Here is a 63,431-nt window from a genome sequence, read left to right as displayed (position 1 = left end):
GCATATATATATATATGTATATATATATATATATATATATCAGGAAATATGGGATTAGGACTCTTGTTTTTCTTTTAACGTTCTTCCTATTTGGGAGGCTATTTACTTATACATTTTTTTAAATTTTTCTCTTTTTATTCATTCTATTTAAACGGTTCCCTCTCCATAGTAGCTTAATTCAGATTCCAGGAGAAAAATTTCATAGTATTTCCACTAAGATAGATTCTATGTAGAATATTTTTTTAAATATGGGCAAGAAGTAGAAGCATAGTTAAAAAGACATTAAAACATACAACTATATAGTACTTTAAGTATTTACAAAGTGTTTTCCCATACCACAGAATTAAAAACAGGTAGAGAATGGTGAAATATTTTTTTAGAGGGGATTTGGCTTGTTTTATTTTTGTCCCATCCCTCTACCTTCCCCACTGGTGAGCAGCTAGTTATATTAGTATTCAAACTCAGGTCTCCCCTGACTGTCAGTACTGATCCATGTATTCTGTATAACATTGCATCTAATCATAATTATCTCTAAATAAAAAAAGAAAAAGAAAATAAGAATTTAATTAAATTGAACCCAGATGAATTGATTCCTTCTGTTTCCAAGATGCATTTCCAATCTCCAAAGGAAACATACAAAGTCTTTGCTTCCAAGGAATTTAAACTATTACAAATCAGAGGACTTAACCACTTTTATTTTCAGTAGTCACTCATATTACTAATACTCTGATCCCTTATTTAATTCAAGAAAGATATGGGACATATTTAGTATTTTTGTATTTTCCTAACATTCCAAATTTTAAAAACGAAATGCTACTTTAGTTTTCAAGTTGGCAATGCAATATTTTAAGGTAATATAAATGTACTTAATTACCATGATTTATAGGAGCTGAAGTAATTATAAGATATTTTTGAGAAAAAATATCTTTACCTTGATTGCAACATGCCCAAATTTAAATTTTCTGTATTTTTGAGACCTTGTTTCTCTAACTAATCTAGGCTGGAAGTGCAGCATTCAGTTAATGGCCTCATTGTAACTAATTGGCTCAGAAGCTTTAACCTACTCTTTTTCTGAGCTGGACTGATTTGTCCCACCATTGGCAGTCTGTTGGTCTACTGCTCATAATATTGGTGGTAGATTTAAAACAGATACCTGATTGGCTTAGCCTTATGGTAGCAGAGAACTTTCAAGAGATCCACCAGCCACAACTGGGCCAATAACAAGGATTAAAGATGTGTGCCAACATGCTCAGCTAGACATTCTTTTTGAGAACATAATAGATGCTTTTGTTCTATTATCTATATACAAATTTTAAGGATGATACATTTAAATGGACCCATAACTTATCTGACACATTCAAACTTTTGTTAAATTTCTTTCTTCCTTTTTTCATTCCCCATTATTATTCTTTCTTTATAATACTTTTAAAAACCTGCTCCATCTTTCCACTTTAATAAAAAGTAAGTCTTTTTTTTATTGAAAACTGCTTCTAATATAAGTAAATAACCTTAAGGTTTAATCATTATCACAAGATATTGACCTCATTTTTATGACTAAAATAAATAATGAGAAAATTGAATATGCATAATTGAGCAGTAGATAGTTAAGGAGACTCCATGTAACTTTCCCCCCAATATTTAGAACAGTAATTTAAGTCATTAAGTTTCTCATTTATGCAGCCTTGTTTTTTAGTTAAATTTTTATATGTAGGATACAAAGGTCTTGTCAAATTTCAAAATAGTTTTTAGTTACATAAGAATCAAAGTGTTATTTTTGTTCCATTTTACAGGTGGGAAACTTGAGACATAAAAATAAATTCAGCCAATGCAAAATTTAACAAAAATAATAATATTTTCATGAAAGCACAACCCTAAATATTTAGTACTCACTATAGTAAATCCTAATACAAGTCTGTCCCTAAAAGCTGATGGGATTGGTTGAATTTCCTCTGCCAACATGAGCATATTACCCTTCTAAGGGTACTTTCTCCATCAAAGTATGTTGAGGCAAGAATAAAGCTCTTTTCCTTTCAATGATCTAAATTTCATAAGATTTAACTGAGATGACTGAATCAAAGATAGAAGAAAGATCTAGTGAATGATATGAATACTGAGCAGCTCCTGAACTTTCATCCTAATATGAATTCCTACAGTGATTTTCTGTAAGTCACATTTTCTAAGTTTACATAGGAAAAAAAAACAGGCATGGTATTTTTGTAGAATCTACACTACCCAAATTTTGTTTTCTTGAGGTATTTTTAGCTGCCAGTGAAAAGAAAATACAAGAGCAGTCAAATAAATAGCCTTGAGAAGCACAGTATATGTTTTAATGGTTATTTTGTCCAGCTGGTATATGCATGAACCTACTTTCTCTGCTCCAATTTATTTATCTGTAAAATGAGAATGCATATGCTGCATTGGCTTCTTGAAAGAACACTGTGGGGATTAATTCATCATTGCAAATATCAGTTCAGATTTCTTATATCACTTTGTGAACATAATAATGTGTATAACATTTATCAACCAGTTTAGATGAGGGAAATCATTTTTGGGAGAAACTATGAAATTAACTGGGTTTAATGTCTGGCCTCCTTGTAAAAACACATAGAATCTTTCCTTAAGATAGCATGTTCTATTGTTTAAATCCTTAGTAAGAGATAGCATATATTTAAGAGTTAATCAACTGCTTCCTCTTATACAGATGATCATTTTTTCTTATTTCCTCCATCCCATAAGCTTCAAGGTTAGTATGTTTTCCACAATAGTATAGCTTGTTTTTATGTTTCCAGGGAATATTATATAAGCACTTTATTGTGATGAGTTAAAAATATCAAGTATTCTCCATCTTTCTTAATCTTATGCCTCTCCCATCCTCCCCCCATTTATTTGATGAGAGAAGTGTTTGGAAAATCAGGATATTTCAATGGAAGGCTATTTTTTAAAAACTCTGGCTATTTCTCATGCTGTGAGGTTTTGTACTTTTTTTTTTCTTCTGGTATTCATTTGTCAATTGTATCATATTTATGGATTTAGCTCCTCTTTGGGTGAACAATGATCAACAACAAATTCATAGAGTCATAACCTGTGAATGTTCTTAGCCTAAACATTTAACAACTAGCTAAGCAACTTGACTTTCTTATTAACTATTTATATCAGTGCAAATCACTACCTTGCACGTATAACCCAATTCCTCTTCTTGTAGTCCTCATTTTCAACAATTCCCCTGACTTCCCTTCTTAAATCCTTTCACTCTTCCAACCCAGAAGGCCCCCAGCTTCAACATACCCCTAATAGAAAATCTGCATTGCCCTTTCAGTCACTGAGTAAACAGTTCCGAAGCTAGGAAAGAATATATTATTGTATGAAAAAGAAAAAGAAAAAAAAAAAAAAGGAAGGGTCGAAGAGAAAGAAAAACCTCCTGCCCTCTAGAAGGATTGGATTTACAGTGCACCAAAATCTTCCTATTCAGTTTTCCAGTGCAAGTTCATAGCAGGTCGAGGATCTGTCTGGCAGGTACAGAGTTAAAGGCATCATCGCAGCCATTAGAGGGAAAAGTTGAAGCAATGCAAGCACAGCGGAGTCCTCCAGCCCTCCCCTTTTGCCCACTCCCCACTTCTCAGGCTGGTTCACTGTTTAGGGAGAGCAGTGATCACGCAGTCCTGAACAGCAGGCTGACGTTGAATAAGCTGCCAGGTATCTGAAAACAGGCAACCAAGGGAGCAGAGATCCACTTTCCGCCGTTTCTACTCGGGATCTGGACTTGTAGCCTTACAGCGACCAAGCCAGCCTATTTTATCTTCCGTGCATCGCGATACCCTTTCCCCAAAGACAATCCACCCGCTGAGTAGAAACAGAATGCTTTCAGTGTCGCATCCAGGGAGACAACGCAGAGTATTTTTATAGATTCGCACGGATTTCTTCCAGGGCATTTTGGTGTCGGTTACCCTGATGTGACTTTTCCTTTCCACTTTGGAATAATGGGGATCTTTTTGGCTTATGTTGGATTCATTTTCTTTTCTGTTTTATATATACAGCAAGGACTTTCTTCTCAAGGTAAGTCGATGTTGTCTGTGTGCGCGCGAATGCTCCCTACATAGAAAGTGAGACTGACAATCACCGAATGATCAAATATAGTCAGAGTTCCCAAACAAGCATTCCGTGGGCTTGGGAAGTGTGGGTAGCGCTTTGTTTAGAAGCTTTATTATTATTATTATTTTTAAGTTGATAAATTGAAAACCTGACTGGATCCGAAAGAAAAATAAGGCTTTTCTGGCCAAGATACGTGTTACTCAGAAAGCATAAAAACAAAACAAAACAAAAAAAAAACTGTGCTGATTTGCTATCTGTGTACATGCATTGAGTACCACTCATGCGTACCAAATCATTGCAAACATGCATCAACACTGGAAATAGGCTCACTAAACACTAGTTGTAGAACAGTTTAGCCAGTATACATCCTTTCTGCTAGTTCCCATCATTTTCTCATTATTATTCTTAGTTCCTTTACCTCTCCTATTTGTATAAGTATCTGACAAAAGATCAATTCTTTTGAAGATCCAACAAAAGGTGCTACGTGCATTACAAGCAGCTCTAGCTCTGCAGAAGGAAAAAAAAAAAAAAGCCAGTTGATAGGAACTTTGAGGGCTGCAGTGATCATTTTAGCACCGTGGACAGATCACAAGCCACTGCTGGGTTGATTACTGCATAGCCTCTGCAAATCCAAGTACTAGGCTAAGATTACCTCTGACTGAAAAAAAAAGTCTTTTTTTTTTTTCATTAACGAGAAGATATTTGGGTATGTTACTTCATGTTTTAAATGTAAATAGACAGATATATCAGTAGAAGCCTTCTAAAAAAATTAATGGGGGTGACAGGATAGCAAATTGATTAAAAATAACCTATCATTCTATCATTTAAAAAGTGAGCCCATGAGGGACCACTCAGCCTTCCTCTAGAACTGTACACATCTACAATGCACCTCTGCTCCTGCATACACGAAAATCTTAGGAAGATGACCTTTAATGAGTAGGATTGAAAAGGACTGTTAGGAAGTATCTGCCTTTAAAAAGCTCTCTCTTGGATTTGGGATAAACAACTATCTGATTCATTTTATTTGCAATTAAGTTACTGCTATTCACTATTAAATTTGTACCATTAGGCTAAAAGAGGTGTTCTTTGTGAGTTTCCTAAATGTCAAATGTATACACTATAGTAATGGCAAGTAGAATACCAACAAGAAGGCATAGAATCATCTTGGTGACTAGGAGGGGAAAAACCCAAAACAACCAACAAACCCACCACTTTAAAACACCATTAATTGTGTTGTAAACTAGGTTTTAAATGCTGGACTATTGTCAAATAAAAGGCTCCAGTTGAAAAGTATGAACTGCATAGAGACAAAGATGAAGGTTAATTTGGAGAGGAAGGTCTCTAGGAGGCTTGTCAGAACCAGTGCAACTTGGCTCACTAAAAGGAACAACAGACTCATGCAATGAAATATGAGAGGGAAAATGGCAAGTCCTTTTTTGATGTAACTGAAATGTGCATCTTGACACAAAATGATAGCTCACTCTTTAAAACATTAAAGATGCCTAATATATTAGCCATATGGTGCTGAATGATTCACAGGCTCTACTTTCACCTCCAAAATATAAACATCAAATGGGTTGATTTTCTAAAATGCCCTGCATTGAATCCCCCATGAGTTTTGTAAAATACTGCATTCCACTGAAAGGATCTTTGGATTTAATTATAAGCAACTTGGCTAGCCCAAGGGAGTGATTGGTAAGCTAGTTAGCTTTCCCATTATTTAGTCATAAGCAGGAGAAAGTGATACAAGCATGTTATAGAAAATGGGATATAAGTCAGAAGGGAATGGTGAGAGAAAGCAAGGGAAAGTCAAACATGAAAAAGGTCATTTTTTAAAAGAAGGCAATAAGAATTGTGGAGGGAAGAAAAAAATAAAGAAACATAAATTCAAAACGTCTTTTTTTTTTATTTTCTCCAGCAAAATTTACCGAGTTTCCTCGAAATGTTACAGCAACTGAGGGGCAAAATGTGGAAATGTCATGTGCTTTCCAGAGTGGTTCTGCCTCAGTTTACCTGGAGATCCAGTGGTGGTTTTTGCGGGCAGCTGAGGACCAGGAGACTGGAGCAGAGGTGACAGGCACTCAGGTATATTCCTATGCAGCCACAGGTTTTTCTTCCTTTCTATCTCCTCCCTCCCCATCCCCCTGCCACATTTCCTACAAGAAACCAGTCAGAAAGCAAGGTCTGAAGCTCTAAGAAGTGTCTCTTAGGATTTGTATGTTTGCTTCTTTTAGAGCTTGATTGTAACATAAGCCACAAACAATATGTAGGTTGAGGACTACGTGATATTGCAAAGCCCCTATTCAATAGGACTCCCTCCTAGGTATCATTTAGATTTAAGAAATCTGTCTTATATTAAAGGGGTGAAGAAACTTAATGTCAGTTCGCTTGTTTATAATAATAACAGCAATGAGTTTGGTTTTTTTTTGCTAAATTTGATCATTTTAATAATTACATTGTTCTCATATATATCATAGCATTCCTTGTAGGGACTAGAAAGAAGAAAAGTGACCCTCTCCTTCCCCCTTTCTTCTGCTTTTGCAATTGTCTTACTTAAATAGGATAAAGTAAAGGACAGGGAATCTGAGAGGAGATAGAGGCAGAGGCAGAGACAGGGTAGATAGTTTATCATCTACCATCTACTGGTGAGAACTAAAGAATTACCCAAATTTCATCTGTGGGGAATATGGAAAATTAACAAAAGAGAATTCATTTGCAGATATTTCCATTCCCTTTCCTTCATAGACCTTTTTCTTTTTTCTTCTTATGAGCTATAAACTGACTTTAGACAGATCAGTGCTTGAATGAAAGATCAAGAAAGGGAACAGGGTAAGATCTAGTTACCCCCTGCGCCCTCCAGCACTAAAGCTTTGTCCTGGAGAAAAATAAGACCAAACAAAACAAAACAAAAAACAACAACAACAACAAAAAAAATAGGGAACCTCATTCCTTGATGCAACTTTGAACCTTCGCACATCAGCACTCCTCTATCAGAAGAAACGGGTATTTTCAAAGCTGTCTGTCCTAAGTGGACTCAATTGGTTTTTATGTAAGAAAAATAAAAAAAAGGATGTTGCAAAACAAATGAATAAATAACTTTGTCGCCAAAGCAGAAATCCGTGTCTCCCAAGAGAGGGGAAAAAAAAGATAATGTTCTGCCTATAGGTGGCACACTTAGCATGCGAGTGCGCTTCTGGCTTTCATCAGCTTTTCCAGGGATATTCTAAAGCAGAAGGCTCTGTCACGCCTCTTTGAAGCAATGTTATCTTTCTCCAACAGGTGGAGCTCTTGCCAGAAAGAGACCTAGATAACGATGGAACAAAAATCAGTGTAAGTATTTTCAAGTATATTAGAAAGATAGAATTACCCCTGTCTCCATAAAAATCATATAACTTTAGCCTTGCCATTTATTAGCATCTAGCTAATACTAGTTTGTGACTAATTAACTGATCTCAGGGAAGGACTTTGATCATGAAGTTCTTTAAGTGATTTTAATTTTTTTAAGATAAAATAAAAATATTTCGAATGAGAGTAGGAGGTAGATGAGAATTAGACAGTGAATTAGACAAAAAAAACCTAAACGTTTTTTTTTTCAGGTTTTTGCCACACAATTCAGCTTGTCTGAGCCTTAGGTGAAAATTATAATTAATATGTATATTAAAAAAATTTTTTATTCATATGTGACAACGTACTTCCCTCACAAACCCATTCAGGAATGAAAGTTAGGACAGGAATTATATTTTGATATTTTAAAAAAAACGTTTTCCTGATGGCCATTTATGAAGCAACTGATTTGGGTCACTTTTAACTCTGAATGAAAATAACTAACTTCCTTTCCTGCCAAGTTAAAAATAAAGTAAAATAATTTATTAGAATAGTTGTAAATGTTTCAATAAAATTTTAATGCTATGATGAAAAGAATTAACCTTAAATGATCAACATTGATTAAATACCTACTATCTTACCCAGCAGTGTTCTCTGAGTTTGGAATATAAACACATATGTCCTACAGTGCCTTAGAAAGTATATACCAATTTTTAAGCTTCAAGCATTTACTTTGAAATATAAATGCCTATTTATGTGTTTTTTAAAACTGATAAAAAATTTGACTGTCATTTTAAAGACATCTTTTTCTTTTACATTCCCAGAATTTTGGTTAATATATTGCTTTTGGAAAACAAAAACAATGACATACATATCTTCTGAGGGCATGACCACGCAATGATTTGGAGTAATAATATTAGTTTAATTTGAAATTTAACTAATTCTAAATTTCTGTTATTTTTTCAAAAGATCATATAAATTTTTGTACATAAATAGGCCTCTAAGAAATTTCTATTGTAGATATAGCATTTTGTGTAAAATATCAATGACCATGTTGAGAGATTCTAATTGAAAAAGTCACTTTACACAGACACAGATACCTATCTTCTGTTAATAAGAATTGAATATTACCAGTGGGAGGAAGGACTTGGTCATTAATTATATTTGATAAACTCTTTGTTAGGGCATCCAAAAAATGGCACCTATGTGTAAGGAGAATGCTTCTCTTAAAAATTTCCTTTCATTAAAAATATAATATAATAATAAAGTGAGTCATATCACATTCAAGATACTTTTATATTTAAAAGATAAAATAAATCCACTGAATTAACTCACTTGAAACATATTAAATATATATTTTATTAAATACTATGATCCAGTCTATGCCTAGGTGCTGCAGATATCAACACACACACACACACACACACACACACACACACTCAATCCTTGTCATCAAGCAGCTTACATCTTCCTGAGAGAAACAAAGAGAGAAGGGTTAGAAATTAGAAAATTGGGGGGGGGGAAATTAGTAGGATATACCAACTAAACCAAATCTTAGAAGAAACTAAGGTTTTTAAGAGTTAAAAGTAAGGAGGGAACATGTTCCACACATACAGTTTGATGGGAATATAAGATCGATTATATAAAGTTGTATAATCTTTAAACTCTAAAAAGGAAAAGGGAACCAGATTGTGAAAGAGTGTAAAGACTGGAAAGAAAAGTTTATGTTTTTATAATACTAGAGACAATAGTGAACTACTGTAGTTTTTCATCATGGAAATGTTGTGGTGACACTGTAACTTAAGACAGTTAATTTGGAAGCTATGCAAAAGATGGGTTAGAGAAAGTAGAGAGAAAGCATGGAGATCAATTAGGGAATAATCCATGAGATATCTACTGAAGGCTTGAATTAGACTGGTGGTCATGGCATTGGAGAAAAATGGTTAGATGACAGAGATCGGAAGTAGAACTGACAAGATTGACGCATGATTAAATAGGAATGTAGTGAGGAAATTGGAAGAGTCAATACAATTTTCTGATCAGAATAAGCAGTCTAAGTGATAAAGAACAGTTTGTTTTGTAAAATATGATGATGCAAAACTAGACTCTGTTTATCATCCTAAATCCATCATGCAGTTAGTACTATTAGATATAACAATTTTCAATGAGCAAATAGCTGTTTATATAAAAATATATATGCAGCAAATTTGTGCAACCATCTTGATTTTATTATTATCCCTGTACTTCAAAACCCAATAACACTTAAAATCTTAAAATATATTCTGTCTCCCATACATAGGTATCTATAGTATAATGGACAAAGTTTTGAGATTGGTATCAGAAAAAAAATAAATTCAAATCCATTCTCTGACAACTTTATGTTTATGGACAAATCACTTCCCTATCATCATCATCCTCAGTTTCATCCTCTGTCAAAGGGGATTTATAAAACCTTAATACTCACCTTGTAGGGTTGTTGTAAGGTTAAGTGCTTTTCCAATTTTGGTGTATGTTGTAAATATTATAATTTAGTTGGTTATGACTACCCCCATTTCCACAGATACTAATTTATCAAGCAAATAATTGCATGCTTTAATAGAGCTCACTAGATTTAGTATCAGGAGACTTGGCTTACAGGGTCAATTCTGCTACTGTACTGTACTGAACAGAACTCTGTTCTGAATGATTTCAGAAAAGTCATTTTAACATTTTGAACTTTAGTTTCCTTCATTACAAAAACATTATAATGATATTTACTTGACTATTTTAGCAATAAGTATTAAGGATCAAATGTGGTATATATTAAAGGACTTTAAAAGCCATAAAGCCCTGATTAATTATTAGGAATTACGATCATTGTTTATACACAAAGGGCATAGAGATACAGATTCACAAAGTTCTTGACCTGTGATTTCAACTTTTCATAGAACTACCTAGTGTGGAAAATCCATCCATAAATTCAATTTTTTGGCAACTTCAGAAAGTAACTAATATATATCAGAAGCATAATTTGAATCCAGATCTTGATGACTAAAAATCTCAGTCTCTATTGACTAAAAATACAGACATATACACATGTCTATTTCACATATATTTAAGCTTAATGAACTTTAGTTTACTGAAAAACTGTTAGAAATATGTATATATGTGTGCACACATATACAAATAGATATAGCCATACAAATTTACACACAGATATATGGTCTGGACCTATAATTCCATTGGTCTGAAGAATAACTCCCTTTGAGGAAATATTCTCTATCAATACAGATCTGTACTTTTTCTGAGCATTACAGTTTTAGAAATTTGCCTGGGGCAATGAGCAATTAAATGACTTGCCCAAGGTTACAGGGCCAATTTCTGTCAAAAGTAGGACCAGAAATGAGGTCTTTGTGACTCTGACATGGACTCTTTCTTCCTGCCATGACAACCTTCCTCTTTGACAGGTACACCTTTACAGATTCTTAAATACCTTCTTCTCCACTATTATATATGGTGGCCAGTCTTAGAATCACTTGATTGGTTCAGTCCAAGCTTATAAAATTATCACTTATCTTTATCATTCAATACTATTATGTGCATCATATTTAACTTGAACCAAACTAAAAAAGAATCCCTTTCTCAATAGAAAAGAATATATTTAAATAGCATAAAATTTGTATATATATGTATACATATATATATTTATATATATATGAGATACTTAAATGGCATAATATAGAGAATGGTACACTTGGAGCTAGAAAGACCTGAGGGAGTTTAAATCCTACTGCAAACACTAACTGTGAGATCCTGAACATGTCACTTACAAGCTCTGGCAACTTCAGTTTCCATATATAAAAAAGGGTATAGTAATATTACCTACCTCACAGAGTTGTTATGGGGATCAAATGAAATATCATGAAAGTCTTTTCAAGCCTTTTAAGTGATATTTATATGCTCATTATCACATGTAGTATGTATTTTAAGAACTTCAGTGGTGCATGCACTTAATTTTTTTCTTTCCACTTTATCAGAAGTTTGAAATTACTTCTATATTCTTTAACCCAGTTTCTCCTTTTGACCAGCAAAATGTATATATGAAATTACAGGGTATATTGTGCCATTTTATGGCCCTGACAGAGTAACACTAATTGTTCTTTTCACCTATAGCTTTGACTTCTTTGATTTCATAATAAAATCTCCTGAGCTAAACAATCAGAGAACTGCCCACACAATTAGATAATGGTAAAACCATATACTTTAACTTTGAAAATGCAGACCCACCTGGCTAATAACCTGGGAATGGGTAGCTTCAATGCTAAATGTACCAACCTTGCATGAACATTTATTGCTGGCATATATTCCTAATTATGAAAGTGAATGCAAAAACAGACTCTTTACGAATATTTGTCGAATTCATCGAAGAGATGGAAAAGAGAATATATTTTAAAATTATTTTTAAAACCACTTGAAAATTAAAGTTATTTGACCCTGTGTCCATAAGTGCATTAAGATGTTTCCATTTTGTACATAAAAAAATTTGAACAGAGTTTTATGTAACAATATATTTTTTCCTCTGAAAATTTTATAGACAGTAAAAGTACAAGGGAATGACATCTCCCACAAGCTTCAGATTTCTAAAGTAAGGAAAAAGGATGAAGGTTTATATGAGTGCCGGGTGACAGATGCCAACTATGGAGACCTTCAAGAATATAAGGCGCAAGCCTACCTGAAAGTCAATGCAAACAGCCACTCTCGGAGAATGCAGGCCTTTGAAGCCTCTCCCATGTGGTTACAAGACATGAAACCCCGAAAGAACATCTCTGCAGCCGTCCCCAGTAGCATCCATAATTCAGCTAATCAGCGAATGCGCTCCACCTCCAGCCCTCAAGCTGCAGCCAAAATCCCCAAACAAAGTCCACAATCAGGTATGATAAAAGCATTTTGAGCCTTTCATTTTACCAATGACAAACTCTCAACCTGAGGATAAACCAGACATAATTATTCAGCTGAGGAAAGTATGGACAGATTGTTGACCAATGTTTTAGGGGAAAAATAGTTTAATTTGAACAAATAATGAGATTAATGCCCTAGGTATAAGAAGGGGCTTCTCAGGGAATACAAATTAGCAAGAATAGTCACTGACATGGCTTCATTTTAAGGGTAAATAAAAATGGACTCTTTTTTCCTGTATTTCCACATGTTCTCAAAATAATAAATTATGAAATATGGGTGATATTGTAAATGCATGTTCATTTTTTATAAAAAGCTGCCCCATTTTAAAGTCTATTCTTACTTAAAAAGTCAATTAAAAAGAAAAAATATATATTTTTGTATATTTTCAGTGCCATTTATATCTAAACATTGCTCTCCTCTGAGAGCTTTTGATGGTCAAATAGACTTTTCCTTGCATGTGCAAGATATGGATATGATAATGGGGGGTGGGAAATGAAGTTGTGTGAAAGGGAAGAAAATGTAAAAAGACAAAGAAAAAGAAAAGAAAAGAAGCTATCAAGAATGGGTATTCAACATTGAATTTGAATTATAATTTGTTCTTTAAAAATCCATTGTGCAAGTTAAAGCTTTTCTGAATACCATACATTCGTTCCATCACTTCAGCCAATGAAGACTCACTGAGGTATTAACCTTGGCATTATGACAGTAATGAATGATCAACACTTTGGTGCATCCCCTTCATTGTTAAAATATCCATAAGTCAGCTGAAGAGCTTCTTCACAGTACACAAAATGGTAAAATTCTTTCTTCTTGGACTTTTTCTTTGTGGAGTTTGATGAGCAACATCATCTAACCATAATTCCTATTAGCACTGATATGGATATACACTTTGTAAACAGTTTAAAGTCCACTACAGCTCTTAGACCTAAAGATTGAATATTTTCTAAAAATTCCTTTAAAATTAAAAAAAAGTAAGTTAAGGATCGATGGCTTGATCAGTGAAGTACTACTCTTTTTATTGATGTGGCTGCTAGCAACTCCACGCTTCTGCTTGACAGCTTTTCTGACTAACTTTATCTGAGAAAAAAAAATAATCAACCAGTGGCCAATGTTCGCAAAATTAAATGTAATATCACCATGCCTATAGATATATATATTATATTATATATATATATATTTACAATTTAGTAATGTCTAGCAAGAAATGAATTCTATTGCAATAGCTTTGAGGAAGACAGGAAGAACCTTATGACATGATGTCATGATATTACCTGAATTTTTAATTCCCCATTTTATTGGTCAATGATTACTACCTCTATAATCATGATAGACTCTAAGTGAAAATATAGATTAGCTTATTCTATTCCTTTGGACATCCTACTATAATTGAAGATTATTACTTAGAATATGGCAATTTCACTATTGCTTAGAATATGGCAAACACTACTTACTAAGAAGATGATTGGAATGAACCTGCCAGACTTGGTTCACTTACTGAATATCTACGTCCCTAGGTATCCTATGTAGCTTCTCTTATACTACATGATTAACAATAGAGTTATAGTTTCCAGAATTTCTAACTCCTATTTGCCAACATTGTGTAATTCAGATTTTATCTTTTGGGACAATGGCCATTCCCCTTTTGTGATCAAAGGAGATACACTAATGCCCTCATCTTCATTTAAAGGTACAGCATATTTATTGTGAGAAACAATATCAAAATGTCAAAAAGACATTATCAAACCAGAAACTGATATCAACCTGTACAACACACACATATACATACAAAAACATTTGTAACATATATAAACACAAATGCACAGATATATGTAATCAAATTTTTATAAATCAAATATATAGAATAATGTTAGATCAGTAAGTACTGATAAAAGCTATTTCCAAATATAATTATGAATTCATGAATATTTATATAGCATTATTTCTTTTTTTCTTGCAATAAAAAGTAAACCCATGCATATGTTGAGTCTAAAATTAAATATTCAGTAGAGATGACAAAATAATTTTTAAAACCTCCAATTCACAATCCATATCATAGCCAACTAAAACTTTAGAAAATATATGTATAATCAATGAAGATATTCCTTAAGAAAATAAAATGACAATTGATATCTTTTTCAAAAATAGATTTCCAAAATATTGTTGTCCTTTATTGCAGTTTAATGGAAGTTATACCATTACAGTTGTGTGAAAACAAGGTTTTTTATTATTTTACTTCAAATTAGAGATAAATCAAGGCATTTTTTCATTTAAAAAGAGTATTTACTTTTTAAAAATGTCCATGCCAATAAATATTGTTTGATTCATTATGCATGCATTAATTTCTTTTCCAGCATTCCAGTAAGAACCAATATTGTAACCTCCCACTTCAAGATATGAAACTTCCTGAAGGGAAGGAATAGAGATGGAAAGGCTGGCATTTTGCCTGACTTTATACTACTTCATTAACGCATTGCTTACCATAATAAGTCAAATGTTTATATCCACCTTAGTTATAGAAGTAAGCTATCAAATTTAACATTGCACACATAATAAAATGTCACTTTCATTGTTCATTTTTAGTACACACTGTATGAGGTAATACATACTGTATAGCAATGCAATTTTTTATATAAAAGTAAGAGGTTAAGGTCTCCAGGTTTTAATGTTTCTGAAAATGGAAAGACTTGCCTTCTTTAGCAAGTAAACAGGATAGTTACTCTTTTCTGTGCCTTCAAGAAAAGAGTTGGGACAATAATATTTGAAATATATCTTTTAAGAGTTAATCTAGGGATAGCTAGGAGACTCAGCGGAAGAGATCTAGGTCTAGAGACAGGAAGGAGATCTGACTTCAGATACTCCAGGTGGTATGACCCTGGGCAAGTCACTTAACCCCAATTGCTTAGATCTTACCCTTCTGCCTTAGAATTGCTACACAGTATTGATTCTAAGATGAAAGGAAGGGTGTGTATTTTTTAGATTTAATCTGAAGAATGACATGGCTTATTACAACTGCCATAAGAGATTTTAAATAATTTAAGGAAAAACTGATAGACTAATATAGAAATAGACCTATTCAAAATGCTACAATATACTTTTTTTTCAAACATGTCAATGTGGAAACATTAGTCTCAAGTTTCACTGTAAAAATTATTAAATCTTTTGTCTCCAATGGAAGTGCTCTTTTATGTATGAACTGCTAAACCCATTATCACATTCAATATTCTAAGTAATCCCTGTGAAGCAGGTAAGGAAGATATTATTATATCCATTTTATAGATGAAGAAGTTAAGGCTTACCAAGTTTATATGAGTTACTCAAAAACCACAAGATAGGCAAAAGAATAAAGATTTCAAGATTAGACTATGTCTGGTCTTATCACTTTTTTAAATCAAGTTTGTTTGTTTTTAATTCTGTTGTGGGGGGGGGGGGGAAGGATTATTAAACTGGATCCACTAAGGGCAGATAAGAAAATAAGTAGCAGAAAAGGGACACAATTCAGAATCATCCAAAGTTTATTTTGATTCTATATTATCTGTTATGGAGAACAATTTTTGAATTCAAAAGAATAAGAGAATGATGAATAGAGAATTGAAATAATAAATAAATAGTTTTAGTGCACTTGGATACTTTCAAAAATTCAAGTCACCAAGGTCAGACAAACCATTTCCCAAGGCAGTGAATGACTTGGCAGATGTGATTGCTTAGCCAGTATTAATTATTTTTGAGAGTCTGTGCAACATAGGAGAAGTGCCACAGGACCAGTGAAGAACACATTTTGTTCTAAGTTTCAAAAAACAGAGCAGAGTGATGAGTTTGCCAATTATAGGCCAGTGAATTTGAGAGATTCGTGGCATATACTGAAAGGTTCTTAAGAAACAGTCAACAAACAACTATAGAAAAAGTGATTACATCATAATATGACTTCATTTAGAAAAAACAACAACAACAATCTCATTTCCTTTTCTGGTGTGAGAGAAAAGATTTTTAGAATTGCAGATCAGTTAAAAAGGTAAAGATAATTTTTTCAAAGATTTCAACAAGTCATTTGACAATATTGTGTATAATCTTTGTGGACAAGATGAAAAATGTTGGCCTTAGATATTATTTTAAGGTAAATTCATAAGTGTTTCACTGAATTATCAATCTTGCAAAATGACATTTAGAAGAGGGTTCAAAGACCATGTAGTTCACCATGTACCTGAATGAAACAGGTCTCTGTAAAATCTACTAATCTGATTATTCAACCATTGCTTGATTATCTTTAGTGACTGAGACTCTATGACCTCCCAAAACAGTAAAATTCTAGCATAAAGGGAGGTCTCCAGTGAAGTGGAGATCTGTCATAATCCTTGTGATGGTTATGTTTTTATCAATTAATTAAAGACAAATATAGATAGATTTTAAGATAATAAATTCATGTACAGATTAGAAATTACCTTAGGATTCATGTAATTTACTCCCTTCATTCTTGAGATGAGGAAACTAAGTCCAAGGAAATTAGGTTACTTTTCTAAGGATAATACTGGTCATGTTAGAGATGTGCATTGAATTCATGTTCTCTGATTCAATATGGCATGTTTATCAATTTTGCGAAACTCAGAAGCATAGGTAACAAGTTGGATGATAGAAACTGAATATAAAAACAATTCAGCTGAATAGAATGATTGACCAAATCTCATATTGGAAATTAATATAAATCATGCTTTTGTGTTAAAAATTAATTTGAGAAATATTAGATTGTGTTGAGAAATTGATTGAGAAATATTAGATAGCTGGAAAACAGACTCTAGGGATTTTAGTAGACTTTCATATGAGTATGTGTCAAGAATGTGAGATGGTATTCAAAAATACTGGATACAACATCAGTTGCACTAAAAGAGATAAGGAATCCAAAACTCTGATTTGATATCTCAGCATCCTCTGATCCTTCAGATCATATCTGTGTTATTGTGTTGTTATGGGTGCCATATTTAAGGAGGATATTGAAAAGTTGGAAAGCCAAGGATGATCAGTGTAGTGAGAGAGTGGAACATCCTACAAAGTATAGATCACTTTAAGGAATTTGGTAAAACTCTCCTGAACAAGTCAATATTTTAAGGGGATCTGATAGCTCAAGCCATATATGTATGAAAGAATTATATTTATTCTTCTTACTCTCAGGTTGCAGAACTAGCAGAAATGGTCAGAAATTTAAGTGAATCAGATTTAATCTTCTCGTGTGTGTGTGTAATATAAATATAATAGTAAAGTTATTCAAAGATTGAAGGGAATAGGAAGTAGAGGAATCTCCCTCCTTAGTGATCTTCAAGCAAAGATCGGATGACCATTTACTTGGAAATTACAAAGGAGAATTTTGGGTGAACTGGATTAGAAAGCTTTGGAAATCCATTCTAACTCTGAGGTTCTATGGTTCTGTCATTCTGTGATTAGTTGTTTTCACTAATCATGAGGAGTGCTTCATGTTGATCCACTCATCCCCCTGACCTGATAACCTTTGTGAAGAATGATATACATCTGGGAGACAGCTGGCTGAGGTTAAGGCTATAGTTATTTTTCAGTCTGTGATGTTTGTGACCACAAACAATATGGCTCTAGGGATGGGTGACAGCTGCTGCTGGGATGGCCAACAGCCAGCAGCTCACCGTTCTATCTCTGCTACTAGGAGGTTTGGCAGTTTTACAGTATCTGTCATAGAAGCTAGAAATGATTTTAGGGCAAAAAATTTTTAATATCTCTATGTAGGTTAGAACTTATTTATTTTCATATTTATTGAGCACCATTTGCATGGCACAGTGTTAAACACAAAGGGGAGTAGAATCTATAATAACTAATAAAGAATGAAGCATTACAAATACAAGTACAAAAGAGTGGTTTTTTCAAACCATGTGAATTGATGAAGGAAAATATATAATTTGCAGGGGAAATTCAGGAAAGAATTCATTGAAAAAAGTTATATCTGAATTTGGCTTCATAGTGAGTTAGTGATACCAGAGGGCAGAAATTGTTATACTGAGTGGTTATTTCAGGCAAGAGGATCTGGATCTATGAGGACATAATGATAAAGAAAAAGATGTTTTGGGGCAGTTGAAAAATACAAAAAGGTAGAAGTTTTGCTTTGACGTCAGATAAAATCTAAAAACGGGAACCTTACTATGTAGAATGAGCTGCCCCAGGAGGTAGTTCATTTCTCCTTTTTAGAAATCTTTAGACAAAACTTAGACATAATTGGTCATTCATACTGGGGAGCAAATTCTTGTTTATCTATGAGGGAAGGGACACTATTAACTACTGAAATCCCTCAAAATCTAAAAGTTGGTGATTTTGTGACAACAATTAGTCTCATTTCTTTGAAATATGGATAGGGTTAACTAATGGGAATGGCATTAGAGAACTGCAAAAGTAGGTGGGAATCTATTGGTCATAGCATCATAGATGTAGAAGAGAAAAAGAACTTAGAGACACCATCAGGATTAACCTCTCCATTTTTTAACTAAGGCCAAAACAGGTTGAGTGATTTGTTCAAGCATTCATATCTGGGTAAGCACCAGAGACAGGATTTGAACTCAGGTGTTCTAAGCTCAGAACTCTTATCTATTATGCCACCTAACTGCCCACAGGGGATTTAGAAATTATTTTTGTAGGCTGTGAAAAGAGTAAGCTATTTAGTTCTTGTTGTAAATACCTTGTAAATTAAATCTCTGGTTATAAATATGAAGAATTGGCTAAAGGCAAACAAGTATTTGGGCAATTCAGACTAGAAAATATGCAAGAGAAAGTTTTCGACCTGAATTATTTCAAGTACTTGTTCGTAGTGAACAAAGTCACCAGAAAATTCCATGCACTTAACTCACTCATTATGTGATTCTTCATAACCAATTTGTAGTCAGATAAAAGCTGATATTTTAAGATAGTTCCAGTACTGAATATCCAATTTTCAGCTAAACAAGCAATATGACTGCTATATACAGATTATAGATTATAGAATGTATTCTTTGGAACTATTGTCATTTTATGTATTTAAAATTGAATTAGAGTTTATCACTCAGGAATAACACCCCAAACACTTACAGTTTCTGATAAAGAAGGTTTATTATTAGAGGAAGTTAACAAACCATAGGATTATTAATTTAAAAGGTAACATAGCCAACCAAGTAAACCTCCTCAAGTTGCAGCTGTGGAACCTGAGACCCAGAAAGGTGGCCGAAATAATTAGAAATAATTGAGACACAGCTAGAAAGACTTTAATATAATTTGAGCCCAAATACTCAGGTTATCTAGGATAAGCTTAAAGTGAAGATGAGAGGGCCTACTTCCACCATACACTACCACCGGCACTAATACCATCATTCAGACTTAGCATGTGGTACTTAGCAGCAATAGTGGTTGTGGCTGAAGGGAATGGAGGAGGTATTTGCTAACTATACTTCTCTACTGAGTCTGACACAGCTGAGTCAATAAAGGAGATGGGAAAAGAGGGTGAACTGGTATCCAGGGAGCCTCATACTGATTACAATCTTTTTTCCCCTAAAGAATATTCTATTTAAAGGATAAAGTTTGATTTTCTTTCCCGTCTACACTTTTTAAGCACTTTCTCTTTCTTAATCAGTAAGCAAATATTTTTCCTGCATTCTGATATTACACTAATGGTGAAATGACTTCCCAGAGTAATCCTTAGGTCATATTAACAAGATGAGAGAAAAATCTTATGGCTTTGGTTTTGTTGTGAGGGGGAAGAGACATAGACAGAGACAGACAGACAGACAGACAGAGACACAGACAGAAAGAGGGAAGGAGAGAGGGAGGAAGGAAAGGGGACAAGAAGGAGAAGAGAGAAATAGGGAGAAAATAAAATGAAGAGGGAATGAGAGGGAGAAGGAGAAGAACATAGAAGCAAATGTAGAAAGATTCAGTTTTCTTGCCTGTATAGCCAAAGGAGACAAGAGGTCAAAATTATTCCAGGGAACTATTTAACTTTTATTCAATTTAGGGTTTTAAAATTTATTTACATTTTTTACCATATCCAAGGAAATCAAAAGAGATTTTTGTTTTAACATCTCCTAAACATTGTTAGTGAAACTTCATTACTTTAAATTAGTACTAAGAAATATTTTCATAATACTTTTGTAAAAAATTTAAACAAAAATATATAACATGATCCATTCCTTCCCCCAATATCATGACTAATCATTTTCAAGGGAAAGTTCATTGAAAACACTGAGAAAAATTTCTTCATATCTTCTTTTGTATTTGCCAAATATATTTTAGTATTTAAAATACTTGGAGAATAAATATTAATATGTTCTATCAAATATGTATAAGAAAATAAAAGAATATATGAAAAGATGAAACAGTTTTAGTTCAATTACTTAAAAGAATGATTTTTATCATCTCCAGTATTCTAACTAAAAATTCCTAGGGAAGAAATACAGGTCATTTTTTTCCTGTTTGGCAGGAATCTCCATCAAGGTAGTAAATAATCTACTGACTCCATTTTTTTTTTAGTAGAACACTGACTCCTCAAGCTTATCAATTTGGATGGATTTAGCACAATTTTTAAAAATAACCGAGATGCTTGGTAATGAATAGAAATATAAAGGTATTGACTACTCAATTTGAATATATGGAGTTCATAACCATTTTTAAAATCAAAAATGGTACAGAAGAACTAGCACTAAATCTGGGGTCACAGTTCTTAGTTTTAAATCCTTCTGTAATCACTTATCATTAGATGTTGGAAAATTCTCTTCCCCATTTTGAACCTAAGTTTCTGCTTCTATGAGACAATGATATTGAAGTTGGTGGTCTTTTAGGACATTTCAACTCTAAATCACTGATCCTTCGAAATCTTAGTCCTATATCATCCCTTTAAGAATAGAAATGGAAAAAAATAGCAATTATGGAGAATATCTAGCTTTATGAGATGACAGTAAGTCTACTGGAAAGGAAAATTTACATAGATAATCTAGCAAATTTCTAATTATACAATTCTTCATGAGCAAATGAAGATTAAAGGATAACTGATCAACAAATTGAGGCATTTGCAAAAGCCTAGTTCAAAAAAGAGGCTAGTTCAGCTAGTTTTTCTTCCCCTGAATAAGTGTAATATAGTGATCTATTTACAAACCAGTGAAAAACACTAGAAATGACACATTTCAACCAAAATTAATATTCTTAAAATATTGTGAACAAACCATGTTTGAGTTGATATATTTCAAAGTAATATCTTAGAGGACAGATAAGTGGCACAGGGGTTAGAATGTTAGAATTTTTAGTTAGAAAGACCCAAGTTCAAATTATAGCATTATGTGAACCTTAGAAGGTCATTTTCCAAGTCTCAATTTTCTCTTTTGTATAATCTGGAAAAAAATAGTACCTACCACAAAGAAAGATCACTAAGATAAGAAGAAATGTAAAGACTTTGCAAAACTTAAAGCATATGCATTTCTATATATTTAATATAAACATAAATATAGATATATATGTGAAAGCTATTATTGATATTATAAAAGAAAGCATATTTGGGATTAATTCAAATTTTTTCATTCTTAATAACACCAATAATATATAGGCTAACTCCTTCTCAGAAAATCTATCACATCCATAAACCATTGCTGACTTAAAGTATTAGTGTACAAAATTTCAGTACTTCACTGATCCCAAGATCTCATTGATGAAGTACCTATTTAAAGGTTCAGCAAACAACCATAAAAATGCCAAAAAGTCTCTGTGCAATATGTAAGGGCTAAATACCAATACAAAACACATTCTGCTCATTTATACTTATCTTGATTTGTCTATTAACAACATTTTTTATGTTGCTTCATATATGTAAATTTGCCTTATTATCAAACAAATATTTGAAACTAGACATACTCAAAGTTCTCATATAGTGAAAACAGTTGTTCTTGGTTGTTGAAGAAGTTTCTTTTTTTAAATTTTTTTTAAACCCTTGTACTTCGGTGTATTGTCTCATAGGTGGAAGATTGGTAAGGGTGAAGCAATGGGGGGTCAAGTGACTTGCCCAGGGTCACACAGCTGGGAAGTGGCTGAGGCCGGGTTTGAACCTAGGACCTCCTGTCTCTAGGCCTGACTCTCACTCCACTGAGCTACCCAGCTGCCCCCTAAATTTTTGATAATAGCATTCAAGCTCTCACCATGTGATTTTGTCCATATAACAACAAACATTTTTATAAAGACTGTAAAATGCAATGAGCTTGCAAATTCCAATTTACCTGAAATTTCAGAATGATCTGTGAGGGTGGGTATGACTAATTTATTTTTATTTCAATTGGAAGTTTGAAATAATGGAGTCATAGGCTTACTTGATATTATATCTCTATTGTCTTCTTTATGTTTCTAATTTGCTTTGGAAGCTGATTTATAAAATATAAAAAGAGATTCTTGCCTGCCCTAATCCTAGTATTATTAAGTAGGGAATTTATAGGTGCTAAATCTGAAGGATGAGAGTAGAAGAAAGAATTATTTTATGCTTTGAAACCAAACAGTGATAACCTTATCAGCACTGGTTGTAGCCAGAGAGAAAATATCACACAACTTATTGATAAATCCTGTTTAAAATACTCTCCAATATTAGGAACTAATTTTCATCATATTTATGTCCATACTAACATCTGCATAACGAATATATGCATTTTAGTATAATTGTGTAATCTTTCCAGGCTCACAATTATACTCTCCTCATAATATTGCCTTTAAAACCCCAAAAACATCACTTTGGAGTCATTTTTTGCATTATTATAATATCAGTAGCAATTCTAATGAAAAGCTACACAAGAATTACTTAGGGACAATGGAAAATAATTAAATATATTGACATATATAATAAGCCTTATAATTTTTTATAACTTTAAAAATCTTTTTTTGTATATAATATGCTCTCCTTTTAACTTTGATCACTTTTTGGGTATAATTTGGCATTAAGTTCATTGGACTTTGAAACATCCTATATTTCATCATAAGACTACATATCATTTAGAATTTCATGTATTTCTATGAAGGAGTTTTCCTCAAATCTTGCTGTGTTTATGTTAATCTTTTGAGAAATTTCTTAATTATCCCTGATGTATAGTATGATATAAAGTCATCTTGTATTCCATCTCCTTTAAGAAAATTCCCCAATTCTGGAACAATTCTGTGTCCCCAAATATCAATAAATATCTTTATTATAAGTCAACATTCCCTCAAAACTGCTAGGCCTATTAAAAATAAATCTCCAAATATATTCAGGTGGCATACTTTGCAGTCTAAAAAAATATCCACATCTAATATGCTCACCTAAACTTCTTCAGACAGCAATAGTCTTAAATAATAAAATGAGTTTTATCAGTAAAAATTACTTATAACCAAATTTGAGTACTTCATTTTTTTCTCACATGTTCATGACAAATATTATTTCTCATATCAATGGTCAGCAATGTAAAAATATAGCCTTCTCCCTTTGGTTCTTAATTTTTTTATGTGTCATGGAAACTGTTGGCACTTTGGTTAAGTCTGTGGACCATTTCACATCATAATGAATTTTTTAAAATCACAATTAAATAAATGTTAAAGTTTTTTAGATATAAATGAAAAATGTTTTTTTTTCAAAGCTAGGTTCATAGACTGTATGTGTCATACATAGACTGTGACTCCCACATTAAGAATGCCCACTGTAAAGTAATCAATACATCTCTTTCAACTACTAGGTCCTTCTGAAAATTGTTTCTTGCTTTCAAAAGTTTTATCAAGGTGTTTTTAAGCAGTATCTACCATTTTTTGACATGAATTTTCATTTCCATTATATTTAAGAGACATATCCTCTTTCACTTTGGGCTTGTATAAACCTTTAAACAGTCCACTTTCTCACACCAAAAGTGGCAACATTTCTAACATCCATTAAAGTATCCTCTTTAGAAGTTCCAAGTTTTTAACATTTCCTTAGAGTAATATTGATTTTTTAAAAACCACAGCATCAAAAATATGAAAGAGTAATTAAACTCATGTATGATGTATGAAATATAGCAGTCAACTGAGAAAGATAAAACCAAATGGGGGGGAACATCTCAAATTAAAGTGATCAGTGACATATATGTATATATATATTTTTTTTTAAATTGCATAATTTTTTTACAAAAATAGTCTCAAAATTATTACTTGTCCCAAGTAATTCTGATACAAATGGTCTATTTCAATATGGAAGAGATGAGTAAAGAGGAAGAGAGTCTAGGTTCATGTTTTTTTCTGATTGAATAACTTTTCCTGTGGCAACTCCTTCCTTAGATAAGATTTATATAACTTCCCACAACTTAGAATCTTAGAGAGTTGCCTAGGGAACTGAGAGTGTGACTCACCCCTGGACACAAAGAATATATGGCTCAGCTGTTAGATTTGATCCAGGTCTTCCTTACTGCAAAACCTACTCTATATCCATTATCTTATGCTATCTCTTATTTTATAAAATTAATATATAAATATATAGCATTTTGATCTAGGAATTTGGATATATATTACCTTTTTCAATTGCTATCCCTGACCAGGAATCAATTAGGCATGATCTTGTTCAAAGCTTCCTTGCTCCTAGTCCTCTGTTGTTACATAATTTAATGGCTTTGAAAATACTTAAATTTAGCTCAGGTATAGAATTTGGAAAAGAATCATTTAACTTACATTAATAGAGAAAAAATTCATTGATACTTGCAACCTGTCAGATAAAATTTAGAAAGCATTATGATAAATATTTATAGTTTGAGAGTATTAATATGAGAGTTTTCAGAGATTAGAAGAGTAATATTAAACTTCTAATAGTCATCAGTCTGAAAATGAATAGAGACTCTTAATGTTACACTATAATAAATATATGTACACTTTGGAAATATGTATAAACATATTCACACATATTTATAAAGGCTATGCAATTTCAAGTCTTATCACTTATGTTTCTGTTGAACCTAGTGAAATGTGGTCCTCAATTTCTTTTCTTTTTATTTCTCTCTTTTCTTTTCGTCTCAAAGGCTAATGCTACATAAAGTTTTCAATTAAATTAGATTAGATTAAAAATTTTAAGTGTTTGTCTTGTGTCAGATTCTGTGTTTAACATTGAGGATACAAATCAAGCAAAAAAGAAATGCTGTTTCTACCCTTAATAAGTTTGCATTCTAACACAAGACAAAACTTAAAAGGAATCTGAAAAGAGGATATATATTCTCAAAGTAGAAAATTGTTTGCAGGTTCAGGAGCTGTTCTAAGCTAAAATTTAGGGGAAAATAATTACTTTTGTGAAAGATTTAATTACTTTAAAAATTCCTCAGTCTTATCAAAATATGTACTTTTAAATTTCTATAAAGAATTGACTTGAATGGGAGGCTATTTGCTTACTTTTATCTTACTTCTACTTACCATTTTTCTCTAGAAATTGCTACAGCCTTCTTAGAGATCAAGGATTTAAAATGGTGATCTATGTTGTAAAGAGTCCTAGGTAAGGAGTTTAGGATATAGGGCAAAACACTGAGATAGAATATGCCTGGAACCTCAATGTTATTAAATGAGTCTTATCCCAACTATTTCTCTTTCTGATTTCTTTCCAATTTTAAGAAATTATAAGAAACTTTTCTCCATTTCATTAATCATATTGTTGAAGTGTGCTATAACTTGATATTTTAACAAATATTAATTGAAATAGTCTAAATAGACATTTGTTTTAAAGATGAGTAAACTGAGGTCCAGAGAAATTAATTATTGACTTGCCCTGTTACTCATGTGTCTCATTCATGGTAAATGCTTATTAATTTGTCTCAAAAAATAAATGCACCAAACATTTTTCAGTTCAATGCACATTAACATTTTCTCCATCACTTTTTTTTTAAAGTCTAGATCACCAACACTTTTTAAAGTCTAGACCATTTTTAACCTTTACTGGTTTTCAATATATAAATGCTCACATTAATTGTAACAATCAGCCTTTTCAATCCTATCAAACTGGTCCCTGAAGCTTCTGAATACATGGCATGCTATAATCCAAACCCATTTCATTTGATTACATATTTAATGCCCTTTAAAAATGCTAATTCTCTAGAAGTAATGAAGTCTAGAGTCTTGTTTTATTTACTCCTCCATTAAGAGGAGCTGTCCCAGCTTATGATATCTCTGCATTTCTATCATGTTGCTTTTGCTCCAAATTGCCATTTTATTGAAGGGACACTTATTAACCTTTCCCACATTGACTATGTATTTCCTTCTCCCTGCATTGTCTTGGATCTTTTCATATACAAGTATATTGCTGAGAGGAGTGTAAATTCATTAGCTGGTTGTGATGCCAGAGGAATAAATGATGTCAGCTAATTAACAACAACAGTTTTATAGTGCCTTAAGTTTCATTCATACATCATTCCAATTAATGCTCATTATAAGCTAAAAGATAGATTCTACTATTATTTACATCTCTTTACTGAGGAAACTGTGGCTCAGATAGATTTACTGCTTTGTTCATATCCTTTCAGCCAGCAAATGTCAGAGGCAAGTTTCAAATATAATTCTGCCCAACTACAAGAACTCAAGCAACTAACTGGTCACCAAATATTTAAATGCATATTAAGTTCCTGTAGTAGGAGATGGTCATATGATTGGAAACAATGGAACAGATAGGAGAGATTTGCTGGAGGTAGAATTCTTAACATTTGACAGCAGACTGTGTGGTGAAAGTGAGGAGGGGAGGAAAACTTTTAATTTTGGTAACTTCTTTTACTGGAAGGATCGTGATGCTCTTTATACTCACAGTAGAGCTTAGAACTAGGTTGGTTTTGGGGAGAAACATAATGGGCTCCATTTTGCTTGTATTGAATTTGAGATGCCTATAGGAAGTCCAATTTAAAATGTCTAGTAGGCACTTAATGATGTTGGACTAGAAAACAGGAAACTAGATGGGAATAGTGGAAGGTATGGAGTAGGAGAGTTTAATTCCACCTGGAGTCTAGGTATCCTTAAATGGCCTTTTTTACAAAATTAAATTTTTAGTATTTATTAATAAAAATTAACAACTTTGTTAAAAAATTAATCATGCAAACAAGATTTCAGGAAGCTTACTTAAATTATTTAAGAGAATAAACTGTTTCAAAGCTTTTTAGCACCATTTGTTTACATACATGCAACTGGTGTGCTAATTATAAATCATTCTTGCCTATTCATTAGCCTCATTAATTTATGCATTGGAAGTAATAAAATGCATTTTTTTGTAAAATAGTCTCTAATTCAGAGTTTCTACTAATTTAGATAGTCTGTCCTTTCTTTCTCCTATCCAAATATGCAAACCAGTGTGATTTCATTCATAGTTTTAAATAGAGAAAGATAATTTAACCCAGAAGCTATAGCCACATACAGGGACTAAATAAATGTGTCACATCTCCTGCAGAGATCAAATCTTGCTGATGTCACCAGAGTTATAAAAATAAATGGGTTGCTTTAAAATGCAATATGGCATTGTCAAATATATCAGACAAAGAATCTTTTGCAACCCCTTCCCCACTAACTTTTTTTCACTGCTACAGATATGTAGAAAAGGAAAGAAAAAAAACACATTAAACAAATGCCCTGATAATTCTGTTTGTGAAAAAGGATGATGTTTGTATTATTCTCATTGAGGACCATACCTTTCATATTCTTAAGATATAAGGCTCTGTATAGGCCCACTATCCTTTGCCTTGTGCCTTTGTCCTGAGACCTCCTAGCTGGAATAAAGGTGTAGGACTACTAACTAAAAAAAAATAAATAAAATCATAAAGAATTATTTTAATTGCTTCTGCTGACAAACCCTAGAAAAAAATCCCACTTATATAGAATTGGTCAGAATGAAGGTCATTCTTTTAAAATGGATTTTCTGGGAAAATTGAAATTTAAACATGAACTATATTAGAACATGTTAGATATAATTATATATAAATAGATATGTAATGTATATATTTTAAAATATATATTTAGATAACTATGAAAGAAAAATTCTACCTCCTTTTCCCCTTTATTAATCAATTAAAACATATGAAAACAAATAAACAAAAAAAATGATGATCTAATCCTTTCCAATTATTTTTAATTCTTAAAATAAGAATTTCCATTAAAGGGCTATCTCATGAAAATGGGCTTTTTGTTCACCATCAGATTCTCATGCTGACTTTTCATTCTTCATAACAACAACACATATTCAGGCACAAGGGCATACAACTTCATTTCCTTAGTGTGTAGAAAACTTTTGTTTGTGTCATGAAGACAACTTGTAGACTTGGAGAACTTTAATTGAAATATGATATATATGTATATCATATGTTCGTTGTTGCCTACCATGTGCCCAGAACTGCTTGAAGAACTAAAAAGTACTGCCAGCTAAACTATGATAAAAGCAGGTAGATAAATGCACTGTATTGTAGATATCTTCCTGTGTGTTCCCTTTAAAAAAATATAACTGGAAAGAAAGGAGAGTGGTCCCAAAAATACTGGTATTGTCGGCAAAGCTATAAAATTTGAGATCTGAATGTTTGGATTCATATTCTTTTATCATTTTTAGCTGTGAACTTGGGAAACTCATTTAACTTCAGTTCATTTCCTCATCTGTAAAATAGAAATAATATCTTCAATACAGTATTGTTGTGTTTTAAATGATAATATAAAAAAGTCAGATATTAAAATGCTATGTGTAGCATTTTACGTATAGCATTTTACAAACATATTATTATTATTATTATTATTCATTATTTTAAAAAATCTAATTCAAGCTAAGGGAGAATCCCATAGATGAAATCCCCCCAACAATTTCTAACCTCCATAATCATAGCAGAATAGAGAACTGAAGGTGATTCAGAGTTCTGAAAAACTTTTTTATTCTCAATTATCCAGATAATCATCCCAATTATCCCATTTATGGATTAAATTTGTTACATCTGTTCTCTATCTGCCCCATATTAATAGTAATAAAGGAGATTGTCCCAGTTCTGCTTCTACTTATAACATAGTGACTTTTGCAAATCATCTCATTTTGGGGGTCCCTAGGTCCTAATGGGCACATGAGGGAGATCAATTAGTGTCTAAAATGACTTCAAACTTGAAAATTCTTTTTTTCAAATAAGCCAATAAACTAGCTTAATATGTCTTTTAATCAATTCATCAGTGTGACATAGTTGATAACACCCTAATGTTGACTTCAGAATGAGCTGGGTACAAGCATCATTTTAGATTGTACTTTTGTGTCTTTGGGTGAGTCAGTTCACTCTTCATGAATCTTTTCCTTCAGTTATTAAAAAGGCACACATAAGTAAGACACTTTCCTCATAAGATTGTTCTAAGAATTAAATGTGAAAATATATGTAAAGCTCTTTGCAAACCTAAAATGGCTGAGTACCAGATACAGAGGAGAGGGAGACTCAAGGACTAAGAGGATCTGGGAAGGATTTACAGAGGAAATGGCAATCTATTTGACGCCTTAAGAAAACAAGGGCATTGTGAATCTGGGATGAGAAATGACTATATTTTAAGAATGCTTTATGCAAATATCTATTTACTAAAAACAGATAGTCAAGTTCTAGGGAAAACAAGTGGTTAAATTTCTCTGGGAAATAGAAATGAGGGCAAAGAGGGTATGAAATAAGGCTGAAGAGTAGGTGGGAAAAGATTTTGATGGACCAAAAATATCTGGCTTAAATGTGTATATAGTACCCTTTGGTTAGTGGAGAGCCAAAGAAGGTTTTTTGAGCAAAGGAAATACATGGTCAGACCTGTACCTTAAAAAAATTGCCTTGGCAGCTTTGTGGAGTATGACTTGAAAAAAGGAGACTCTGGAAGGAGATCAATAAAAAAATATCATGCTTTATATAAATGAGAAGTGTTGAGTGTATAAACCAGTATGGTGGATGTTTGAATGGAGATTAGGCCTAAAACATTCTAGAATGCAATCCAAGCCAGATTAAAATACAATTGAGAAATGTTTAGAAATAAATAAAAATATAATAATATAATGTTAATAGTGCTTTTCTACATCCATATGTAGTCTGCAGAAATCCTTAGGTACAGTGTCCCTGTTTCTATTTGAGTTTGACACTATAGTTCAAGTTCAAATCTTACATTTCATAGGGGAGAAAAATGAGAAGCAGAGAATTTAGAGATTTGCCAAATCCATTTAGAAAGTAACTGGCAGAGCCAGACTTCAATTGAAGGAACTTGAATTTTATAGCCATTGGACTTTCTGCTCAAACACTTGACCTTCACATAGTTCCTGTCAGTACAGGATCAAATAAACATCAAAGGTAAGAGAAGATGAAACCTAATCAAACTAGCTCCCTATGTTTCATACATCAGATAATCAAGGACCTAAGAAATGAGATACAACATCATTCTCCACATTATTATTTTACATGCATAATAAATGTTAATACTGAAAATATCTTTAATAATACCCATTATTATCTAAAAATGTCAAGCACACAGAGAAATGAACAACAGAAATGACAATAACAAAATCCCAACTAGTGCCTTTTTCAAGATCCCACAGGTCTGTGGATATTGTTGTACAACAGAAGTAAGCTTTTATGTTCCTAATATAATTCTTAGTCCACTTTGTTAGTGTAAACAACAGTAGAAGGCAAAGGAAATAAGCTCTGAATCTAGAACTATTGGTTGCCTATGTCCTTGGACAAATCACTAAATCTCATACTGTTTTCTCAGCTATAAATGGAGCTAATGATATTTCCTTGATTACTTATGATCATTGTGAAGCAGAAATGACAAAATAGATATAATAAAATTGGGAGCATTCTAAAATATTATATTGAGGTAATATTTATACTTAATGAAATAATCATTGTCTGCCAGGGTCATTATAATTGAAAATCAAATATTATCTCTTTATCTATATTAGATGATAAACTTGATGAACTAGATGATCTTTGTGGTCCATTTCTCTAAATCTTTTAATAGTGGCTCTTGTTTGACATCGTATGCATAAGGAATAGTTCAGTCAAGTTCTCTCTCCTCCTATGATTTCTGGGTTAGAATTAGCTCCTTCAGGGAAATACTATCATGTGCCTCCCAGTTGTGGAATTTACTTTTATTAATAAGAACTCTCATTTATCAGCTCAGTACTTCCCCATAGGATTTTGAATGACAAACTTTTTTAATGCATTAGATTTAATAAAAAATAATAACTGTTGAAAACTGCCAAATGACATAAAGAACTGGAATTATAGACAGGAATACTTGGGTTCAAGTTCTACCTATGAAACACAATAGTTTTTGATCCAGTAATATTTCTAAGACTATAAAAGGCAGAAAAGACCCATCTGCCTTGTTAGAGTAAGTTCATTACCAGGAGCTCCGTTCCCCTGTGAAATTATAAGTCCAGGACAAAGTTTGGGGCAGGTGTTGGGGGAAGTAAATATTTGGAATAGTTGATATTTATATAGCTCTTCTGAGTTAGGTGGATGAGTGCAGACATTCATTTGTAAACCCTCTGGTAAGCAAATCTCTCCTACCAATATTAATAATGAATTTGTTCTTTACTTACATGTTCAGAGAGTCACTTGGGGCACTGAGGGAATAAGGAACATCCCAGAATCATATAGCCAGAATGTGTTAGAGAGAGTTGGGGACAACATTAGCCATCCACTGTGCCATGTAAAATGTTTTATATGCATTATCTCATTCATTCTTCACAATAGCCCTCTGAGTTACCAAAATTAAAGAGGTAGGGTAAGAGTTAAATAAATGAAAGAAGTGGCATTCAAGCTCATTTGACTCCAATTTTAGTACTCTCTCCATTTTACCTTGCTGGAAAAAACTAAATGAATAAAACAATAACCAAAATAAATCAGAATTCAACCAAGGAAAATCTTCTCAGCAAAGATATGCATTTCCTTTTAAAGTGATAATATATTTTATTAATCCTAGATTCAGTGACAATTTAATACCACCTCCTCAGAATGCTCAGGGATTTGTGAATGTAACTTTCTGCCTTGTGTCCTCAATTTGAAAAGCAAGAAAATGATAGAAATTCAGGAGGATTTTCATGAGTGAAGAACAGATGGTGGTTGCAGTTTAGACCTGACAAGTATGCAGAGAAATGTAAATGAATTATTTGGAAGCAAACAACTCAGCTAAGAAATAGATGCCAAAATATATCAGCTAAGATAGTGAAATATTTTAAGGGATATATTGAACTCTGTGTATAATATATAAAAGTAATGTGTATAAGTATGCAACATAGACATTTATGTGTGTATATGCAACAGATGCATGCATATATGCCAATAAAATATATATATATACATTTCATATTTTTGCATATATAAATATACACATGTCTTTAGAGTTATATTATTTGCTGACTCAAAGACAAAAATCTTGAAGAAACATTAGAGCTTTCAGGGACCTGATAATTAACAACATATAATCTTTTCCTTTTATAGGTAAGGAAAATAAGGCTTGTAAAGATAAAATAACTTGTCTGAGGTTAAACAGGAAGCTTATGGTAGAAGTTGCATTAGAAATCAAGTGTTTTGACAAGAAATCAAGTGAAATAAACTATACTATGCTGTCTTCTCCTTAAGAACCTTTATTCAGAATGTCAACATATCTTGAGGAGCTATTTGTTTTTAATATAATACAGAGAGGGGGCAGCTGGGTAGCTCAGTGGATTGAGAGCCAGGCTTAGAGATGGGAGATCCTAGTTCAAATTCGGCTTCAGACACTTCCCAGCTGTGTGACCTTGGGCAAGTCACTTGACCCCCATTGCCCACCCTTACCACTCTTCCACCTAGGAGCCAATACACAGAAGTTAAGGGTTTAAAAAATATATAATACAGAGAGTTTATCTTAAAATTTTGTTGACTATATGTCCTTGTATGCTAAAGTTGAAAGGAAAAAAAAAACTACTGTGAAACGTAGACACAGAGAAACTTAATCAGTTTTCCTAACATTTATTTTTAAATTCTGGAACATACTATAATATTGGACATTGAGAATGACAGAAGAAGGAAATCATGGCACCACTTTCTCAGGAAAGAATTTGAGATTAAATTGACATATTTTTGGGAAAGGGAAAAAGAAAACAGCAAGAAATGGGAAATTAAACTTCACTATCTAGACTTATTTTGAACACATTTTTCTCATTTCTTAATATCTTATATTCAAGAATATGTGGCTATTTTTTTGTCAAACTGCTAAATGTGTTTTTTTTAATTTATTTTAAATTTTGTTTTAAAATTTTTTCCATGGTTACATGATTCACATTGTCTCTCTCCCTTTTCCCTCCCCCAAACGCAAATCATATACCCGTATAAACAAGTCATAAATTATATGATTTCTTCTGTTATTTTACTCCAATAATTCTTTCTCTAGCTTTCTTTCTCATAAGTCCCTCAGAATTGTCCTGGATCATTGCATTGCTATTAGTAGCAAAGTCAAGTACAACTGATCATCCCACAATGTTTTAGTTACTGTGTTTAAATGTTGTCTTGGTTCTGCTTATTTCACTCTGAATCAGTTCATGTTGTGCTTTTCCATCATTAGCATACTTATCTAATAAAATTTATGTTGCTTTGAGTTCTCACAGGTCTCCTTGAGCATAAACTAGTCAAGTTAAGTCCTTTAGATGAAAAAGAAGTTTCAAAACATGATGGTAACTTGTTTATGGCCTTGCCATAGTTATTGTTTCTTCCACCTAAGACAGTCTAAGGTGTTTCAAAAAATCCGACACCAAAAGTTCCCTGAAAATATTATTGTTATACCTCATCACACCATTTTAACACTCTCTTTCCTCTAGGCAGTAAAAACAAACAAAAAATCACTAAGTTTCATACTACTGTTTTAACTTCTTGTAGGTGGAAACAGAAAAAAATATGCTTCACATATGCAGTAGCAAAGCTGTTACAAAGACACTTGAGAAATTATTTTCATCCTTGATAATAGTTACATTCTCTTGTGGCTCCTAGAAGCAATTACATAGAATATTGTTCACAAATCTATTCATATAGAACACTGATTAAGGCAGTTTGGTGATGAAGCATTCATATGCTTAACAATAACAATACTAATTCGGTATTAGGAAATTTAGTTTTTTTGTTGCTCTTCAGGGATGTTCAACTCTTCATGAGCTCTTTTGGGGTTCTATTGGCAAATCTTTCTCCAGCTCTTTTTAGAGGAGGAGACTGAGGCAAACACAGGATTAAACGACTTGCTAACACAGCTAATTAATGTTTTATTCACTATGTTGGCCTTATAGTAGGAAATACAAAATGCATGCTATGGACAAAAGAAAATGCATCTAAGAAAGCACTGTAGGTTTCAAGGTCCAGCTCACTGGTTCTGTGGATAGAGGACTGGTCATTGAATACAGAAGGCTTAAGCTTAAATCCAGTCTCACACACTGATTAGTTGTGTCACCGTGAGCAAGTGGTTTAATTGTTGTTTGCTTCAGTTTCCTCATCTGTAAAATAGAGATAATAACACCTCTCTACCAGGGTTGTTGTGAGGATCGAATTAGATAATCATTGTAAAACATTTAGTATTGTGCCTGCCACATAATAAGTGCTTAATAAATGCTAGCTATTATTATCACCATCATTAATTAATTATTAAAGCAAAATCTACAATATTAGGATTAGGCTATTAAATATACATACATATTCCCTATCTGCTCAATGCACACTCAAACACACATACACATGTAAATCCAACATGAAAACACAGAAAGGCTTTCTGAATTTGGAGATAATCCAGATTTAATTACAAATCTTTTTCTGTTAAAAAAAATAAAACAGATAAGGATACAATGTCTCATCACCACTTCTCCTTACCACCAAGTCTGGAAATAATTTTATTTGTTAAAGAAGGAATATTCTAGGAAATATATGTGTCTAGAAAAGAAGAATTATTTTAAAAAGAACTACAACTGAGAAGTGAATGCTGTCCTGTATGCCCCAAAAGGAGTTTAGTAGGTAAACAATCCTTTTCTTCATTTCATTCTGACATCCTGCCACTTTTATGGTTGCATTTGTCAACACTTGATCTCATTTATTCAGCCTCTGCTTTAACTTGCACATACTGGATATGGTATTGTAGAAAATATTGTGTCAGAAATAATACTACTTTAGTATCCCATGGAGGGGGGCTGCTGCTGAACCATTCCTGGTGAAGAATTTGTGACAGAAAGTAGCTACACAGAAAGTCCCCTCCACCCTGTATGGTGAATCAGAGCATCTGAATTCTCAGTAATTTCTGGGAGAGGAGGAAAGGGTGACATCAGAGGGGAAACTGTTCCTTTTTTAAAATTTCCATAACATATTTTGAAGGTAAATTGTTTTCCTACTTGCATTGTTTCTTAACATTAGACTTTAAATGGAAAAACCTAAACCTAAAACTAAAAGACAGACCCTTACTGCCACTACTGCTTTTATCAATTCAGCTAGCCTTCTATGAAAGGAACAAGTCTATTCAAAAATGCCCTTGGATGTGAACAATTATCTTCATTTATTAAAGATGAAGTATTTAGATTTTGGGGAAATTATGACTCATGACTTTTATACATGTTGCAAAAAAAACAAAAAAAAAAAACCCTTTAAACGATCTTCAGAATAATAGGTCTAGCCATAGTAACACGTTTAATTCTTCTCACTCATGACACCAAGACTGAACCCAAATTAGCCATTTTCCATGAGCTCCTTTTATGGCCACTCTCACAACATCCTGTTATCTATTCTTTCTAACTGGAGATGGTCTGCCTGCTATTAGAAACGTGTATCACAGAAGCATAAAATGAGAATTTTAATTACATAAATTCCAAGTTTACACACAGGACAAAGAGAAAAGGACAATCAGCAACTCATTATTTGTAGAGTTCAGGAAGTTCATGTGCTTTTACCTAAAAGATCGTTTTTCAATTCAATCAGATTTGACAGATCTTTACTTAAATTGCCTATTAGGTGCATGGCCCATGTGCAAAGTATTGGGTCTACAAAGCAAAAAAATTTCAAAACAAATTCAAAACAAAACAAAACAAAAAACCCCAGACCTCATTGGAGTTACCTTCTGCTCAGGGTGTACATGGAGGTTAATGCTGTTTCCTATGTGGCCTGTATGAATCTGCAAAACCTTATAAGAAATAGAAAATTTCAAACAAGACCAAAAAGAAGATAAAAAGATAATGCCTACCCAAAGGGCTTTCACAAAAGCCATATCCCCTCTAGCCTTAATTCTTAATACTCTGCTAATGGTTGTAATTAAGGCATGATTCATAGGCCCGAAGGGAATTTCCATCCTATTCATGACTGCATGTACAAAGTAAGGCCCCTCGCTTCCACCCAAAAAGCTTAGCAGAGCTCCTTCAGAATTGCTGTTTCCTAGGTTCAGCAGAGCCACTCTTGTAATCCCCGATTCCCGAGAAGGAAAATTCATTAGGGAAAGCAGATGCTGATATCCACACAAACTGAGCCTCCAGGTCCCTCGCATACACTCTCTCCAGCCCGGGCTCTCCACCCGCTTTTTGTCCTTTAAGGCTTGCGCTAGTGAAAAGGGGGACGCATCTGGGAGTTGCCATGATGGTAATCACTAAGTGACTGCAGGGCTCATTCCGCGAGGAGCCCCGATGTAGCCCTCGTGGTGTGCTGAACGTGGGAATACATTGTTTAAAAACAGACAAAACAAACAAGACAGCCTTCATGGGACTGAAATACTTTGTATGTGTTGTTATTTGCAGTGCATGCCAAGACATTCATGAGCACCAGAGCTGGCGAGCTAATTAAGTATATATATGTATGTGTTTAAAACAGCCTAATAAGGAGCATTGGAAATCTGCAAGATGAGCGAATATCTTATAACTTCTTCCGCAGGTGCGAGGATAGCTACAAGCCATGGACTTTCTGTCCTGCTTCTTGTTTGTGGCTTTGTGAAGGGTGCTTTGCTTTAATCTAAAGTGCTGACTTTTTTCCAATATCACTTTCTCTTCTTAAAGCAAAGAGCAAATCGCCTGTAAAATCTTCGGAGCGGACAGCAAAGTTGACCCTAATCTCCAACCACCACTCTGCACCCAATGTACTCTAATTCTCTACACAAGGAGCACCTTCTTCAGGAAGTTTAAAAACAAAAACAAAAACAAAAACAAAACAAAACAACAACAAAAAAAATAAAAAACAAAAAAAAGATAAAAAAATGAAGAGGATTGCCCATGTTTTATTAATATTTTCTTTGGCAGAACACTGAGCTTTTAGTTCAAGAGGACTGGCGAGAAGGGATAGGACATTTTGTAACAGCAAGACTTGTTTTCCTTTTCTTTTGGCCAGTGACTGCTCAGGGGTTGGCCTGTTAAGTCATCAGTGTAATAAGTTCGCTGCTGCGGATATCCTTGATTTCCACTAGGTAACATCGTTTCTCCACGGGAGGCAGAGACCAAAAAATAAATAAATAAAAAAACTACAGCATATCCTCAAATATCAATCAAAACCTACCTTTTGGGGAGGGAACAGAAATATCGACATGGCAAACCAACTATAGAAAATTAATTTAATGCAGAAAAAAATAAACACATGGACATGAACGGAGTGGTTTTCTTGTATTTTTTTAAAGATTTTTCTTCACTTGTGTTGGGGTGCCTTTTCTTTTCTTTCTCTCTCTCTTTTTTTTTTTTTTTTTTTTGGAGGGGGGTAGTGTTTCTATTTCTTGTTCAATGGTGGCAAGTGCTGACTAAGGCCAATCCCTGTTAATTGCGTGGAGGTTTCTATAAATACATTTTTGAGTGTTCTCTATTTCATGGTGTTTTATCTAATTTTGCAATTTCCTGTATATGCAAAACTGACATAAATTCTGTAAATTGCTTACGGTACATGTGATATAACTTCAAAGTAGGCATAATATGATCCTCATGCAAGCCAATTTTTAATATAATATATATCTATATGTAGTGCCACCAACAAACATCTTTATTTACTTTTCTGATGAAGCATACTATTTTAATTTGTAATTCAGCATTGTGTGGATTTTGTAATACATGAATTCACTTCCACTGCTTTGACACATGCAAATGTCTGCTAATTTCTGTAAAATGCACATTAAAATTTGTTATGGTCTCTGAAAAAAAGAACTATTTCAGTTGTGTGTATAATGTGTTGGAGTTTAATATATGTCCTTTTTACTTATGTGTTTTTTGGGTTTGAGGGGACTTTTCCCCCCCAGAAGAATGTAAATTTTTTTTTTGTTACAAAGATTATACATAGAAAAGAGGGGAGGAATTGACATGTCTCCTCCAAGAAGATTTGCTTGTAATGTGAACAAAGGGGAGGGAATGTGATCACATTGCTTTTTGAAGTTAACTGAGAACTTTAGCTCTTATGACTGAATTCATTGTTCCTTCCTTCATATTTTCTGGATCTCTGTAGCACTTTATCCAGTAATATTCCATTAACCGAATTTCTTTCTGTCTCTAAAGGGAAAATTAAATTTGGTTGCTGTATGACAATAATACGCACAGATAAATGAAAATAACTGATGAAAGTAAGGGTCCATCTTTCTTTGGTGAAGTGAGAGTGTTTGATTATCCTACTTTTGCTTCTTTAAAAAATAACAATAACATGTTTTTCATTATCATCTAGTTTCTCTCCTGGGAAAGAAAGAGAGACATAACTGTAATTGTGTCCATGTAAGCTCTACAATATGTATCAGGAGAGAAATATGAAAGATTGGAGCTGTCCTTTGATACTAGTTCAATTATTTTTTCCTTCTGAAGAGGGAAGAGAATCTATTAATGATCACTTCCTGCTCCTATTTAGAGGACCTGAAGTGAAGTTTTAAAGTCATTGTATATTTTGCAATTTACAGGTAATGCACTGACTGGTTCTGTGATTCAATAATGAAACTGCAAACATGGTTCAATGCTTTCAATATGATTGTCTGAGAAATTTTGTCTTGTCTTGCGAATTTCTTCTCTCTCCACTTCTTGTTCTGTTTAGTTCTCTGATGTTATAGAGTCTCATAAGAACAGCTACAGAAAAAGAGATTTTGATTATAATGGAGCAGAAAAGAGCAAAAGGTTTTTTAGGAGGTTTTGTTTATCAGAAATATATTTTCCTTTAAAATTATGTTTACAAAAATCATGGAAAAGTGATAAGAAAATGTGTTTTTAACCAAATCAAACAGGACCAAAGTTTCTGCTGAATGTTTCAACTACGCCTCCCTCTGAGATTAATGAATAAACCCAGCAAAGTAGAATTGGGCTCAGCCACACAACATTTACGAATGGGGAAAATTTGCCCTAACCCTAAAACTGAAGGTCATTTGGAAGTTCAAGCCCTAAGACTAGTCAAGACTAAAGAAAGTCCTTAGGCTTGTAATTTTCCTAATTGCTGTTACTTTTGTTCAGTGTAAAGTGATGCTGTCTAGTCAGGAAGGACATAATAACAGAAATATATCTGTCCTTGCCCAAATCTAGAGAATTCAGCTCCACCACTGATTTACTAAAGGTCTTTTTCCCTGAAAGATCATTTGCACTTCATATAGTGGCCCCAAACTTCAAAAATTGATTAAGTATCTTAAACATTGTAATAGAAACTAGAAATTGTTAAGGAGGCCTTGAAATATTTTATGCCTCACATTGTGTCCTTCTGGGACTATGACTTTGTATGTAACCATGATTATGGAAATACAAATAAAGGTTGGAAAAAATTGCTATCTGAATTTCTCAACATTGGTTTCAAAAGTCATGTGTTGACTTTAATAAAAGGGAATGATGATCATTTCAAAAGATATTCTCCCCTAATCTCAATTTGTATTATTCTTTTTTGACTCTTTATTTAGTATATATTCCCTGATTATTTCCAAAAGAATTCCACATAGTTTCTAAATTAATCTAATAAAAATAATTTAAAGTTATACCATTTCATGAATGTATATATTTCATTTACTTATTCACATACATATTTACTCAATCTTTTAAAAGTTCTGTGACTCTTCTCCCAATTATTTTCTTTGTGGCTAAACTCCTGGAGATGATCTTCTTAAAATTTAATGAGGTTGGTTCTCAAATGAGTAACATTCAGTCCATTAACAGATACATATATAAAGGGTTCCTTTTTTTCTTCTTTGAATTTCCAGTGCTCATCAGATATCACATCTACTATCATAAGCTTTGAGAACTCAGGATGCCCTTTATGACATGATACAACATTCTTATAGGGCTTAATTGGAAGAAAATAAAAATGTAAGGGTAAAAACTGGATGAAAGATTCCCCCAAATCATATGAGTGTATTATTTTAATTTTGTGAGTCTGAATTTAGCTATAAAATTTTTGATAGCTAAAGAAAAAGAGGAAAATAAAATATTTTTAGAAAGCAAATATAGAAATCCATCTTGAAAGTTGAACTTTTTTTCTTGTCATTGTATGCAAGGGGGTGGATTAATGGAGGCCTGCCCTTATTTAAAGGACATTGGAACACAGAGTCAGCAAAATTTCAGTTTAAAAAAAGATGAGGAAAGAGTATCATGATTCTTTTATCTTTGAAGGATTAGTGCATGATATTACGTCATCTTAATTAGGTAAAGACATTTAATGAGAAAGGGAAATGAGGTTAGATCTACATGATTTGTTTTCTCGTGGCTTTTTTTTGTTGTTGTTAAAATTCTGTCAAGATCCTCTCATTGAGAAATAGTATATCCTCTTGAGTTGTTCAACATTTCTCAAAATACAGTGGAATCTATATTATTTTATCTCTTGCTTTATTTTTGCCTCTAAATAAGCTTCTCTACCTGAAATCCAATGTAAATCACTGAACAACAAAAATATGATTAATTCTTCCTAAGCCAATGACTAGCCCAAGACCTTGTTTCTGGAGATTCTAGTTATCTTTTGGAGGGAGTAGAAGAGCAAATGTAGAAATGCTAAAAAAGAAAAATTTGTAAAGTGATAAATTCAACAATCCACCATGTGTAAATTACAATTCTTTGAATATCAATTTAACATTTCTGAAAAGCCAAAAAATGTTAGACTTTTCAGGGAACCATCTCATTACTGCACATATGATTTAATATGGTTTTCAAGAGATCTATCATATAAAAATAAATACCAAAAAATAATTAAATTTTTCCCCAACTTATTCTTAACTGTGCTCAAAACTTGATAGAAGGAAGTGACAGAGGATTCATTATATGAACACAAGTCTCTCTCTCACACACACAACCAATTCCTAATAAATAATTTATTTTTATTCAATTACAGTCATGCAAGTTTATCCTTCTCTCTTCCTCCACTCATTCTCACCTAACATATCTAATCAGTTACCAAGTCTTCTGAGCCTAAACTTGATGACAGCTAGATTTGGCTCATTGTATCAGTTCACAAGGCCACTTCTATATTTCTTGTCTTTGAAAACTTTTACCAAGATTATCTTAATATCATCATAATGCCTTTTATTTCCTTTTTGCCTTTCTCTTATCCATTCTCCACAGAACTGTAAATCTGATATTACTAAGGCAAATATCTGACCATTTCACCACTCCCCTTCTTACCAAAAATCTCTATACCTCAATATTTATGCTTAGATTTAATATGGACTTCTCTGAATAGTATTTAAGGTTCTTTAGTAACTGACCCTAGATTATTTTTCTAGGTTTATTACAATTTATTCCTCTTTAGGCATCTAGTATTCCATCCAATCTAACCTACTTGCTACTTCCCAAATATCATATTATTTCTTCTGCCTCCAAGAATTATACATGATGTACATACTTTTCTTTTTTCATGCAAATCATTTATTCATACCTACAGTTTCAGAACTCCCAACTTCTCTCAAAGTCAGCTCAAATGCTGTTACCTATATGAAGTCTTTACTAATTTGCCACCATGTGCTAGTGCTCCTTTTCCCTAGATATTTGCTTATATTTTTATGTGGTTAAAACAGAAGTAAAACAGAAGTTAAAACAGAAGTAAAAACCTAGATGAAAGGGATTCTGCTTTTCTTTGTATATTTCCAATGATCAGCACAGTGCCTTATGTATAGTAGTCAATAAATCTTCTTTGAAAAGCTAATAAAGTTTTCAGAAATCAGAAGAAAAGAAAAATACAACATACAATTTTGTTCAACAATGATTTCTCCCATTGTATATTCAAATAATTTTTATTACATCATTATTTGTTATTACACATAACTATTTACCAGGTCTAAGTAACTCAAGGACAATATGCTCATGAAAAAGCCTTACCAAGATGGAAAAAAAATATACATTTACTAGGGAAAAAAAACAATGAAACTGAATAATATGTCTTTCATTTATTATTATATATGAAATATATGTCAAACATCTTTTTTTAAATGTCATTCTCTAAAGTTCAAAACTGAAAGTTCCCATGGAATTTAATTCTTGACTTTGATTTTTGCCTAGTTTATTTTGTTAATATTAAGAATGACATGAAGGGAGAAGGAAATAAATATTTATACTGAACCTATCATGTGCCAAACACTGTATTTTGCCCTTTTACAAATATTATCTCTTTTGATCATCCAACAATCCCATGAGGTAGGTATTATAATTAATGCTCAATTTTATAACTGAGGAAACTGAGGGAAAGGGATTAAATGATTTCCCCAGTATAGGAGGGCATATTTGAATTTAACTTCCTGACTTCAGGCCTAATACTCTACCTATTGCACCACTGGCTGACTCAAGATGAAATGTTTTTTCTTTCTCCTATTTTTTAAATATTAAAAACTGATTAAAATGTTTCCCCTTTTTAAAAATATGAATTAAAACACCTAGTTCTGGACCAAAATAGGCATCATCTTTACACATATCCCCACTAATATGCAAAACCCAAAAATAAAACTGCAAATATGATTCTGCTTGCACTTGGAATTGAGTTGGTCGTTTTTTTTTGTTTCCAAATACTATTCATTGAAGTACTCTCCTAATATCTTTTATTCCTTCAGATAAAGAGGGATTCTTAAATTTTCTTTAGGGTTCATGCATTCTTTCTATTAGGTCATATATATATATAGGATAATCTTGGAAAGGATTATTTTTTTTTCATAGTTTGGTGCTTTAATCAAGCTTGTAAGATGATATTTAGTCAAATTGTTTCAATATACTTCATTAGTTGAATATTTTTAATAGACATATTGATATAGGGTACTTAAAAACAAGTAAAAAATATAATTAAATATAAATGAAGAAGTTATGATATAGTGAAAATAATATGAATCGGTTCAAATCTCAGCTAGCAATTTAGCTCCATGTAACCTTAGAAAGATACTTCATTTTTCTTTGTTTCAGTTTATTTACAAATTGCGTTGGATTAAAGGATCTTTAAGGTTTTGTCAAGTGATATTTAGGTGACAGGTAATGTCACATGGAAAAAAATGTACATTTTAAATAATATAAAAGCAATTAATATTTTGTAACTATTGCATTTAACAAAATACCAGAGGAGGAAGGCTATATATTCAAATAATGTAAAATTATTTTTATAAAACTGTTAAAAAATGGATGATTGACCAGTAAAAAAACAAATTTGATATTTTCACTTTTTTGCAAGAGGGAAGACAGAAGATATTGCTATTAGTTATTTTACAAAAAGAATGACACTAGTGGATATTTTAATTTGGAAACATAAAGAAAAACTAATTTCAATGCATATTTGCATTACTATGCAAGTTGAGACTGTGGAAAATGTCAACATTAGTGAGTTAAACAAAGAAACACAGTTATTGCTACACCCCCCCTCCAATGCAGTTTACATATTTATTCTCATACATCGAAAAAATCAACTACTATATGCCCACAAACTGAATTAAAAAGTAATATCTACACATTTGAAGTGCTAATAATTACTGAACTGGTTTTCAGCATCCTTATTTAGTCATAAATGTCATTTATTTTTGTTTTCTAAAGAGAAAGGCATATTATATACATGTACATATATGTATATTTAATTCTATGTTATAAATGAAGGAGTAAAAGTGTAAGGGAGGGAATGAGTGAGGAAAGAAGGAATTATCATATTTTAGGCACACTCATTCCCTTCTAGACCAGTGATAAACATCTTAAAACTGAACTAGATTGTTTCTAAATGACAGATGAAACTTTGTCATTAGGATAGTACTTTACCCCATCCCTGACTGCCAGGATTGATAGAACTTGTACATCATTCATGTTTCCTTTAAGAGTCAAGGGATTAAAGGATCACTGCAAAGTCATGATGAGTAATAACAATAGAGAACATCACTAGAAGATTAGCTATACTAATATATTGAAATAAAATTGACTATGCTATTTCTCTAACCAGAGTTCTTTTTGAGTTGCACATCCTTTGTATATAAATTATCTTATTCAGAACAGTATTCCAGATTATTGTAGAAAAGTATTTTACCAAATAGTAGTATTATTGATATCATGTCAATATTTTTTTTCTCCCAATAAGTTTTAAGCACATTCTGACTTAGCATCAAATTAAATAATGATTCCAGCCCTTACACAAAATATTTGTATGTACTCAGGAATGTTTTCATTGTTCTCTGTGTATTTATGTGACCATTAAATGATTCAGAGCAAACATCTTTTGACTTAGAGCACAAGGTGGTATTGTTTGAATGACAAGACTATTTGTAAATGTTGACTTTTGTTTACATAGCTAAAGGAATTAAGATCCACTAATGAAATTACATTTTCTGTAATGTAAATTGGTAAAGGTTAATCAGCTTCATAAGCATAGTTAAACATGACTAAGTGGAAAAGAAATTATTGAAACCATGCTTTTACAAATTATTTTAGCCACTAGCCTCTTTTTTGATATGTTTTGTTTTTTTTCCCCTCATGCACTTGGAAATAAATTAACTAACCTTCTCTTCTCTCTAAAGAGTATTATTCACCTTTAAGAAATTTGGCACCCACGTCTCAAATGCTCTGCCTTCTAAACTTACCTTTTTGACCTACCTTTCAGACTTAACCCAAGTTAAGCCCTGTCCACTAAACTTATATGCAACTTTGTATTGATTTGATTTCATCAATGCATTTAATTCCTCACTTTTTTTTATTAAATAGATGTTATTCACAGAACATGGTGCTAGCTATTGGAGATACAAAAAATACAAAACAACAATCTATATACTTAAGGAGCTAACAATCTAGTACTAATATAATATATGTAAGTCATTTCCCCATTAGCAATTTGAAAAAGTCTACAAAGAAGGAACTGAGTCACCAAGAAGAAAACAAGGATGTAAATAGGCATAGAAAAATTGAGATAACATGCCCCATGTTTATGCTGCCGTTTCTTAATCTCTTGGAACTTGAAATGTATTAAGATTTTATTGGCACACTTGCTTTTCCATAGCAGAAATGAGTTGTATTTTTTGATGAATATTTGTTTCCTCCTATTTATTCATCTGGTCTTACAAACATTCTTGTATTTCTATAAATTACAAAATCTCTTTTGTATTGCGATATTACCATTATCAACATGATAATTTATAAAGTCTTCACTTTAAGTGAATAGAATAAAAATGCTGATTATTGTAGGAACAAGATATATTATGGACTTTGGAAGGGATTCAAGAAATATTTTACTAGATAATTGCTTGTAAACATGGTGGCTTTGTATAGTGTCGCTAAGCCTGATCTTTTAAAAATCTGAATATCTTGTCATAGATGTGGAAATGCATACATTATACCTAAATGCATGGCTTAGTCACCTACAATTTATTCTTTATAAAACATAACATTGTGGAAAGAATAATGACTATTAAATCTGTAAACTAATATATGAAACTTAATTTTGCTAATTACTTGTTCTGTAAACCTTAGTAAAATCATTCTAATTTTCAGGGTCCTGTTTTTCTGATCTGTAAAATAAGAGGTTTAGACAGGAATATAATTCAAGTATGGGAAAAAGCCTGTGTATTTTTTTAAAGGAGTAAGGTCCAGTTTTTATTTTTGTCAAGATAACAGTTCTGTTATTAAAGTATCTATATGATTATATAAATAGTAAATAAACAAAGAAATTAACTTTTAAAACAAATTTTTTCTTATTTATTTTTTGTTATGTTAAATATAACTTGCCCAAAGGATCACATCTAGGGAATTCTACAAGTACTATGGTTTTTTCCCCCATTTTATAACATTTTTTAATTTAAAATTTTAAAATAAATTCTACATGTTACTTTACATATGTACACATAACTATACATATGTGCACACACACAGAAGAAGGGAGAGTATTTGGAACTTAAAACAAAAAAATAGAATGTGAAAATTATTTTTAATTATAAAAGGGGAAAATAAAATGTCATTTTAACAATCCTATGAATTTTTAATTAAAAGTCATGATCAGTAATTTGAAGAATTATCATTTTATTTTTTTTAAACCCTTACCTTCTGTCTTGGAATCAATACCGTGTATTGACTCCAAGGCAGTAGAGTGGTAAGGGCTAGGCAATGGGGATTAAGTGACTTGTCCAGGGTCAAACAGCTAGGAAGTGCCTGAAACCACATTTGAACCTAGGACCTCCCATCTCTAGGCCTGGCTCTCAATCTACTGAGCTACCCAGCTGCCCCCTAAGAATTATCATTTTAAAGAGAATAATCAGAGAGTCCTAAAGATGGCCTGTTATGTCTTTACGTAACCACTTCTGTGATTCTTTTTGGATAGTGACCTAAGAACAATTACAAGAACAGATGACCACATTTATTATATTTTTATTGTCTACATGAGATTGCTAGGAATTAGGGTAGCAAATACTTCCTTGCTTAATTTCTCATTTTTATCAACACAGTTCATTTTTTCCGTCATTCTTTAAAGAGAATGAACTGCATCCCCTCTCAGAGATATAATGTATTTATTTTTTTAATATACCTGAAGTTCTATAACTTGTTCCTCTCTTCAGTTTTACTGGGACAAAACTCCCTGTCTCTGAAAAGTATTTAATTTGGATTTTGTCTATATTGAAAGTGTAAGTTTTTGCTTTAAAAGACTAAAGTTTCATTTAATTTTGGATTAGAGTAAAAATATATATTTAAAATCTAAATTTTTTATAACAAGAAATCACTCAATTAACCATTACAAATCTCAATGTCAATAAGAATTTGAGACTGAGATTTGCTTCAGTAAAACTTAAAATGCAAATTTATCTACCTAAACCCCAGTAGTATCCAACTAGACTTTCAAAACAGATAGTTCTTCCAAAATCTTTTCTGTTACCGTGACTTCTATTCATTTTCCTTTGTAAAGCATCAATTTTGATGTCAAACTGACACATGATAAAATTTCTTAGTAGGAGAGAGAGCACATAGATTAATGATTTGTCTAGACCCTCATTTTCTTATTGGAGAATATTTTCCATTTGGTTCAAAATCAATTAAAAATATTTTACTTATTCTCAAAGTAACAAACAAATAATGTACTAATTAAATATGTAATTCCACAAAAGCACAAATATTTAACCTTGGTCTGGTTTTTTTGTTGTTGTTGTTGAAAAACACAAGATCACTAGAAAATATTCTATCATTATTTATTCTCTGAATGTCTAACTGGTTGATTGTGTTGCATTAGTCAGCCATGTTAAATAATGATTAAACTGGGTCATAAATTCAATCTTTTACTTTCTGTAGACACAGCTTATATTTGTTTCTACATTAGTCAAATGATGTATATTTACATTGAGAAAAACAAATTTCTTAGTATGTGTAATAAACCTAAAATTTTTGCCTACCATGCTGGCATCTTTTGACTATTTCTGTTTCCTCTGATGATAGTTCGTTCAGGAATTGATTCATTCATTCAACAAGCATCTACAATTGTGCTAAGTATTATGATAGGCATGCATTGGGGATACAAAGATAAAAAAGAAATCAGTCCAAGCCTTCAAAATATTTTTGTTTTACTGAGGGTAATAGCATATGCAGTTATGAATAAATGATATATATGTAAAGTAAATAAAAGAAAGCTTGAGGACAAGAAAGCATCAGCATATTGTGCATTATTAGTAAAGTCTTCATAAAAGAATTGTCCTTTAATATAACTTTGAAGAAGGCTAGTGAATTTAAGAGGACAAGGTGAGGAAGGACTACATTCTAAGGATGGGTCTTAGTCTTTGCAAAGACAAAATCATGTTAACTACTGTTGCATAAGGGGAATAGCAAATAAGCCAGTTTGGAATGTAGAATATAGAATTGATAAATTACTGCCAAAGATTCCTATAGGAACTACAGAGTTTTCAGGCCTCCAGTACAAAAACTAATGATTTCTGTGATACCTTCATGTACTCAGTTCTTCCCCTAATACAAGATATTAATCTTCTTAAAAGAACTTTCATGATTCACTTCTTTTTATTTTTCACAATGCCAGTTGTAGCCTAGCAGTGAAAAATTAAATTGAGTTTGAACTCATCTCTATTCCCTGTATTTAAGGATAGATGCTCTAATCATATTATGAGAAGACTTGTAAAATAATAAATAATAAGCCTAAGATTGGAGCTCAGAGAGCAACTGAAACATGTTAATTCCATGATGTGCTATCCAAGTTTTCATGTTCCAAGTTTTTCATGTTCTATTTTGAGAAGCACAATGAAAGTCAAATTTTGAGTGTATCTCATTTACAAATATGACTGTAAATTGAAGACAATGGCAAATATAGATCAATCATTCACTCAACACACTTATTAAGTGCTTACAACATACTAACTGGTGGGTTACAAAAGATAAAGAAAAAAGAAAAAAGGTAAAAGACTGTCTCTTCTCACAAGGAGCTCACAGTCTGAAGGGGAAGACAAAAGTTAGCAACTATGTACAAATATACTATATATGAAATAAATTTGAAATAATCAACAGAGAAAAAGCACTAGAAATAAGGGAGAACAGGAAAGGATTTCTGTTGAAGGTTGTATTAAAAAAAAAAAACCTCTCCAGTTTTGGATATCAGTTGGGGAGGGGTAAAAAGAAGAAGAATTGCCCTTGGCACAGTCTGTTTCTGCTCTATGGCAGTAATTTAGCTAGATATGGCTCATATCCAAGCAACCTCAGTGAATTTAGTCACAGGTTTTCAGTCTCATAATAGCACTCATCATAGTGCCAAAAACTCAGGGTCAACAATCATCTTCATTTACCTATGAGCCAAAGGGTAGGAGAAAAAGTATAGAGTGGAATTCATTGGGCAAATGATATTGTGGTAGGGCTATAATGGTTACATTTATAATATCTCAGCAAAAGATTGATAGAAAAGACAGACAAAGAAACAGTGATATCTAAAAAAAAAGCTTTGCAAAGCTAAGTTTAGTTAAAATAAAAATCTGAGGTCTATAATGGTATACGCAGGTTCATTCCAAGTTCATTGTTACTATTCAGATGCTACAGAAAAACAAAATGATTGTACATCCACTGGTTCTGGTGAAATGTTTATTGTCCCCTTTCCTTTAAGACAAATTATAAAAACAATAAAAGATTTAATTTCATGCATTTGTAATGAATTATTACCAACTAAGTTCATAATGCCTGCTGTTATTGCTAGGATCAGTGAGGGTTGTATAAGCATGACTCCCATTGGGCAAATTTAAAATGTCATGATGAAGCTGGAAAATTAGTATATGTAGAGTCAGAAAACATAGTTTTAAATTCTACCTTTGTTCTGCCAAATGTTATCTGTGTCACCTTGGGTTAGTCACAACCTCAGTTTTCTCATTTATAAAATATGAGGTTGGACTAAATGATCTCTAAGTTTACTTCCAGCTTTAAATCTAGGATCTGTGTCCAGAAGGTCTACTGAATACTCCTAATTGTATTATTGCTTATTATATTACATTAAGTCATATTATATAATGTTTTAATAGAAATATTTGAAATCTGGCCTCAGACACTTACTAGCTATTTATCCCATGGAAAGTTACTTAACCTCTCTCTGCCTTAATTTTCCTCATTGGGAAATAGGAATAATAAAAGTATCTGCCTCTCAAGGTTATTGTTAAGAATGAGATAATATTTGTAATAAACTTTTCAACACTCAAAGCACTATGCAAATGGTAGCAGTAATAATAATGAGACAACTTTTATAGAACTGCAGATCTTAAAAAAAGCTTTTCTTAGGGATGGGCTATGAAGTAAGTAGTATTAGTACTTTCTCCTGATATTTTGGCATTAATTATGTATAACACACAATATGTATATGTATATTTATATTTCAGAATCTTTGATCATGGCACCCTATGGTTCCATTCATTTAGTGACCATCATGCCCTCTCTCCATATTTTCAGCTAATTAGTCAGAATGAGACAAAATATAAGCATGCCTTTTTGTATGATGTCAACTTGAACCCTGTTCCACAAGCTGAGTGTATTCTTTGGAGTAGTAGGACAGTCAGGGAAAGGATCCAGACTGGATATAAATAATGCACGTAAATTTATAGTTGATCCAGCCTTAAGTTTATGCAACATTCTGTCTGTATATAATATTTGAAGAGGTTCAATGTGGTTTTTGTAAACTCTCTTCTAATACTCTCTCTTAAATCATAAATGCTAGGTATTCTCATAGAAGATCAGTATACAGAGGTCAAAAAGTAATAGGATAGTTCACCATGGAGCTCTTCCTTTGCCTGACACGATATCTATTGGCAGATTTCACACAAAGATGATCAACAAAGGGATCCAAGAGTTATTGAAGGAATTCTTCAAAGTCATCTTTTGATTCATTATCCATTATACTGATGATCCAGTGGATGTCCTGATCCATTAATCAGGAGACCAGGAATGATAACTATGAGGGCTTGGAGGGAAATTCCTTGAGGCTGATGTGTTTGAATAATGAACCCAAGAAGATCCTATTTATCCAGAAATTTTTTCAAGAGAACTCAGTGAGTTAAGGATTTCTTCCATAGGCACATGCAGGTGAGTTTTTGACAGATTCTCATTACGTAAGAGAAATTATTCTGCTCCTAAGGGTCAAATTCATAGAATTTAATCAGCTCACCTTCTACTAGAATATGCAATTCTTATCTATAAATCTGATACAATAAATAAATAACATTCTTCTCTCATATATCTGAGAGCTATTGCTACAGAACATGCATGGTAACTTTTATTTAACTGGATATGAAGAGTTAGTGTTGCTAGATTATTTCCTAAGTCACAGAGTAAAGAAAGGCAATGTTTAAAAGGTGACTGTTGAAGATGGGATCTGAATTATTATACAAAAAATCTGATCTGAGAAACCAAAGGCAAATCAATAACAGGCTTTAGCTCAGAAGTATAAATCAGCATAATGATCAATAGAATTTGAGTGACAAATATAGCATCTGGGTACTCTCTTATGCATAGATCCATTAAAAATGGCACCCAAGAATTAAATCTCTGAAATTTAGCATCCATTCAAAAGCATATATGACAAAGGCCCCAAAGAGTTTAGATACTTGAAAATGATCATTAGTCAATGTATTTATTTATCATTTAACCATAGAACACCCAAACCAAAAATATTAATCAAATAGCATGTAAAATAAAGTTGACACAAGGATAATGTTTAATAGTTTACCACCCTTCTTTTAGAGGAAGAGTAAATATTGAAAAAAAGACTATAAAATGATCAGAAAAATATGGATGAATGGCAGGGCTATAATGTAAAAGTGTCTCCATATATAAAAGGACACTTATGGACAGAACGTCCATGGCCATGGCACACTTGGGCTGGGACTTGTGCTTTTGATCTTGCATGGAAGCCAATGTACTCATGTTATGTTTCTGTACTGCTCTCTGACTCCCTCTGATGCACCATCTCTCTACACAATCAAAAAGTGTGACCAGGTGTCTTCAGCATTTTGACATAAGTGATTTCATCTTGGAAATTGCACTCCATTTAATCCAAAGTGAGGAAACAAGTAATACTCAAATTTAATTGCATTTTAAAAGCCTTTCCAAATTTGTCCTGAGTAAATGGCTATTAAAATAGTCAGTCCTGTTTTGGAAAATGTAGATTAGACCACCTACAAATTCAGTGCTTCCAGAAGTTAGCCATTATTCCTATGGGATGTATACATCATTTTCAGATCTTGGAACTCTTAAAAGTGTCTTGACTGACTATCACATGTTTTTGTGTCTTTTGCATTTCTTTAATAAATTTCTATTGGCTCACAGCTTTATTTTTTAAAATTAAAATAGTTCATGTTACTTTTTTATCAGGAAATCCAAGATAGTCATGATGGGGAACTTGTCGACAAAAGACTTTCTATTTATAATCCTGGGCCCAGTGTGAAAGTGAAGGAATCTTTATAAATCTATTCAGGGGATTGAACAGAAGTTTACCTGTAGGCTCCTCTACCTGGTTTTGAGGTATCTAAGTGTTTCTTTTTTTAATTTTCTCTAACAGTTAGTAAGAACCTTATTATTTTGATTTATTTCTGTTACTGCATGAGCCAGTTATTTTCCATAGCATGGGATCCTTACTTCTCTCCTGTGTGCAGATTCCTTGGGTTGAATGCAGTCAAGAAGCATTTGCTTAATCTCCTTCAGTGATCTATTACAGAAAGATTTGTCTGGTTAATTTTGCAATTTCTTCTTGCTAGAATATGGATGAAGTTGCGGATATCTCTCTCATTGTGATTCTGATTTATGAACAATTTTTCAGGTCCTCCTCAACATGGCAGTTTCTTACCAAGGGTAGAGGTGTTTCGCTGGTGGATAATTGCACCAAGTGAGCCTCTTGTGGTAGATTGGCCTTTGGAATAGGAAAAAGAAAACTCATATTCCTACCTTACTGTGTGCAGAGGTGCCGGTCTCCTTAGGGAAGTGAATACTAGCTAAATCAAGGAAAGAGTATATGATTGCAGAGCTTGTCTTCCTTAATATTATTTCTTTCCCCAAGCCCTAATCCCTATGTGTATTTTTAGTTTCTGATCTTGGATCATGGTTCAGCCTACACCAAGAAAAGCATTTTTAGTAAGGAACCAAAATGTATGCCACCTCATTTTGTCCTCCTCTGTATCAGCAGGAAGAGAGATCTCTTTAATTATGAAACCCTAGTCAGATTTTATTCAATTAAGTTCTAGTTCATCTTAAGGAAAAGCAAAAAACAAAGATTGTATGATTCATTGTCTTCCAAAAGTATACATATTCTAGATAAGTAGAACTAGTAAGCAGAGGCTACTAAAAGTGAAACCAAATTTTCTTTAAAAAACTCGAGTTAAAGAAATTTAGAGAAGATAAGGTCACTGGTCTTGTTGTTTTCACATCTTTGTGCTAGGCATTTATTTATTGGCTTATATTTCTCTAAAATCTTTAGTTTGAAGTTTCCTATAAACTCATAGCTTAGGAAACATTGCCCAGAAAGTCCCTTTGCGAAAGCGAAAGATATAACTTCTATAATGCATAGCCAAGAATTGTAAATCACCACACCTAGCTGCCTGGGTGGTGTCATAGGTAGCAGTGGGCCTGATGTCAGGAAGAGTTAGTTCAAACTCTACATTAGACACTTAGCTGAGAGACCCTGGGAAAGTTGTTTAACCTCTGTTTCAGCTTTCTCATCTTTAAACTGTGGCTTATAATAGCATATATCATCCAGATTTGTTGTGAGACTCAGAGACATTAATTGTAAATCATAATACAGTGTCTTCCACATAGCAAGAGTTCTATAAATGTTAATTATCATTATTTTTATCCTAGCAAAAGCCAAGAAAAACGATCATACTACTTTAGACTGTGACTGTCTTATTTTAAATGTCTATTTTATCTGCATGGATTAATCATGCTAAAGCTCTTGTTAGTTCAGGGTTCTTAAATTATTTGTTACTACCTCATTGAGAACTTATGTCCCCACAACCTATTGTGTCCAAACACACATATATTCAAACACAGACAAATATGTGAACTAAGGTAAACATATAAGCAAGTTCCTATTTGATTTTCCTGCAAATGAAGTCAGGGAAAGTAAAATCTAATTGACAAAGTCAAGACCTCACAAATATTCAAACCTTTGATCCATATTCTTCACTTTTTTTTTTTTTTTGCAAACTGTTGGTAACAAAACCTCCACAACTGTCTTTAGGTTGTCTCTGCAGAAATAAGGAGATCTGATGGGATGTAGAGTTAAAGACTATCTGATATCTAGATAATGGAGACATTTTGAATTTAAAACAGCAAAAGGTTCTAATGGAAAGATGTCATGTTTTTAAAGGCTGTCCATCGGTGAAGCTTTTGCATTTCCCATGAATCAGATTACATTAGACTTTGACTCCTGCAATTTTCCTCACACCTACCTCCTATTAAAATATTATCCTCTGAGGAAACCACTCAGAGCACAAGGACTTGATTCTGGATTCTACTAAACATTAATATGTAACATTCAAGAGACACTTCACTGATATACATCAAAGAAAGCACTGATCCTGATCAGCCAACATGGTTTCATCAAGAGTCGGTCATACCTAACTAATCTCATTTCATTATTCAACAAGATGACAACATTTTAGGTCAGAGAGATGATGTAGAAATTGTTAGTTATTTTTCCCAGATATTCTACAAAAGGTTTAATATATTCCAGTGGTCTCTTATGGTGGAAAATGGATAGATGTGGGTAAAATAAAGAAATGGCTGAGCCATAAGTGCTTTTTCTAATCATTTGATGTCATCTTGGAAGGAAGTTTTATAGTGCAATGTCCAAGGGACCTGCTATACTGTTCAGTATTGATATCAATGTTTGGAACAAGGCAGAGATGGAATGCAGATCAAATTTGCAGATGACAAAGTTGGAAGAAGTAGCAAACATTCTGCATAATAATGCCTTCCTCTATGAGATATATAAATGGAACTGAGAAATTAATGGACATTGGGTAAATTACTGAATAGTATTTTGGAAACTCAAAGGATAGAGTCTAGATATATAATTAGAAGTTCAAGAAAAATAAATACTTCCTAAACATGTCATATCTTCAGTATATATTTTTTCACATTTTTGTAAAAAATCACACTTATGATTCATAAGTGATATTCAGTGAGTAGTTGAAGGGTAAGCATCTGGTTTATTATAGTACCAGTCTACTTAAAAAAGGGAAAGTTGATTTCATGCCCTCTCTTGACCTTTCCGGATAATTTCAATCTAACTCTACAAAATCCAACCTTGAACAGACAAGAGAGCTGTAACTATGCCAATTGTTGTTGCCTATTAATGTGTGCTTGCTGAATAAGCCATTTAGGCCTTAGCAGATTTGGTGCATGATTTGGACATCTGTCTGCTTTGGCTTCATTATCTGGGGCTGCTGCCAGATTCTTAATCTACTTCTTTTTTATCTGCACTGGCACTTTATTTTTCTTCTCAGTTTTCTGTATTCAGTGAAATATCATGGATATATCACTATGTTGTCTTTTCCCTCGTGATCACATTTTTAATCACATGAACAACCTATTTTCTTTCTAGAGGTTGAGTTTCCTTCTTCCCTAACTCCTCTTCCCAGTTCTAGTTTTAATTACTTGAGAATTTCTTTTCAGATTAAAGGCATGTGAAATGGCACAAGAATTATGGGAAAATATGGAGGAATTGATTTACAAGATTACCTTTCTTCCCATGGATCTGCTATAAATAGAAAGAAAAAAGGAAAAAAAATACCCTTAAAATAAATACTTTTAAGGTATACTAGGAGTCAATTGAAGCTGTCTGCTACTAGTCTTTGAAAGCAAATTTGCACAGGAGTCTAGAATAATGGAGTCACACCCTGAGTTTCTGTCTTTATCCCAAAACTGATGAGAAAAATAAGACTATACCAGTGACCTCCGCTATTCTAAGAAGGCCTGTGTTCTATAGGAAAATAGGTTTTATGATTAGAAGAGAAATTTCATAATTTCTAGGTAGTCAAGAGTTCTTTATCTTTTTGTATCCTATACCTCTTTAGTATTATGGTGAAAGTTATGGAATTCTCAGAAAAATATAAAATAAAATACATAAAATTATGAAGGAAAACAACTATGTAGAAATGCATACATCAACATGTATATATAAGTGTGTATATATACATGTTTGCTATGTAAAAGTAAGCATTTAGATTCATTTAGCATATATATGCATATGTCCATATATTTATAATAAATTCAAGGAGCCCAGCTTAATGCACCCTTTTCTAATCTAATTCATTATTTTCACAGATAAAGAAATTAAAACAAAGGGAAGTGAAAATGACTTTCCCATAGTCATACAAAAAGGTCCAAGGATGTGATTTTAACCACCATCTATTCATTCTAATTACATAGCTGTCCCATTGTACTAGGTCAACTTTATCTTCTGCACTTCATATTCTTCTTTCAAAACATAACTCTTTCTTACCTTTCAATTCTTACCCTTCAATTCTTTTTTTGAGATCATTCCAATGTAATAATATTTTTTGGTTTTATTTACCACTTAGCCAATTCTGACATATAAGGAGTCACTTTCTTTAACATATTAACCTTTATTGAGCTGTTAATTCTCTTTTCACAGGGATTTTTTTTGTAAAACTTGCATTTTTTCCAGTTTTTTCAACACTTATTTGATTAAAAAATTATTTCTTGCTCTAGTTTTTCTTTCTTTAGCTATCATAGGAATTCTTTCTAAATTTGTGTCTAATCTGTATTTTTAAGATTTTGTTATTAGATATTTTCAAGACATTCTCTCTGAGTTTGTGTCTTGTGCTTTACTTTTGCAACAATATATTTTTATGATCATGTCCTTTTTTGTTGTTTTCTTATTTCCCAGACTATTTCTTGATTTTGGACTCTTCTATAGGATTGAAGTATGTGCATCTCTTGGTTTTATGCCTTGCCTGAGCTTCATGATTTTATGTCCTGATGCTTTCACAGAGAGGTCTGAGGGCTCGTAAAGTTTTGTACTTTTCCAGAAATACTCTGTGATGTGGTCTGATCACTGCCCTCCTGTTATAAACTCTGGTCCTTCCCCACATAGGGGCCCTGGTCCCTCATGACAACTGCTCCCCTTCACCCTGGATCATATCCCAGAAATAGGAAATGGATGATTGCACTGCCAAATCATGCTTCACCTGGTGTTGGCCCTACCAGAGGGGCCCCCTGAAATCTCTTTCTAACCAGGTGTCCCGTCTGCACATCGTAGGGTGCTACTGCTAGAATTGCTGCTTCTGCTGTCACTTCCCCCAGTACCATCACTGGTACCTACCTCTTCTGTCATATCACACTCCAGGACACTCTCAACCCAATGTTCACAGAACTATTTATTTTTTCCATCCTTAGCTAGCCTGGGCTAGAAGAATAGCTCATCATTACTTTTTATTGGTTATCTCACTCAGAATTTCTTTTGATGTGCTTTTTAAAGTTATTTAGGATTTGTATTAGGGCAACCTGAAAAAAAAGCTTGCTTTACTAAAGCATTTTGCCTTTCAAATAATATCTAATTTTATACTCACTGTAACTCTGGGCAGATCTTAGTGTCTATTATATCCAATCATCTCTTTTTATGGGTTAGAAATACTGGACCCAAGCAAAGTTAAATGATTTTTTTAAGCCCTACAATTAGTAAGGTGTCTACGGTAGGATTTAATGTGAGATGTTTATTGTTGTGAATGTCATTCTAATCTCTGTTGTTTTTCCACAATTCCTGATCTAGTTCCCTCTGGTCCAAAGAAGTAAAAAGGTTGATGAATTTTGGGTCTTACTAGAAAGAGATTCAGAAATCAAGAGCAGTAGAATTATATCAAACAATTGTCATTTTGCTGTCTTTATTCCAGTGCAGGGTTCCAGAAGTCAGTAAAAGAGTAACAAAAAGTCTACTGGAATAAAGATCAAAAGACCTGTTCTACGCACTTGGACAACTCACTTAAATTCTCTTAAATTCGTTCCCCTCATTTGTAAAATGAGGATAATGATAATGACCCTATCTAATTCACAAGGTTATTGTGAAGACCTCTTCCAAAGTGTGAAAGATCATTTGAGAAGTACTGAGTGAAGCTGAGAAGAGAAAAGTCTGTGTCTGAATAGAAACTAAGCCATTTCTATAGACAAATTTAAAAGGGCTTCTGCTTTCTCGTTATTTATCTGCATTCAGTTCTATTTCTGGATTGTCAGGTGCATGCCAAATTCTTGGCACTGATGGATGTTGTTGAAAGCAGGGTTCCTCTAGATATTTTTTCAATTAAACAAATCACCAATGCATAGCAAATAACCTCTTATCACATACAATCATTCCCACTTTGTTAAACGTTCATTTATTAAGAAGAAGCATTAATACTATGCTGTACCTTCAAATAAAAAGGGGAGGGAGTCCACTCTCTTTTATTACTAGTCAGTTGGAAATAAACAATGCTTTCTATAAATCTCTCACACCAGAAAAGTCTTTACTACAAAGGAATATCAGGTCAACTAGTAATTTTCACTTCAAAATATAATTTAGAAATTCATATTGGACCCTTATGATGACCAATGATTAGTCTGGTAATAGTAGATCTTAGGGTCTCATTCAGAAAAATTCTAATGGAAGCTCCTCGCAAATAGGGAGAAAATGCAGCTGCCATTTGGTTGTTGGAAAAATGTATACCTTCATTTTTGTTTTAAAAGGAGAACAATATGGCTAGTCAGCTACAGAGATTAAAGAGTTTCACAGGGAGAAAAAAGAAAGGGGAGGGTCAAAGAAGGGATGTAAGTGGACGGGTTTGAGGTTACATTTGTAAGGCTTCGACTTGGTAAGGGGAAAAACCACCCTTTTCTCTAAGGTCAAAGGAAAAGAAGAGAGAATAAATCAGTAAAGACATAGTAGGATGTGTAAAATAAGAAATGGAGGGAGATGAGGTAAGAGATAGTAAAGTTTTATATTAGCATTAAGAAGGGGATGGATTTAGGTTTGAGACTTAAAAAGAAAGTAGAGACTATCTGGAAGAAGTGCTAGAGAATATATGACAGGGAGACAGTGGGAGTTTAATAAATGATTGTTGCACAGCTCTGAAGACCATGTAGACTATGTAGCATGAATTTGTATTGAAATGTATTGGTATAATTTCATGATTTAATCTAGAAAATAGCTGCCACTTGTTACTCTTCATCAGCCTGTGTTGGTCAAGGCCAGAATTAGTGGTAAGAGAGGTTCATACACAGGAAAGGGCATCACCTCTTAAAAATAGGAGTGGAGGGAAGAAATAATAAGGAGCCAAAACTACAAAGATGCAACAGTGATCACATAACCAAAAGGATAATTAGACATTTGTTTTGATTATCATAAACTCTTGAAACTCCAAAATAGGAATTTTTCATAAGAGATATAGCAAGTACAATTTTTTTTCCCTGGGTTAAGATAGCAAAAATCCTAAAATAGACAATAAGCTGATGAATTAATAGCAAAGGAAGGGAATACCCAAGTTGAAATTTTAATTTCAGAAACAAAACAGGCATCAAGAAGCTTTAGTTCTAAATGAGATACAAATACTAAAGAGGGAATGAGTAAATATACAAGCTGTGAATCAAAGAATAAAAATCCAGAATAGTAATAAAATCAAGAGAATAAATGAGAGGACTATAGGAAATAAATGCCTGGTTTGTGTTTTTTTAAGAAAAAAAGGCATAACAATTGGTTTAAAAATAACTAATGAAAAAGAACTTTAATTTGAGAAATAAAGTCAGTTTTACTCAGTTCTTTAACTGATGTAAAAAAAGAGGAAAATAATTAGATATTGATGATGATGATGATGATATTGGCACTAAAGATGATAATGATAAAATATCATTTATAGGATCTTAACGCATATTAAGATGCAAACATACCATTTATTCCTCACAATATCCCTATGAGGTAGATGCTATTATTTATATGTTAAAGGATAGTAATTCCTAACCTTTGTGAATTCACAGAAAATTTTCTGACTGATCATTAAGGAAAAATTAACTATTATCATTAATACTAAACAGACCTCTCAGAGACAAAGTTTGACAAATAACAAAGAGCAGTAAAACTCAGGAGAACTGTAGATCAATGTCATTAATGAATAGCAATTTAAAAATTTAAGTGAAATTCTGACAAAAATACAATAACAATTCATTTAAGAAATCATCCATATGACTTCTTGAATTTATACCAGGGATACAAAAATAGTAACATCATGAAAAATTAAAACACTAAATTCTATGAAAAAGAAACATGTCTAATTTCAAACAATGATCTCAATATATGAAACACAAAAAAGCCTTTGACATAATACATTGTGCATTTATGCTAAAAAATAATCTTACAAAGTATAATAAGAGGTACAATTATTTAATCATTAAAGGAAACTAAAATTAAAAGCAAGAATGATATTCAATGAAGATATTGTAGAAGCTTTCCTTTTAAATACTGAATTAAGGTAAGATTATTATTCTTCCCAGCATTATTTTAAATATGCAGGCTTATGCTGGTTAATGTTTAACAACCAACTTTTTACAGAAAAGGGGTATGTACAGTACATTTTTAAGTTTAATCTCATTTACTTACGTTCTATTCATCATTGTATCTAGACAGTCAACAATAGCCCTGATTTGTAGCCTTTACAGATTTTTCAGATGTTAAGTGCCTCACACTGAAAATTTAATAATCTCTTTTTGCATTATGAGCTGCCACCAGCATATTAGCTATTGTGAGTGGTCCAACACATTCATAGACATATTTATAGAAATAAGAGCTCTATCTCTATATAAGACAAGACAAAGGAAGTAAAGACATTAAAGATAAGTTGCAAGGAGATAAAACTATTTGTATTTACCGGTGACAATGGTTTTACTTAGAAAATCTTAGGGAACATGTAAAGCAATTCATGCAGGTAATTAATATCTTGAGAGAAGTGGCAAGCTTTTCATTGTAAACAAAAATCAAACAAAAAATAACAAAATCCCATAGAAAATGAAATTACTTTCCAAATAGCAACAAAAGCATAAAATAATTGGTATGAAACTATCAAATCCTATAATATACTCATATTGATTGAATTACTGCAGCATCCTAAAATATTATGAATAAATAAAAATAAACAGCTGAAGTAATATTAAGGACTCATTGTTGGACAGTGTCAATATTACATATACATGACTGTACATATGAGAATTCATGTTATTGTTATTATTGTTATTGTTATTTAATCATTTGTGTCTAAGTCTTCCTGACCCCATGAACCACTGCTATCCATGGGGTTTTCTTGGCAAAGATACAATAGTGGTTCACAATTTCCTTCTTCAGCAGATACTTTTGTCAGATGTTCAATGACTTTTCCAGGGTCACACAGAAAGGAAGTATCTAAGACTCAAATTGAATTTAGGTCTTTCTGACTCCAGACCCAGTGCTCTTAACCACTGAACCACAGAATCCTATATGTACATACATATATATGTAGATAGAGATGACAGATAATAGAAAGATAAATAGATGTATATATGTGTATAAAAACTTTTCCACAATGTATAAGAAGTCAAAGGATATAAACAAACAGATCTCATAGAAGTATTATAAACTACAATATGAATGGATGCTCCAAATCATTACTAATAGAAATGAAAACAAAACAAAATAGAAGTCTCTTTTCACACTCACCAAAAGGGTAAAGATGATTAAAGATGAGAATAGTCAATGGTAGACAGGTTGAGTGAAGATTTACATACTAGTGCATTATGGGTGAAGCAGTGAATCAGTATTATCGTTTTGGAAAAAAATGTGTAAATCTGCAAGAAGGAGTATATGCTATCTATATCATTTCATCTATAAATTCCCCTATTTGCCTGTAGCCAAGGAAGTCATGTGATTAAAAGAAAGTCTTCATAAAAATCAAAATATTTATAATAATATTTTTATAATAACAAAGATTTAGAAATCCAATGACTGAAGCATGTCTAAACAAATTATAATACATTGATAAAAATTATATTACTTTAAGAAATTACAAATTATATAAACACAGAGAAACATGTTAAGATTCACATGATCTATTATAGAGTGAAAAAAGCAGGTCAAAGTAACTATGTTTATACACACACATACACACACACATAAATATGTACATAATGACTTGTGATTTACAAAAAAACCAAACAAACAAGAATGGCTCAAAATAAAATACAGGAGATAGTTCTATCCTATTCCCTCAGAGGGTTAGGAGGACTATGAGTGAGGTATATTATCTATATTTTTGTTTAACGTATTGAATTATTTTCATCAATTTTTGTCTCTTCCTCTTTTTAAAATATTATTTTATATAATAAGGGGATAGGGATATTGGAAAAATTCTGTTGATGCAAAAATACATTAATAAAATTTAATTTTTAAGAAAATACAATAATAAAGCCAAAAGTGTGCATGTGTGTTAGAGAGCGACAGACATACAGACAAAGATGTACATGGATAGAGACAGAAAAGGTGACTGAAAAGTACTGAGAAGCAAGAATAGGTGTGGAAACTCATTACAATCAGAAGTATTTGCATCAGTTCAAGAACAGTATCTTTTATTATCCAATGGTCATCTTCTTTTTGAAGAGACAGACTAATCAGATGTGGAAATCTCTTATCTGGTTAACTTTTAGGAAACATTTCTCCAAAATGAAGTAACTTTAGAAAACACAAATTGGTTCAAGAAAATATGAAAATAAATTCAAGGATTTGTCCATATAAAATTATATCAAAGGTAGAAAGAGGTATGGAATCCTATTTCTATAATTTTGGAGCTGACCACATGTAAAAGACCATTTTACCAAATTAATACTCCCTTGATACAAGTAGCAAAGATCAAATAATAAACTTGGGGGACCATAGACTGAGTAAGGTTAATCATTTATTGCTTAAATTAACTCAAACTTTTTCTTCATTTTGTCTCTTTTTAAAAAACTTTTTTAAAATTTAAAATCCCCTACCTTCCATCTTAGAATCAATACTCTGTATTGGTTTGAAGACAAAAGAGTGGTAAGGGCTAAGCAATGGGGATTATGTGACTTGCCCAGGGTCACAGAACTAGGAAATATCTGAGGCCATATTTGAACCTAAGGCCTCCAGTCTTGAGCCTTTGCTTTCAAACCACTAAGCCACTTAGCTGCAGCCCATATTTTTTATTACTTTTGTAAACACTGAATATAATTATAGATTTTCTGATATATTGATTAA

At 32.6% G+C, this 63,431-nt stretch overlaps 1 protein-coding gene across 1 annotated transcript; it reads left to right on the top strand.

Moving 5' to 3' along the window:
* The first annotated feature begins 3,977 nt into the window (after nt 1-3,977).
* On the top strand, nt 3,978-37,391 carry VSTM2A (V-set and transmembrane domain containing 2A). Its single transcript, XM_044656895.1, has 5 exons — nt 3,978-4,053; nt 6,008-6,174; nt 7,369-7,419; nt 11,987-12,323; nt 37,209-37,391. Exons 1-5 carry the CDS (start codon nt 3,978-3,980, stop codon nt 37,283-37,285), a joined length of 708 nt encoding a protein of 235 aa, XP_044512830.1. The 3' UTR covers nt 37,286-37,391.
* Nucleotides 37,392-63,431: the final 26,040 nt, after the last annotated feature.

This window comes from Gracilinanus agilis, chromosome 1 (genome assembly GCF_016433145.1).
Source record: "Gracilinanus agilis isolate LMUSP501 chromosome 1, AgileGrace, whole genome shotgun sequence".
NCBI lineage: Eukaryota > Metazoa > Chordata > Mammalia > Didelphimorphia > Didelphidae > Gracilinanus > Gracilinanus agilis.
The sequence above is the reverse complement of the archived record's forward strand: the minus strand, read 5'-3'. Positions and strand labels throughout refer to the sequence as shown.

What these genes read in the sequence shown, in the direction of transcription:
- VSTM2A (XM_044656895.1), top strand. Translation starts at nt 3,978, where the DNA reads ATGGGGATCTTTTTGGCTTATGTTGGATTCATTTTCTTTTCTGTTTTA. An exon ending in CAGAGGTGACAGGCACTCAG is followed by an intron (nt 6,175 to 7,368) that starts GTATATTCCTAT and finishes TTTCTCCAACAG; the next exon opens with GTGGAGCTCTTGCCAGAAAG. An exon ending in ACGATGGAACAAAAATCAGT is followed by an intron (nt 7,420 to 11,986) that starts GTAAGTATTTTC and finishes AAAATTTTATAG; the next exon opens with ACAGTAAAAGTACAAGGGAA.